The sequence below is a fragment of the Protopterus annectens genome, chromosome 3.part0 (assembly GCF_019279795.1).
Source record: "Protopterus annectens isolate FY-2018-M chromosome 3.part0, PAN1.0, whole genome shotgun sequence".
Taxonomy (NCBI): domain Eukaryota; kingdom Metazoa; phylum Chordata; order Ceratodontiformes; family Protopteridae; genus Protopterus; species Protopterus annectens.
In genome coordinates, this window is record NC_056731.1 from 433640362 (window position 1) to 433712450 (window position 72089).

Sequence of the window (72089 nt, forward strand, 5' to 3'; positions counted from 1 at the left end):
GACAATAAAGGTCTAACTGCTGGACTGCATGTTTATACTCTGGTATCATATGGTAATGTAGATTTGCAATCACGTAATAGTACTGTTGTATTAAGCACTGTTACCCACACTGTGCACCATAAATAGAATGTGTAGGAATGCCTGTATATATAGTAGAAAACACTTGAAGCAACACAGCAGATAATACAAAGACAGTATCCAATTTAATGAAAATAGTAAGTGCTTTCGAGGGTCCACCTCTTCATCAGACTAAAAAACTGTAAAAAAGATTTTTAGTCTGATGAAAAGGTGGACCCTCGAAAGCGCTTACTATTTTCATTAAATTGGATACTGTCTTTGGACTATCTGCTGTGTTGCTTCCAGTGTTTTTCTACTATTTGTTCTCCTTTTGTTGCACTGGTCATTTTATCATCTTGGGATTGTATGTTTTACTTGAATGCCTGTCTATGACTGCTGTAATCCCCAGAGGCCTTTGAGTACAACTGAGAGACACATAGACAGAAAACAGGGAAAAGGCAGACAACAAAACCCAAATAGCACATGCAAATGAGATGTGAACTGTTGCATTTTTAGCACACACAGTCATGGTTCAAATCCTGGCAGTGGTAGTAGTCTGCAAACAGAATCATACCCCACAACTTTACAGATATGTCCAGAATGTCCAGTAAAGTGGCCCATGTCTGTTGCCTGTCAACCTAACCCCCTGGAAAATCAGTAGGATGATCCCAGATGTATAGGCAGCAAACAGGAAATCCAACTGATTGACACACATCTATGAGAACAAAGCTGACACACTAGCAACTCCCCAAAACCTTATGAGAGTAAGAAGCCACGTATGTCCCATTTACACCTACATGTTGTCAAGCTATCCAGGTAGTGCTAACAAACATTTCTTCCACAGGTCTGTCAGATACCAACACTGTACCCAGAAATACAAGAATGATACCCTGTACTGGTACTGTTTACTTTGGTATTGTATGGCATTGTGACTGATGCAGTTGCTCTGAATAATAAGGTATTACTCATCACTGTCGCCCACACAGTCCTACAAAATATAACTGTCTAGGAAATCCTGCATAAGAGTGTTGTAATACAAGGTCAGAATGCAAAACCACAGAAGAATTATAAGACAGAAATCAGTTAGATATACAACAATATCTATATAGCACACACAACTCTGATGGACAGTGTTTAAGTTATAGCAGACACAGCCATGGTCTGAAACCTGGGAGTGGAAGTAGGCTGCATACAGAATCATATCCCACAACTGTACATATAAGACCAGAATGTCCAGTATATAGGCCCATATCTGCTGCCTGTCACCCTGTCACCCTGGGAAGTCTGTGGGATGATCCCAGATGTTTAGGCAGCAAACAGGGAATACAACTGATTGTCACACATCTATGAGAACTAACCTGTTACTCTAGCAACTCCCAAAACTGTTATTAGAGTAATAAGCTAAGTATCTCCTATTGTCACGCTGTGACCAGTGTGTGTACAGTAACAGAGTGAGATGTATGTGCATAATACTAATGTGTAATCTGGTACTTTGTGTGGCCACATTCAGGTAGTGCTAACAAACATTGCTCCCACAGGTACATCTGATATGAGCACTGTGCAGAGAAATAAAAACCTTGATACCCTGTACTGGTACTGTTTACTCTGGTATTGTATGAAATTGTGAGTGTTGCAATTGCTCTGAATAATAAAGTATCACTGATCACTGTCACACACACTGTGCTACATAATATAACTGTGTAGGAAAGCATGCATATGTGAGTAGTAAGTCACTAAAGGTTGAAGAGGGCAATAGTCTAGATATGTCCCGGTACACCTGCATGTGGTCAAGACATGGCCAGAGTCTGTACAGAAAGAGTTGGATAGCTATGTGCACATCATCCCAGAATCTGGGAGTATATGTAGAAACAGTTAGTGTTAACAAAAATTCCCTCCACAGGTATACCAGGTAAGAGGTGTATACTGCAGGTAAATCCAGTTCATGTGTAACAATGATGACAGCCATATCACTGTCCAAACTAATGCTATAGGGTAGTGTAGTAAGACTTGTAAGGTACAGATAACAGTAATGTGGACTGCAGGAATATACTAGTTGTTAATTGACATCTCCCACCCCCATCATATCTCCAACAATAAACTACATACCTACCTCAACCGGTATGTAATGACTCCACTCTTCTGATTATATCCAATTGGTTGATATATATTTAAATTTGTTTCCATGCATGTGCTATATTGAATTATTCCAACACTGGTGGCATGGTGCCATCAATGTACCTGCATGCTGTTGTTATTACCACTGTGGTCCCATATATGCATGTGTTTCGTTTGCTATGCAACTGTTCTGTATCTGGTGTCTGGGTTCATGGGAAAATCTATGCATGCTGTTATACCAAACTCTGGAATGTGTTGACTATTACTAACCCACATATGATGATAAAATCTAAACAGTATAGCACGTTTGGGAAAGCTGGTCCCAGTGGACACACCTGTCTCACCTCAACTGGCTGTGGCACCGTGCTCCAGCACATCTTGGACCCAACCCGAGACCTCCTCATCCGTTGGTCCTGCACCACCTTCAGGTGACACCACCTCAGGGGATGGGGCGCATCCCAAATAGAAGCGAGCGCAGACAGGATCCAGTCACCCATTTCCAGGCCCTGGTCGTGGTGCATAGTGAGCTCCACAGGGAAGTCGGAGATCTGCTACGCCAGCTCAAGGGTCGTGTGTCGCAACTAGAGGGTTGGCCTGTCTCTGCGAGTCAGCCCCCAGCGCAGCCACCTTTGGGGCTGTGAAGGTGGAGTGGTGACTGCCCATGGGTGAGGGTCTCAGTCCTACTATTTCCACTAGGGGGCTTAAGGGCTTCTGATTTCCCAACACCCCTCCCCATCAAGGTGTTTACCCCCACATGTGCCATATACTGCCCCTGTATGTATCTTGTTTGTCTTGTCTGTTAACCTACCCAACCTACCTCCCCAAATATACCTACTATCCTTCCCCAACATCCCACTCTCATCTGAAAAAAAGGGGGCAATCTGTTCCCCCCCAAAACTCTCGCCCTTACATAGCTGTCCATTTCACACACATGTCCACTGGACACATGTAACCTGGACTAATTGGCATCACAACATATTATTGTTGTCCTCACCCCTATCTCAAAGGTTTGAGTGTCCAAATCTACCTCCAAATTCAGTGTATATGCACAGCTGCTGCTGTAGAAGAAATAGGCAGCTATGAACCTTCCCTATATCCTTCCTGCACATCCCTAGTTTTTTTTCCCTACTGTCTTTCTCTCTTTGTACCCCTTTTTCACCACTTTCCTATCAACCCTTTTTTCTTTTCTTTTAAAGAAATTAGCACAGGGGTAAGCGGAAGTAAGCACTTTTAAGCAGCAGTAAGTGGTTTTAAGCCTGGTTGTGCAGGGGTAAGCAATGCTTACACAGGTTAAGCAATTTAGAAGCTAGCTAAGTATTAGAAACTGTAACCAGAATTTAGCGGCACTTACCTCCATGCAAACCTGCGCAAACCTGCTTACAACTGCTTAAAAGTGCCTTAATCACTCTGTATCCAATGGCCCTTATTCTCCCCAGCAATAAAATAAACATCCTCTGCAAAGCTCAAACCCAAGATCCTACACATAATAGCCAAAGTGATTTACCACTAAGCCATGTCAGATATACATAACCCTGATGTTTTCACAAACATATCATCCAGTCCAGTCATTCAACAGTTCAGGGAATGTATTTCAGCATGTAGATGTATGTGTGTGGGTATATATATTAATATCTAAAGAGATATAACATATCTATATATGTATATATATATATATATATATATATATATATATATATATATATATATATATATATATATATATATATATATATATATATATATATATATATATATATATATATATATATATATATATATATATATATATATATATATATATATATATATATATATATATATATATATATATATATATATATATAGATATATATATAAAAATATAAACATGCATACATATGCATACATCTATAGATATATATGTCTACATCTATATGTCTACATATATACAGCAATTTTGTATATATTTAAGCATATATATATATATATATATATATATATATATATATATATATATATATATATATTTATTTTATATATAGGTATATACAGACATACATCTGTAGATAAAAATGGAAACATAACAAAAACATATATGTCCACATGCACCGTTAATGGGGTTGAGAGGCCCCAAACAACATACGTCTTGTATGAATAGGTATTCCACACCCACATCCAAACATGTCTGTCCTGCAATACATTACAAACTGTTGCAGAACCCATAACCAGGACCTGACACGACATGGGATCAAGATGTCAACAGTACTCCACCTACGTGTATGATATCAGACTGGTATCAGTAACATATCATGCAATACAGCCTGGCTCCCATAGGGAATGTACAATGTAGAAGCAATTAACACACCTAGGATACATATACACAGACACATATATGCAGATACAGGTATACATATATACATATATATATATATATATATATATATATATATATATATATAGAGAGAGAGAGAGATAGATATGTAGCTACACATACACATGCAGAGATATGTATAGTAAGATACATATGTAGAAGGTGCACACAATATGGAACAGCCACTATGCCTACAGTTACCCCCTTACCAACTGGACACTGCATGAGCCACTCATACAAATGACAATCGTTGCCTGCAACATATCCCCACAAAGAGGTCAAAGGATATAACATCACACACAGGTTTGCATATATGGGATAGCTTTATTTGTGTACTATTACAGTTGTATATGCTATGTCATATAGCTGTTTATACACTGACAGCCATATGAACAGAGTAATGCAACTGTGAATCAGTTATACTAATACAGCAGTCTGGAAAGGTTTACAAATGTTGCTGTCCAGAACGAGGCCTTCAAGTAGTACAATAGTTAATAAAGACTGGGCCACAGGATACCAAACAATCAAAAGTAAGTAATGCAGATGTATAGTTCAGCAGTCTGCAGCTACACTGTGTTCACAATCCCTAGGGGTTAAAGACCTCAGTTAACACATTGGGATGTAACTGTTACATAACAAGGCATAACTGACACCATCACAAGCACACTGACAAACAGAACAGTCTGTATGGCAGAAGGCAGTAGGCCTGCATTTACCCAAGGAGGATTGTATGGTAATGTACATCCAGATACCTTAAGGCAGCATACCCCTGATACCCCCACATGTTGTAACAGCCTAGGTTAGTTATGGTGCACCCCCCCAGACTCAATATCCATCTATGTATGTCAATATGTATATCTGTATATATCTATATAGATATCTGAATAATTATATATACATATATTTTCACCATATGTCCTGAACATGAAGTTTAGCCCTCCTGCAGCCCTTATAGTGCCAACTTCATAGTGCAAGGGGATGTCAGGTATGTATAGCAGGTATATTTGTAGACTATTTGTACTGTAATAGGGATTGTCTTCACAGACATGGTGTGTGTGGGAGGTCACATCTGCTTTTCACATGTGTGCCATTAGCTACTGACAGACATCCTAATGAAATCATAGTACAGTACCACTGCTAGGACGTAATGCTCCTGTGGACTACAGCAGAGATATTGGCCAATATATGTGGAAGTCTGAAACATTCTGGACAGTCCAGAGGTATACACAGAACCCCTTAGTGCAAGACCCATAGGTTATGCATTCACACACCCCTGTCTGTCCTGACACATAATAACTGCTGGTACAGAGGTGCCATAGCCACATACTACCCACTATACATTGGCATACATCTGTACAGCATCCCACTTCTCTGTCTGACATACATGACTGCTATGGTGGCCTAGCAGCAATACATCTGGCAAGTATCTGGACATGACATTTCACTGGGTAAGTACACTAAGCTGCTAGGCATGTAACAAAGCACTGTGCAAGCTACAGGCAGACTAGCTCAACAATGGCCTACATTTCCTATGGGGGAATGCACATGTACCAGCATATATAGTAAGCTTTACAGGCATGTCACAGCACAGAGTATGATGCACCTATCTTAAAGTGCATAATCACAACTAATGTGAACACAGCCACGGCCACATATGGTAAGCTAGCGTAATATTACAGTATATGGACTGTCTATTCAACACCATCCTCATATGTGCCACTCACACACTAACCCTACATATACTGGGCTGCTACACAGTGTGGTCCAATGGCTGTCTGTGGTATGGAACATGTGTGTGTATGGCCCTAAAAACATGCAAGCCTATAGGGTAACATACAGTGTAGCAGCATGTAACATCAGATAGAACAGGACCAAGAACAATGACGTCTACCACAGTCTACACACAGGCCAAAGTACATATTAACAATGCATACACTGTTGACAATCACCATAAGTACACAGACCTCAGTACTGTACATACAACCACAGAATGTCCAGGTTATGTCATAAAATATAACCCCTACTAGACATAACATGTGTAGCAGTCTGATATCTCACTGGCTTGTTATCAGATATGATGTCACTAATTATGGTGTACAGCACATATGCATCTCTTACTGCATGACATATGTACAAAGGTTGACAGAGTTGTGGCTGGAGGCAGGGCCAATATTGACATGTTGCTGTGATAACCTCATACATTTACTGTTGTAACAGGGTTTGTTGCAACATATGTCCTATGAGGGATATGAAGTCAGTAACTCTCACAGCTGTGACCATCTACAGACTGCAATCCTCACATTACCTCCTGCAGTTCACAGATAGGTGCTTTGTGGGTAACATATGAAACTAAATGCACCACACACTGCCCAGTCTGCAGATGACCCTACAGATGGGAGTTTCCTCACAAACATAGCACTGACATGGCAGGTATTAAAACATGTAGGACAGCCATATCCACACACACCCTGTTAAACCAACATTGCTCCAAATGCAGTATAGCAGCACTTACAGTCTGTTGTCAGGTCAGGCACATTCCCCTGTGTGTTGCCCTGTTTCCACAATGTATGTTGTTAGAGGTAAATCCCCAATCCATCTGAGATGCTGTTTGCCAAACAACAGATTGAGTTCCTGCTCACAGTGAATGTAAAGGCCCACACCAACATGACATTCCTAGATATTGGAGTGTGTTTCCATGCAATTGGCTATGGGAATGTTACAGCAGCTGTTCCACATGGGATCAGCTAGAGGAGGGCTGCAATTCGTGCAGAGGCCATCAGCTGATCATGAGCATCACTTAAAATACACATGCTGCTGCCTAAGCAAAGCAGGTGTAAGTCTCCACATCCACCAGAGAGGGAGTGAGAGAGGCAGACAGAAGCAAAGAAAAGACAAGGAGGGTAGGAGAGTAAAACTTAAGCATGTTTATGTCATGCACCAACCAGTACAGGGTATCAAACCCCTGACGACTATGTAGTGCTATCACATGTCTATGCAGTTATTGGATGTGCCACATAGGTTACATGGAGAGGAGCCCTCAAAACGTATATGTGATGGTGAGTGACATCTGCAACAGGTATATGGTAGCTAAATGGTAAGTGTAGTACACGTGCCTGTCCACATGAACAGGTGCCAGTGTCAACACAGCCACACACTCACAGGGACACACACACACTGACACACTTGGCAGGGCCAGTAATACAACTCATCACTAGTGAGATTGCCACAACACATTACTTTGCAGGTATCACATGCACCACAGGGGTCATGCGGAGGTTATATGGGCAAATGGTATGTGGAGGTGTCTGACAGCAGACAGCATGCTTCAGTATGCCAATGGGGGTTGTAGTAAGTGTGAATGTGGTCATACACATCATACAACACACACACAGATACAGGGTGTCAGTACTGACATGCATGGGTGCACTGCTTTATGGGTGTGTAGTGGTTGTCTGTGCCAGATGGCTATACAATGCTAGGTGATGGGTATACCTTGGCATCAGACCACATGACAATGGTCTGTATTGTGGCTCAGGGGTGTAGTGTCTGGATTTGCCCACACAGGTGGGTATTGTATTCATCATCCAGTCACCTGGGTGACTACTGCGTGTGGCCAATGCTGTGCATTGCTTGCCATGTATGTGTTCCTTATTCCATGACATGGACAGTGTCTGGGATATGCACACCTCCCACATGCATGTACAGTGACATGTGGAACTGTACCTGGGTTGTCTGGCCCATGTTGTGTACACAGATTGTTATCATCAGATGTGCCAGTCATGCCCTCATGTGGCGGGAACTGTTAATGGATGGCAGGTTGACCTTGCACCTACATTGATAGCATGATACCAGTATTTCCTGGTGTCAATGACATCTGTCCATACAGGGCATGTTTTTGAGGCATAGTATGTCCTTTGTGGGTCACATTTGATGGCACCATAATTGTTGCAGGTGTTCAGTGGGGAACATGAGGAAGGTGCACTGTTGGCATGTACATGCCTATTGGACTTATGGATTGGGTGCCATGCCATCTGTAGCCCACTGCAATCACACCATGGTTGCTATCAGTGTGCAATATGCAGGGTACTACCAACATAGCGGCTGTTGCCTAGGCAAGTTTGTGTGTGTATGAGACATGGGTTGAGAGTGTTCTCTGGGTAATACTAGGGTTGCTCACTTTGTTTGGCTGGTCTTGATGTCACATGTAGGGGTATGGATTTGCACCACAGCCTCTCGGCTATTTCACATCTGTTATCCCTGTATGGTGGACATTGTGATATATACTAGGGCCACCATATAAGAAATTTGCAAAACCCACTCCGCATTTAGTCCAGTTGTTACACACTCACACCCACCTCCACACAGGATACGCATAACAAACACAGACATTTCTGGGATTAGAACTCCTACATAACTAGTTTATTACACTACAGCATGAAGCTGTTATAGGACCCGCCAGAGAGATTACTAGAGTACTCCTTCCCCAAAGGTGTATTTTATAGTGAATGACATCAGCAGGATTGCCAAAGTAGGGCATTTGAATTGTAGTGAGTGTGACTAGCCTAAAATGCATTGATCCCTACACAGACAAAGAAACACACACAACTGCCATGTGTGGGAATAGAACCCCTACCAGATTTTTATATCACACTACAGCATGAAGCTGTTATAGGATGCACCAAGGGGATAACTGGAGTACTCTTTCCCCAAAGGTGTATTTCACAGTGAATGGCATCAACAGGATTGCCAAAGTAGGGCATTTGATTTGTAGCATGTGTGACTAGCCTAAAAAGCATTGCTTTCTACACAGACAGAGGTACACACACACAGTTGCCATGGTTGAGATTAGAACTCTTACCTAACTAGTTTATCACACTACAGCAGTGCACAGTTATAGGACATGCCACAGAGATTACTAGGCTACAACTTTCACAAAGGTGTATTTCAAACTGGATGACTTCAGCAGGCTTGTCATAGCAGGGCTATGGGGAAGGCAGTGTGTGTGTGTGTGCATGGGCCATAACCCATTCATCTAGAGGTTGACACATCACATGCGGGCACACACAGGGTTATATTCCACAGGTACATGTATACAGCTGCTAGATGACTACTTCCTTGTACAGTCATGTTGCACAGCTAGCACTTGCACCACATATTCTGCAATGCTGACAGATAACGGTGGCTAATGTCTACAGTGAGTGACATCTGAGCCTCATGTGGTTGTAGCCATTTGGCTGTGTGCTGGGTGGGACAGGCCTCATAATGGATGTCTCCTTGTCACAGCCACTCTCCTCCACACATCTATGTACATCTACTTTTGGCTTATTATATTGTGTTGTCCTTGGATATATGTCTGTATTCCTATCCAGTGTGTGTGTGTGCAAAGCATGAGTGGTGCATACTGAGGAGTGTCTGCACTAACATCTGCAACTGCCAGATATGTCTGGTCCACTGTTGTTTGCAGACAATGGCTTCATTTGTTTAAGTGTGTGAGCATGCCCACTATGACCTTTCAGTATGTTGTTGTCTAACATTGCCTTCATTTCTCTAAATGTGTGAGAATGCCCAGTATGTCTTTCTGTACTGAATGTGTGGAATAATTCCAGGTAGTTTGTACTCCAGTGCAGACCTTTGTATTGTACACCTACAGGTAGCAAACTGTTACTGCAGGGTATCTGTCGATCATTTGGCAATATGCAGACAAAATGTGCAGGGGATAGTGTGTACTGTAGGTCATTGTGTCTGTGCTTCAGCTACATGGTACTGCTATTAGCAGAGATATTTAGACATGTGTACTGTTATACACTGTGATGTTTTCTGTCCTCATGTACCATCAGGTGGACATTCCTCCTCACAGTGATGTCCTGGGGGACAGGGGTGACTGCAGCTGTGTGCGGTATTGTGGACAGACACCTACATATTCATGGTGGGTTATGCCATCCTGGAGTGGGAGCTGCAGACACTTGCTGCTGGGTCTGTTTATCCAGTTCAGCAGCTTGGTATAGTGCTGGCAGAGGATCCCATACTTGTACATCCATCAACATGACATTAGGCCTTATATTGCTTTGGCAATACCTGACAGCTGTACAGATTCACACAGATAACCCAGAGGCAGGGGTCATGAGTCAGAACATTACCCCTATTGTGGTGTATGGGCAGGTATGTAGCCACCCATTTATGTGTTTACAGACAGGGATAGTGTGTGCACACAGCTTTGTGTCAGACCTTCCACATTCCATGCTGCCCATGCTCCCACCCCCTCTGTTATTGTATCCTCTTCCTTACATTATGCATACATTCTCTGATACTTTCCCTAGGGTTATCATCCCATCACAGCTGTGTGTTGGTGTTGGTCCACAGTTCATGCAGTGGGACATGGTGGACATGTTACTGTGGTTTGTCCACATGGCCTTGTGTATGGCTTATGTGGAGTGTTTTGTGTTGTTATTTGGGTGTCCATGACATAAAATGCATTGGCAGTACATGTGAGACACAGGCCCATGGCAGAGGCCTGAGGGCCATGAGGTGTTGATGCGGGCCAGATGTGGCAGGCTGTTGCAATCTGTCAGTCCTACAGTCTCAGACCACCATACAGTATATTGCCCTGGGGTGATAATTAGGTGTCCTAGGTGTTCATGCCAATACCTTCTATCAGTGTTGATTAGGTGGTGTGGATGGTGGCAGGGTGCTACATACAGTTAGCAACACACCTGCATGGGACACCTGCACTGCACACTGCATTCTTTCACTATTGCCATATACAGGTGGGGTCATATTGTACCCATTCCCCACAGCAGGGGCACAATCAGAGAAGTACCAGTGGGTGGTGTTTGTGTGATCTGGGTGCATGTGTGCTATGGACACTACTTGCATCTGACACACAGATATGCACTGGGCATTCCAGTTATGCTTGCATGTGCAGGTACATCAGCTGTTTCCCAATACATCAGTCCTACCTCCTTTGTGAACTGTGAGTGTCTGGGCAGACAACACCAGTATCCCCTACTACAGGAACAGATAATGTGATGCATACCTGTATGTACAATTCAAAGGGTTTGTCCATTTTACAATGACACAATATATACTGTATGTCTGGGGTATTTTCCCCTGTGTACTGCTTGCATATCTAGCCCAACAGCCATGCCATGTCAGTATGTCAGTCTTTCAGATGGTGACACATATTACCACCATACATTTACAATGGCTTACTGCTAGCATGTGTTATACTGCTGGGTATTGTCTTTGGCACTGTAGTTGTGAGAACTTGTCCCTGTCATCAGCAGTAGTGGGCAATGGCCACCAGGTCTTACCTCGACATGCATACATAGTGACCACTCTCACACAATATGAAACACACACCAACCTATCACACACATACCTGCATATTGTGCAGATGCTACAACCTATCCTGCTACCTTGGCCACTTTTGTGCATCTGTGCTCCACTGGTATTATACCTACACATACATGTTACTACATTTATACATAGGGTTGTGGGGGGGGCACAGCTGACTTTTACGACATGTGTACATCTGATTGGGGGGGGCACAGACGACCGTCTACATTTCTAAATAGGTTTGGGGGGCACACCTAACTGTTACTACATTTCTAAGTAGGGTTGGTGGGAGCACACCTGACTGTTTCTAAATTCCTACACAGGATTGGAGGAGGAAGGCACACTTGACTGTTACTACATTTGTACGCTGGGTTGGGGGAAAGGGCACACCTGACTGTTCCGACATTTCTACATAGGATTGTGGGCAGACAGACCGGACTGTTTCTACATTTCTACACAGGATTTGGGGGGGGCACACATGACTATTTCTACATTTCTTCACAGGATTAGGGGGCACACCTGACTGTTTTTACATTTCTACGTAGGATGGGGGGCACACCTGACACTTGTACACATTTGCGATGACTGTACTGTTATGTCAGGTACTCCATTTCATTCTGTATTCTTACCTATCATGCTGACTAGAGGTATATCAGTGTACTACAGGTCTTAGCTTTGATTGACCTACATATTAGTTTCTGACTTCCTACCCTTCAGAACTACCTGCTGTAGTCTGTCTGTGTAGGCCTGGGGGGGAGATTACCCATAGGTATCATTCAAAGGCCATAGCACAGTCTTTGTTTGTGTTTGTCTACACCTGTCCTGCTGGCTGAGACTGTTGTTGGGTATGTGAACCTCCCTGACTGGCATATGTGAGTCATATGGATACACATGTGGCCCAGCACATTTCCTGTATTGTGTTTTGTCACCCTGTGTAGTACTGGCTATTATGGTGACACCAGTATTTGTTACAGATCTCATAGTGCCACTATAGGTGTCTACTATCTGCTGGCATACCATTCAGCCACCTGATTCACTTGCATGCTCACATCCATACAATAGATACAGGTAACAATACATTCTACTCCATTTGGCAATTGGTAAGTTAAGTGACTTACCTTGTGGGTCTCCCAGTATTGAGGCTGGTGCTGCAGGGCTGCCTATGTTGGATGCACATAGTACACTCCCTACACATGGTTGAGCACAGGTAGTGTCATGTTTTGCATCCCTTTTACTGTATATGAGAGTCAGAGAGAGGTGTTATTCCCTGGGTCCCTCATGTTTCAGTGTATGTGCTATGCGGTGCCTCTTTGCCAAGGCCAGGACATAGTGGGCATGCCTCCTTCTGCCTACTGGGGCAGGCTCAGGTTGTTCCTCCTCTGAGTCACTCTGTGTCATCTGTGCAGGCCTTGGCAATGGTGGGGGACTGTGTGGGCCTGCCCTGTGCTGTTCCTGCTGCAGCTGTTTCTGCAGGATCATATTGTGTAGCATGGTACATACGATGACAATTTGGGTACATTTAGCTGGTGAATACTGCAAGGCTCCACTGGACGTGTCCAGGCACTGGAACCATGACTTGAGCATCCCAAACACATGCTCTATTATAATTCTGGTCTGTGCGTGTGCCTCATTATGAAGTTCTTGTTCGGGTGTGTGCATTTCCAGTGGGTGTCATCAGTCATGGCTCCAGTGTGTATCCAGCATCCCCCACTAGGTGACCGTAAGGGATGTCCTCATTGGTAAATCTGTGGAACAGCTGTGTCAGATGCCAGATGTGGGAATCGTGATAGCTTCCAGGACAGCCGGCACACACATTCATTATTATGCCCTGGGCAGTACACATGACCTGGCAGTTGATGGAGGGAAAGCCCTTTCAGATGATGTAGACCCTACCCCGCTCACCGGGTGGTGCTTTGATGCATATGTGCATGAAGTCTATAGCACCCACTACCTCAAGGTATTCTGCTATTTGGTGGAACACTTGCATATTGCTGGCCAACGCCTCACGGGTGTTGGGGAAATATACCTGCCCACCGGCATGTGCTGACGTGGCATCCAGGAACTGGTGGAGTATCCTGGATGCTGATGCCTGTGAGATCCCCATCATATCTCCAGTTGGACTACATGTAGCTAGTATTCCTAGGCCTACACATACCTTGGTATCCACTGGGATGGTTTCCCCTCTGTTAGTTCTGTGTGTCAGGTGTGACAGGCACAGCTCAACAATTTGCTGTAGGAGGTCCCTGTCCACCCTATAGTGCTCCACTATGTCCAGCTCATGTAGCCCCTGGTAGGTTTCCCTGGGTCTGTACACTCTTCTCTGTCTCCTCACTGTGGGTTGGTCGACAGCATTCACATTCTCACCACCCTCAGCCCCTTCCACAAGTTGTATGATAGCTATTGCAGCCCCTATCATTTTGTTGTTTTGTTTTTTAAAACTTCCCTGCTTGTATACAGAGTATAGTAGAGTGTGGGAAAAACCAGAGGGGAAGGTGTTTGCATAGTTTGTAGTAGTGTTTTGGGCTGGGCTGGTCTGCTGCCTGTGTAATTGGCTGAATCTGATACATTTCACCTACTAGTTTTCCTAGATTAACTTCCTATTGCTGTTTTCCCTTCCCATTGCCTTTCTATTTAAGCCTGGGGGCACGCAGCGCATAGTGCTCAAATGTGCACAGAACTGCTATTTCCTGGTTTACTTTTTTTTTCTCTTTAAAACACACCCGCTTAAGCAATGTAAAGAGTGCTAGGCAGCCTCAGACACACCCCTTTGCCTAGCTGTGCTAAGCTAGGAGCAAACATGAGCCACAGGGCTCCAATCAGCTTACAGTATGCCTGACTCACACCCCCTATGATGTCAGCTAACTCCTAGGCTTGCATCATGTTATTCCTGCTCTTACACTGTTGGGAGCTGACTAGCATGCAGGGGAAATCTGGGATGCACTATCATTCCCCTCATTTGGATAGGATTGACTGCTAATGCATAGTTACATGTCTCACACTGAGCCTCCACCCTTATCAACCACTATTCACTGGCTGTGTTGTCTTCTGCCTGCAATTGACTATAATGGCAGAATAGTTAGAATGCTTATTTTAGGTTTATTTTCTTATCCCCCCAATCCCGTTTACGCGCTGCTGCCCTATGCTTAAACAGCCGAGATCAGCTAAAAAAAATAAAAGTTGATTTTTTTTTCAACTGTTTTCCATGCCAATGTTCTTATATTTGGCCATTGGCATGTTTTCTAAATGATATCCACCCTTTATTTGGAACTGTCATGGCTCTGTTTTGGAATTTGCAGAAATGTACTCCGTTACTGGTGGAGTACATTTCTGCAGATTACACTAGTCCTGCATGGCCGGTTTCCAGCTTCCTGGATCACAAATTCACCTCATTTGCATGGATTTCTTCTGCAAATGGGGTAATTTGCATACAGGGGCTCAGTCCGTGCAGGACTAGTGCAGGAGTGCTCGTGCACACCCCTACAGGTTATTCCTGGATCACACGGCAGACCTATTGCCTACTGGCGCTCCTACACTAATCCTGCACACTGTGCATTGCTTGCAGAATCCAGAGGAGTGGGTTTCACTTTATCATGAAAAAAATACTTGCAAATTCAGCCTCTGCACATACAGCTTTAAGTCAGTGATGGTGTTTACCACCTTAATGTGGCTATGTGGAATAAATGTCATGACTTTTTCCAGGACATTCATTTCAACAACAGATGGTTAAAAAGTGTGGTTTCAGAACTAAGTTTGGAGCTTGGGAATCCTGTTTTTTGGTAAAAGATAATGCATGCATCCACTCGAGGGGAACTCTAATGCCATTCTTATTCTGGGACATATGAGTACATTCATCAGAGCATGTAACACTGGCATGGCATCTAAAGTTATTCTCCTGGCAAACCTGGTAAACTATGCAAGGTTACAAATAATCATAATATTTATGTTGTGGCCTACTCATTATTCAGAATGGCTCTGCAGCTATGCAACTGCCTCTGTACACATCTAATCCAAGTGTATAGGTGGGGAATATGCTTCATCACTCACTACTTTTTTGACCCTAAATGACCCAAAATATTAGCCGAATTATCCTTCTGCTGTAATGTTAATATACAAAAGAAGACCATATGATTTCTGTTTTTATATTCATATATCAATATATTTTTATACAATGACTGGTACATAAAATAACTCAGTAAAGTGAACACTGCTTTTCTTTCAGTGTTTCAGCTCCACTGCTTAACTCATTAATATCTATTAAAGTCCCTCACTGGCCCTATTTGAGTGTAATTTGGATGACTGGATGGGTAACTGGAAATTCACCCCAGGGGTTCTATCTGTGTCCCTCTTGGACAAGGGCAAAAGGTACTGATTTTAGTGTCTGAACCAGACACCCATGGGAACTCGGGTCGAACTTGGCTAGGCTTTTAAGGGTCCTGGGGCTGTTAGCCTAATAACCTTCTATGATCCTATGATCCCATGATTTAGTGTGGAATGTCACACCTCTAGTAACCTACACACCTCCTACCATAGCATGTTTTTTTTTTTTTTTTTGAAAACTAAACTTAAACAGCACAGGTTAAACAACTATAAATATTTTGTGAGCAGTAAAAACTATTAATACTGTACAATTAGCAAGGTTATAAGTAGGCTGTATCTTAACTGAGAAAATAGTGAGTGCATTCATAGTATTTCCATAAGTATTATAATGGATTATAATGCACACAAACCTGGAATTATATTTTTTGTTAAAATTTCACAAACAGCTTCTTATTTCTTGGAAACTGTACAACTTAGACATGTATTGCAAAATCACTTTAAGCAGCTATAATCTTTAACATGACAACAAGAAATTCCTGTCTGAGTCCATGTTTATTGAGATATTTACTGAAATATGAAAAAAATATGCTTAATGATATAACTAGCAATATAAATAACACATGGTTACAAAGCCATATCATCAAGATATAAAACACTGGAAATATCAAAGGCAGTTTTCTTCAACAATATCTAAGGTTTCCTATGATGCCATGCAATAGTTTATAAGTCACTAGAGCTCTGAAGTGTCACATACACATGGAAGTGCTGCTTATTTTAATAATTACTAACAAATAACCAGCAACACCTCCAGTGACGCAACTGGACATTGACAATGAATCTTCTCATTTCACACCACATCCCACAAGCATGTAGATCTCTCAGTTATAAAAATGTGAATTAAATCTAAAATATGAATAATAAGAGGCAAACAGAGATTCATTTCTCTATTTCAGGACATCATAGATTAACAATCTTGATGTCAGTTTGTTAAGCCTTTCACTTTTCAAATAATGCTTATTATTAGCTGGTAAATCACTTAGTTAAAAAATCCAGACCTAAAAAATGTCTGGACCCCATGAGGCGCTATGAGCATTAACTGGGAATATACAAAAAAGGCATTTTAGGCTTGATGAATTAAAAGTACTTTCTGAGAAAATATTTCACTTGCTACCTATGTCTAGTTTAAATGCTATACTTTATTTCTTAATCCTAAGGTGCTGTTGTCAGTCTGAGTAATTATTTTGATGCATTATTTTTTATTTTACAGTTTCTCAAAATGTATTAATTTGTATAATTTATTTAGTAAATGGGCTTATCCAAGAACACTTGCAGCTATCATCAGAGCCAGTGACAAAAAGTGCATGTAGCAGTACATCACATTGATACATATAGCAGTATATGACAGAGGCACATCTCAAGGTTTAGCTAAGATTTCTTAGACTGTCTGTGCAGTGAGGTATTGCACAGACAAATACAATGCACTTAATATTCCAAAATAAGCTATTTCCCCAATGAAGTCACACTTTCCACTACAAAGGTGCCAACAGACTTCTTGTTTTATTATTTTATTTTACATATCTCTGAAAAAGGTTATATTGACTATAGCTTCTACAGAAATCTTTAAACAATAATTACTCTTCCCTCTAATGTTTATTACCACAACTTATAAATGTGGCTTGAATTTCAACTGCAACATGCTAGACTTATATCTCTAAAGTCTTTTTTCATTGTCAGTACTGCTGTTTTGTATCTTAACTTTAGACTTAATTTTTTACTTTATTATCTGTTAAATATTTATGTTACTTATATTTTCTTTACATTGATTATGGGTTTACAGTTTCAGTCACTGTGCATAAATCCACAGTCTTTGACTCAAATATTTATTTGGATTACAGTTACCAAGTGAGCCTTGGTTTTTAGTAAAAAAGATTACAAATAACAGAAAGAGATTTTTTTTTCTGTGGCTTATAAGATTTCCTGAATATTTCTCTTTTTGCTGCTATTTGGTCTTTTATCACATTCTTAAAAGGAAAACTATTAAATGGAAAAAAGCTCCTTTGATTAATACCACTCAAAGCACTATAAAAATATCAAAGTAAAGTCAAAAACAAAGTATAGCCACTCCAGCTGTGTATAGGGATAAAGCCATGACTATGACCCAGCCAAATGGGGTTTGATCAGTTGCTCGGGCAACTGATGGAGTGGCAGGGAAGGATGAGTGTTACCATCCCAGGGTGTGTGGGTGAGCCAATGGGCATCTGGCATGTTGATCCCTAGTGCAGACTGGGCACGGCACACTGGTAGGTGTACTTAGAAGAGAGAAATGAGGGTGGAGACAAGGTTGTACGGCAGTGGTGATATGCTGTGTGTCTCCATTGCACTCCCTCCTCTCAGACTAAACCATTAAGTCGAGGAGGGGGAACATGGCTAAGTCATAACAAAACAAAAATAAAAAACTTGGATGGATGCAAAGACATGCCCAGCATCCAGCTGCCTAAGGTCCACAATATGCCCCGGTACCATTAGAGATACTATGGGGGACAAGATGACAACTGGTAGACCTGACATGGATGTGGTAACAGGGTCCTGGGCTGGAACTATTGAAAAAAGGGACGAGGGAAAAAAAATATGCATGGAACATGCAAAAGGTACACTTTACTTGAAATAAAGCTAAACAAACAAGTGTGTTCACTTTACAAATGAATTTCATCAGGTTTCAAAAATGTAACATAAACATCTATATCTGCAAACTGAATATCTGCAGATTAGTTGCCTATTCTGCCTTTTGAATACTGTTTTTGGATGACTTTTTATAATGATCATGCATTTTACATATATCGCTAAATAAGTATGTGTCTATTTTTTATTATTTATGATGCAATACCAACTCAGATCACATAAGTTTTATTTTATATATTTCTATCCATCAAGTCTAGTAAGGAGTCATATACTTAAACTTACTTAAAACTTGATACTTAGGAGCTTTTCACGCTATCCCACTGTATTAATAAGAAAGATGCAATGGGATATCTTCAGTATAAAACAATATAATATACATATAAACATCACTGCAGAAAATAACTGCCAATAGTGTTTTACCTAGGGCAAAATTTCTTGCCTATATTTAATGGCTGATGCCTATCTGTAACAATGAATTGAAATAGTATGTACAATAAAATATACAAATGTAAAAATGCCAAGTTATTTGATCAGGCTTTGTATTCAGTTTTCCGAAGTGCTGCTCTACAACTCATCCCAGAGCACTGTGCAGTGTTACATTTTGAGAAGTAGTATCAGTTTCTGATGCACCCCCATTTGTAAACCTTTTCCCTTTTTTTCCCCATTAGTGCACACATCAGATGCTCTGTTAGGGTAAACCTGATTTGTTTGTTTTCTTAAGGGTCAGTGGTAACTTTATTTGGCAGTGTCTCCCTGCACAAAAGACAAATATGCATAGCATGATACTTGTGCTGAATTTTCTTTACCAGTTTTACGGTGTATTTGTAGGGACCACATGTACCAACTATTAGTAAATCAGAAAAGAGCTGGGAACAGCAATACCCAGTAGACAGAAAACATATTTTGCACCACTTCATACCATTTCATATCTTTTAGGCATTTTCACAATTTTAAAGCAGTTTCCCTAGAAAATGCTGATTGAAAGGTGGATAGCTTTAACCTCATCAGTTTCTGTTCCCTTATTTAGAACTTCCAATTTTTTGTTCTATAGGAAATCATTGTCTTGTGATTTCTTTTTGTTTATAAAAGGTGACTTTCAGTTTTTTGGCATTTTTTTTTCTCTCTCCACAATTGTGAGACCATGGGACAGTATTTATAAACAAGAGGGTGTAAGGTGCAGGGTGGCTTGCTAGCTTCCAAAAAAATTGTTTTTATTGTTAGTTTCATCAGCTTGAGGCTTCCATCTATTTGTTTCATCCAGCTAACATTTCAACCGGCTTTGTTTTAATGAAATGTAAGGGATATTTTTCAGTAATTGATCTTTCACGTCCCTATAATCCATCCACTTTAATTTTGTATTGGATGACAGGGTGCAGTCTGAGTTACATGCTACAATAATGGCTTGTGCCATCTGTGATTGCTATGCCTCTATGTATGACAAAGAGCTTATACATTGCTTTCCTTTTTTTTTTCTTTTCTTTTTATTGGGAGGGGGTAGTCATATGGCACATTACAGTACTCAGTTTTTTTTTGCTGTCCTCAACAACTATAGGAGTTGCTATCATCCATATGTATAATATCCTCCTATGAATGTGGGCACATACCTGTCCATAAACGAAAAATAGGCACAGACTCCTTGCTCCAGCACTCAAAATGCAGCGTTGTTGCAATTGTAGTTCAAAGGAAATAGCGAAAGCCAAATATCTTAACGCAAATTTATTATTCAAGCGTTTTCGCCATGTACACTGACACAGCTTCTTCAGAGAGAAAACAGTAAATTTGAACTAAGTCAGACATTTAAATCTTGGAAAAGGAAATGATGTCATAGCAATTAAAATTTAAAGTATTTCAATTTACCAACAGAACAAGAATAATTTAATATATAAGATCTGTGCATATAAATTAGTTAAAATCACTTAGATGCCGAAGTATTACTCCATAATTAGAGAGACAGCTACTACGGACATCCTTAGAGTCTAAAAACTCGTAAGAATCTTACTAAACAGTTTGGAGAACCAGTTAAACAGTAATAAACATTCTAGTAAGAATGAAAATTAAAAATTAGAAATTAGGAAGGAGTTCCGCTCCTTCCATCCAGACTCAACGTCTTATTCCGACGAACAATTCTGGCAATAATGCTGCTTCTGGTAGCAAAGTAAGTAATACAGTTAACTTCTCTGAATGGATGAAAAGCACTGATGCATTCCTATTTACCGAACAGAGTTTTTTGTCAGGCAGCATAGGAACTAATGATGCAGCTAATCTTTCTTTGACTGACAAGCTTAAACATTTTGATAATAATGTTTTAAAACTAAAGAAATTGCAACTGGAAACCATTTATTTTAAACAATGCATTAATGAAGGCTTAATACCGAAGGGGTTACGGAACACGTTTTCCCCATCTGGCCTTCTGAATAATGCATTGTTTTACACAGAATTAAAAGAACTCTTTCAAACACAAGGAGTGCAATTATTAGAACTCATTATTAAACATTATGACATCCAGATTAATCAACTTTTGACTGAAACTGAAGCTCTTGATAGAGAATTAAAAGCAGACTTGGACTTTCCTAAGTTTAAAATTGACTATGATAGGACATTGACTAGTATTGATGCACTTCTTAATAAAATGAAATTGAATAAAAGCAAAAAATTAGTAAGAGATAGACAAGCATACAAGAATGGTAGTGCTTATCCTAGGCTTCACTATTCGGACACAAAGAAACCATCCGTTGGGGATGGAGTGGGCCAACTTGATAACATTACCCAGGTGCCATATGACAATACTGTCTCATTAGAAGAAGATACTCACTACGATGAAGGAATAGGTCCTAGACGTAGTAACAGAATAAATGGCCTTAATGCTAATAACAATCCTGGTCTCAAGAGTAACTATAAGCAGAACCAGTATGTCAATAATAATTTTTTAGACCAACGCAACCCTCGTCAACGAAACAACAGGAGACAGAATTGGAAATGATCAATACAAGCCTTATGGATACAACCTTAGAAGGAACTTCACAAACTATCACAAACTCTTTTCCTCAAAATGGTCCTAAAATTGTTTGTAAACAAAATGGTGACTTCAAAATTTATAACTTCACGGACATTTCACTCTCTAATGAACTTGTTGAACTTTTGGCTCATGGGTACACTTTTGTCCCGAGTAAATTTGGGGACATTTCTAAGGAAATTATTAATCTTAAATGCTTTGTGAGAAAGCTCAATTTGAAATTGTTTTCTAACAATGAATGTACCCCATTAGCCCTTCCAACTTTGAAACTACCTAGTGTTTTCAACCCACCCCTTCATCCTTCTTTATCCCTTTTCGAACAGGTGTGTGAAGTAGACTTAAGACACATGTTCAATGAAAGATTCGAGAAGAGGTCCACTCGAGAGTTTAACACCTCTAAGGAACAGTTTGAATTACTTGTTAACCTTAGTCAAGCCCCAGTACGATTAATAAAACCTGATAAGGGGGGGCTGGTTATATTAGATAATGAAGTGTACAATGAGAAGATGTTTTCAGTCTTGGACTCACCAGCTTACTCTGAAGCTTCTATTAGTGAAATACATGGTGCACATAACAGGATGAGAGGTTATTTTCGTGATTTATTTCTCGAAAATAAGATTGATTTAGAAACTTACAACTATATAGACATCACATTACCAAAGATTCCTGTTATGTTTGGCATCCCCAAGGTCCATAAGGACTTGGTTAATCCACCCATGAGGGCTTTAATTGATGGAAGGTCCTCCATGACATATCCAAGTGCGAAACTCGTGGACAAACTTTTGTCTAAATATGTGCAGTCCCTCCCTGGTGTTTGTAAAGACTCGTGGTCTTTTTTAGAATGAATGAATAGTCTACCCTTTAACAGTGAAGTTAATTTTCTCACTGTGGATGTTGTAGACTTGTATACTTCAATCCCTCACCAGGAGGCGCTTGAGTGGACTGCACTTTTACTTGAAGAACTGGGTGCCCCAAGGATTGAAATAGATTTAGTCACAGAATTATTGGATATAGTTCTGTCGTCTAATTATTTCATCTTCGATAAGAAGCATTTTCTCCAAAAACAGGGTGTTGCCATGGGATCCCCCTGTGGGGCTTCTGTGGCAAACTTCTTTATGGGATATTGGGAGAAACATCTCCTTTTTGCATCATCTACCCTGATGGCACCTGTGCAATACTACATGAGATACTCGGACGATATATTTCTGCTCTTTAGGGGTGACCTCTTTAAAGCCGATGCCTTTGTTAACTCCATTAATAAAACTACAGAATTTTTAAAATTCACTTATAAGTTTTCTACATCAGAGATTGATTACTTGGATATTAAACTGATGAAGGATCACCAGAGTAACACATATATCTCAAACATTTATAGAAAACCAACGTACTGCAACTCATTTTTGCACTTCTCCAGCCACCATCCCTTTAAACAAAAAAGAGCTATAGTTAAGGGCCAGTTGGTGAGAGCGGCAAAAATGTGCAGTACTTTGGATGATTTTCACAAAGAATGTGATTTTCTATTTGAAATGTTTTCAAATAGAGGTTATCCAACTGAATTGATTAACGAACTTACTATTGAAGTAAACACAAAGAGAAATAATGGGTATTTTACGGCCATTTTATGTAGGAGTAATCCTGCCATTTCATTTCCACTTGATTTGGATACTTCTAATGACTCCATTAACATTAATTCAGTAACGGATGAGATGTCAGTTGTGACAACCTCTTTTGATCCATCTGTGAGTTATATTACAACATTTAGTCTTGATTCGAAAGCCATCATGACTATCATACGTAAGAATTGGGACTTTATTATAAGCAATCCCACACTTACAGATAAATTTGGTTTATTTCCTAGATTTGTGTTTAAAAGAAACAACAACTTAAAGGAATTATTACAAAGGGGTTCTCTTAACGTACCTTTCAATAGGAAGGTGGGTATGTACCCTTGTGGCTTCTGTAATAGATGTCATAAAGTTAGATCAGGACAGACGTTTATTATACGTAACAAAAAATATATAATCAGAGCCCCATTAAATTGTGAAAGCAAATCTATTGTTTATGTGGCCTTGTGCGATTGCTGTCTGTCTTTCTACATCGGAAAGACCGATCGTAGATTACGTGACCGTATGTATGAACATCTATATGCGATCAAAAATAAAAACGACAGCAACGCACTTGCTAAGCACATTATTAACCAGCCTGGCCATAGTTTTTCATTTATGGCAATAGACCAAATTCAAGGTAATATTAGGGGTGGTCCTATTCCACTGCTCTTAGAAATATGTGAGCTTGAATGGCAACTTAGAACAGATGCATTTAACCACCCAGGACTAAATGAAAACTGTAACATCATTTCAGTGTTGAAAATGAGGAGTTACTTAAGATAACCACGTAATGCGTCTTTAACTTCTGGTGTATGTAAAATATGTGCATTTTGCTTATGAAGTAGTTTTTAATTATGAGTTCTTTTTCTAACTTGTAATTGAGTACAAAGTTGACCTTCTCCAACTATTAATTTCCAGTTGCATTGTTTTTAATTTCTAATTTTAATTTTCATTCTTACTAGAATGTTTATTACTGTTTAATTGGTTTTCCAAACTGTTTAGTAAGATTCTTATGAGTTTTTAGACTCTAAGGATGTCCGTAGTAGCTGTCTCTCTAATTTGGAGTAATACTTCGGCATCTAAGTGATTTTAACTAATTTATATGCATAGATCTTATATATTAAATTATTCATGTTTTGTTGGTAAATTGAAATACTTTAAATTTTAATTGCTATGACATCATTTCCTTTTCCAAGATTTAAATGTCTGACTTAGTTCAAATTTACTGTTTTCTCTCTGAAGAAGCTGTGTCAGTGTACATGGCGAAAACGCTTGAATAATAAATTTGCGTTAAGATATTTGGTTTTCGCTATTTCCTTTGAACTACAATTGCAATAACGCTGCATTTTGAGTGCTGGAGCAAGGAGTCTGTGCCTATTTTTCGTTTATCAACTGTTTACCGTCTTTTGTGAACTCGACATACCTGTCCATGCCACATTGACAGTTCCACATAATTCTGTTTGCAGGTCTTGCATTCAGAGGGCAGTATTTTACTATGAATAGTATTTATCAGTATGCATGACATATTCCTCCTCAGCAGGAGAACACACGTAATATATCACACTGTCCTCTGTGGTTAAGCCTACTATAGGTCAATTAAGTTGTGCTTTACTTCACAGAGCAGTGAATCTATGTAGAGAGAGAGAGTGAAGGAGATGTATCTTGTCCTGCTATATCCATGAATATAGGCAATACAGTTCCATAGATATCCTTCAGTACAGGTGTTGCTTGCAGTTCTTTTCAGTTCGTAAGTCTTTACACCAAATCAAGACCTTTTGAATGGAATCCAATTTTGCCTTTGTACAAGACAAATAACTTACCTGTACTGATGTCTCTCTCTGAAGTGCACACTGTAGACATATTTTAATTGTTGTAGTTATGTATTTACCTCTTGGCTCCCTAAGCTGGAATGACAATTATCTGGTAGATGGTGGCTCTCCTTCTTATCAATAATCCCCCCAAGACTGGAGCCTTCAACCTGTATTCACAGTTGGTAGAACAACTGTCCATCTTTGGGAGGAAGGAGAGGAGGACAAGGTATCCTAATCAACTCTCACCTGTTCCAAGCTACAGGTATTTTATATGCCTTAAAATTTTACATGAGGACAAAGGGGGCCATTCAATTATGGGAACATAAACTTGAGCATTCCTAACCATGATCCATAAACATAAACCATCTTGCCAATGATCACTCATACTTGTGTGAGACTGCTGCTGCTTTCCAGCTTTCTCTAGATAGCAGCAAGATGTTGGTGCTGAACCCCCCCCCCCCACACACACACACACACACACACACACACACACACACACACACACACACACACACACACACACTCTGTCTGTCAGTCAATCAAGCTTACCTCCCCAGCTTCCTGTCCAGCTTTCTGGTCTGACTGTAAAGCCTTGTTCACCAGTGTCATACCAGAGGCCCTGTCTCTGTTAGAATGAGCCATCTAGATACATTTTTAATCTGAAGGATGATTATCTGGAGATGAAATGATCTGGATTTGAAACACCTTGTTTTAATTACTAGATCCCCTGCATTATTCTTCATAAAAATGTATTAAATTCTAGCAATAATCAGAAAGTATTTTAAAAGATGCGGGTTTATGACTAAGCAACTATACTCAATAGAATCATTTTGAAAGCAATTTAAAGACCTTCCATGATAAAGGTAGGCACATCACTTACACTAAAAAGATTAAATGGCCATTATTTTTTACTCCATCAAAATTAGTTACTTTTATTATTAATTATTATTAAAATGCATTTGACAATGTAATGCTTCAGCCATATACATTTCTATAGGATTATGTACTAATGGTCTGACGTACTAGACTGACAAACCTTTTGGGAAGGCAAAATTCAAAGAAAATATCACCTAAATGCTAGCCACTGGCTGAGTATTCATCAATTAGTTCTTTATAATGAAGAATTCAAAGTCAAAGTCAAAGTAAACTTTATTGTCCTACAGATCAACACAAAGGAAAAAATGCGGGTCTATATTACTGAAGCGAAAAACTCTATTCCCGAATACCTAAATGTTGACACCTATACCACAAAGCACGAAAATCCCGAATGCACTAAACCAAAAAAAAAAAACATATCGAACTGTCATAGTTGGCCAACCCCACCACCCACTACATACTACCTACCCAAAGAAAATAAATAAACCACACACATACACTAAGCAAACCCTACTTCTAAGCTAAGATAAAGCACCAAAACCCTACCTCTAACCCTACACTAAACCCCACATACACAACTAACTATGCACTATCCTTAACCCCTCCCTAACCCTAAGGTCTGTAACTACTGCACACGTCCCCTCCGCACATACACCCCAAACAAAATAAATAATCCACATACATACATTTAACAATATCCTACCTCCAACACTACACTAAACCCCACATACACAACTATCTATGCACTATCCTTAACCCCTCCCTAACCCTAAAGTCCGTAACTACTGCACACTTTCCTTACAGACATACACCCAAACAAAATAATCAATACACATACATACACTTAAAATAACCCTACCTCTAACACTACACTAAACCTTACATACATTACCTATCTATGGACTTACCTTAACCCAAATCCTAACACTAAAGTCCTATCTATCACACACTTACCTTACAGAGCTATACCACAGACGGGCCAACCAAAATAAATCGACATTTCGGAATTTGCGGTTTTGTACATTCGGGATTTCCGTACTTTGTGCAATATGGGTCAACATCTTCGTATTCGATCACATGGTTTTTCGCGTTCGTAATATAGACCCAAAAATGTGTATCACGGCACTAAGTTTTGATACTCAGGCTCATACCATATGAATGACAGTTTACAGAAGGAAGACAGATTAATTTAATAAAAAAATGTAAATTAAATTAAATTAAAATACAAATTAAAAAAGGATACAAAAAACTAAATAAAGTAAAACAAATCTGAAAGCTCTGTTTACATCAGAAACACAAAAAATACAACAGCAGGAATAGACTCAGTAGAAATGTAAGGCTATGCAAAAATAGTACCATAATAAATAAGAGAGGCACACATGTAAACTTACCCACCACCAATATATACCATAAACTTACAGTTCAGTTTTTCTGATGCAGATAGAGTAGTATGAAGTGAGCTATTCAGAGAGTTTAGGTAAACAACAATGATATATTGCACTCAAATAATGTTTTAACCATGTAGCTCATTAGGCTATAGGTTTGTTCTTCAGCAGACTCATAGCGTGTGGGAAGAAGCTGTTATGGAATCTGGATGTCCTGCATTTAATGCTTCTGTACTGCTTCCTTGTTGGCAGGAGTTTAAATAGTCCATGAGTTGGATGGTGCATATCCCTCACTATTTTTTGTACTCTGACATAGCATCTGTTTGAATATATGCCTGTAGGGACTGGAGGTTGGAGCCAATGATTTTTGTGGTTTGTTTAACAATCTTATCCAGTGCCTTCTGATCAGCTTGAGAGCAATTTCTGTACCAGACAACTACATTGTTTGTCAATACACTCTCATTCATGGCTCTGTATAAGGTGAGTAGGACCTGTGGGGGGAGGTTAGCTCTACAAAGTCTCCTAAAGAAGTGTAGACATTGTTGGGCTCTCTTTATAAGGTAGTAAGTGTGTGTGCCCAACTTAGGTCTTGTGAGATATGTACCCCTAGGAATTTGGTACTCACTCTTTCCACTGTGGCACCAATGATGGTGATAGGAGTGTGTGGCTTTCTCTTCTTCCTAAAACTGATAATGGTTTCCTTGATTTTTCCAACATGTAGCGCTAAGTTGTTGTCAGTGCACCAATGAATGAGTTGCGTCGCTTCCTTCCTGTAGACCCTCTCATCTTCTTTCTTGATCAGGTCGATTACTGTGGTATTGTCTGCAAATTTGATGATTCTATTTGACTGATGCATAGCTATGCAGTCATGTGATAGAACTGTGAAAAGAAGCGGAATGAGTACCCAACCTTGTGGGACCCAGGTGTTTAGGGTTATTCTGTTTGAGTGATGCTTTCCAGCTCAAACTATTTGTGGCCTTTCAGTTAGAAAGTTGAAGATCCAGTTGGACATTGAGTTTTCTATGCCCATTTTACTCAGCTTAGACAGCAGTTGTTGTGGAATAACTGTGTTGATGGCTGAGCTGAAGTCTATGAACAGCATGTGTACATAATAGTCCTTATTTTCCTGGTGGTCCAAGGTGTGATGAAGTGTTACGCTTATGGCATCTGCAGTACAATGATTTGGCCTGTATGCAGATTGTAAAGGATCAACTGTAGCAGGCAGGCAGGATGTTATATGATCCTTGACCATTTTTTTCAAAACATTTTGCTATATTTACACTATTGCTATAAGCCATACCATGTTTTCAGCAGGTTAAAATACCTGAAATAATTTGTGCTTTTAATGACAATTCAAAAATCCACTTACATTGCAGATGGATATCTCTCCATTATTTATAGTCACTGAAATCGTAGAAAGGAAATTTCTAGTAAGCTATTAAAATTTATATTTGAAAATACAGTATAGAAATCAGAAACAAAGAGAAAAATCATTAACTTTGTCTCCCCACAATAAATCATCTCCTATGTGGTTAATATTTTAAGCGCGTTCTTATGTAGAGCATGTTATACAATGATAAGACTTTCAAAGATGTTTCCCAAGTCATAAGTTGCATAATAGAGAGACATATCTAGTAAGAGTGTGGTTCAATTATCTACAAATTCAGGAGATTCTGACATCGGGCAGGATTCACAAAGCCTCCATGTAAGAGTTATAACTCATATACGGAGGCTGCAGTTAAATGGAGTGATGTCAGCATGCTCTGCATATTCATGAGAGCATGCTGAATCACACTTAAGGCCAACACGGTCCGTGTAAGACAGTAGGGGGCGTGTCCGTAGGCCGAGCCCTGTAAGCGGACACGCCCCCAGAAGAGGAAAAGTACCCAAAGTAAACACCCACCACAGAGTCCACGGAAATGTGAATAAACAGAACACAACACATGCCCCCACAGACTATGAACAGAAAACATATAAATAAACATGTTTTATATATTTTTTTAAATTGTAAAAATGTTTAACCGTGAATGCGCTCATTTGCGCGTGCATGCCCGTAGCGCAGCTACAGTTAGCAGTCAGTGGGAAAGCATATAAGAATTAAATATGCAAAATAAGCCAGGAAGCAATAGAGTAGCGGTAGAGATGTTGGCTGAAGAGCAGGCATTCATGGTTCGAGCCCCCACAACACCATTTTTTTTTTAGCAAAATAAGCAGGAAACAAGTCCCTGACAAATATGTACACATAAAACCACAATTTATGTAAAATGTAATGAAATAGCCCATTTATATTGAAGAAATGTGAGGTAACAAAAGAATAAAAAAATGCCAGATGTGCTCATAGCTGAGCTACAGTTTAACAGAGTGAGTGCATCTGCCCGTAGATGAGCAGTGGTTTAACTGGTGCAAAATGAGTGCCCGTAGCTGAGCAGTGGTCTAACACACTAAATCTATGTGCCCCTAACTGAGCTGAGGGTAATATGTGTGCCAATAGCCAAATGAGGCTTAAAGCAGTGTACCCCTTTTGCGCAGAGCTGCGCACCGCGCAAACAAGCTAACCGACGGGCAACGTTGAGCAAGCCGTATCAAAACTGCCTTTACACAGACACACCCCTCAGCATGTCTAGACAGTCATGAAAAATAAAAAGCAGTGGCCAGGTTTGAACCCAGGATACTATACACCATAGTCAAGGTACTGAACCACTAAGCCATGACAGCAGTACCTATAAATGCAATAATAGCTAATATATAGGAATGAATACAGACTAGAGCATGACAATGCAGGTTTACTGAAGTTGATACAATTCCAAAATGGCCAATCACAGATATGTGCGGGAAAAATGGACTATATAAGCCCCATAGGCGGGAATACACAACATAAACGATTGTAGAACTGACCTGCATGCAGAATCTCAGGAGTAGGAGAGGGTAGTTGCTTTCGAGCACAGAGGTGGGGTGTTGAGGAGTCCAGGTACATGGTCTGGCTCCTAGTCCATAATCATGAGGCCCAACTCATGCAGGGCCAGGTCCCCTGGGGAGCATACAGGGCCGAGGCGTGGGACCGGTTGGCTCATGATCTCATCAGTGCCACAGGGATTCCAAGGACTGGTAAGCAGGTCCGTCACCACCATGCAGACCTGAAGAGACGCAAGCAGGACCAACTGAACCTTTGGATCCAGGAGGCCCGGCAAACACCCAACGCCCCACTACTGAGTAAGTAACATTTAATTATGTATGTAAGAAATTAAATTAGCTGATATTATGGAGATGTGTATTCCAATATTACTTCATTTATATTACAGCTGCAGGTGTCCGTTCTGCGAACCGCAGAGCCTATGGCGATAGGCTGGTGCGTTCGCCACCAGGCAGGTCAGTAATCCACTACCAGTAACTGTAAAGAAATATAAAAGTATGACAGTAAGCAAAAGAGTGCAGTGTAGTCAGTAAGGAATAAAATCTGCAAGTAACAGTGTGAAAGTGTCTGCAAGTATTGCTTGATTACAAAAGTGTGTTTCAGCCTGTAAGTTAAACCAAAAAATGAAACTGTCTGACATATATTCTGAAATAAAAATGCCCTACCTATAAGAAAATAGTACACAACCTGCAGCAGGCTAAAAAGTATAGCTGCAGAAGATGATGAAATCACATGTGTGAAATATATCCCTGTGGAAATACTGAAACATGACAGAAGTGAGACTGCTGGAAAGGATTGTAATAACTACAGGTAAAACATGTCAATAAAGCCTAGAAGTAAGTACCATCCTGAATAGTAAAATGAAAGCAAGTGAGAGTGTGAGAAAGTGTCATGAATCCAGCAATACAGTAGTAATAACCCCTGAATAAAGTATATTGCAGTCAAGACAGAATGAAATGCATGTGAGATTCAAAACCAAACAGCGAAATCTGTTCAAAGTGTTGCTGCATCTGGAATGTGTATCCCAAAATCTGGATATGTTGCTCTCAGTCTGCAATATGCAGATAGGATGATTGTCTGATATACCAAACATCCACACTTGTCCACAGCTATATAAAGCAAATGTAGCAGGATGATGTAGCTGAACAAAGCTAGATATGAATGTGTATGAAGAACAATAAAATGTATATTGTTGTTGCATTAACAGTCCTATCACCAAGTTGAAATAGTTATCATATAGGAAACTGTAGTTAGAACAGTAGTGTGTATATAACTGTAGCTATTAGAAATGTACAGCATATGTATTGTTATTCAAAGGTGTTAATATTACTTTCTTTACCCCACCCTATAACCACATATAACCCATTCCACGTGAAAATGGTATGTGCAATCACAATTAACACCCCTGGACATTTGTCCTGTTGGGTCATATATATTTGCATGTCCGTTGATGCATCTGCCCTGTTCATAAATCCACACCTGATGGCCTGTTGCCATCAATTAACCCTGCATGTTGTTGGACTGTGTATTTCTGTTCAAATTATGCATGTGTTATGCACGCTGTTCAATGGTGTGAATATCTGGGTGTTTGGTTAATGGGAATACTAATGCATGCTGTTACAACTAATCGTGAATGGTATTACATGTCACTAACCCAAACTGTCATGACATAATGCAAAACATAGGATGACAGGGAAGGCGGGTTCCAGCGGACCCACCTCTCCCACCTCAGCTGGCAAGTGCACCTGGCACTAGTGCCGAGTCCATACCCTCCTCCAGTGGCCCTGTGCCACCTGCGGGTGGAAGCGCTGCAGAGGATGGGGCTCGCCCTCCCCTCTGCAAGTGCGGCCGGAGGAGAACCACCACTCACCCTCCGTAGCGTCCGGACTGTAGTGCGTAGGGAGATTCGGGACTCTGTTCTCGAACCCCTACGCCAGCTGGAGGCATGGGTGGTGCAACTAATGGGCATGCCTGTTGCCCAGCCTACACAGCCCCCAGCACAGCCCCATCCTGGGCAGTGAAGGAACAGTGGCAACTGCCTATGGGTGGGGATATCAGTTCCACTGTTGCCATCTGTGGGCTCATGGGCTCTGGATATCCAAACCTCCATCCCCGTCAATTGTGTAACCCCCCCCACATGTGTCATACACCACCCCTGTATGTGTCTTGTTTGTCTTGTCTGTTTACCTACCCAACCTACCTCCCCAGCTGTACCGACTTCCTTCACCTGACATACCACTCTCATCTGAAAAAAAAAAAAGGGCACTCTGTACCCACAAAAAAATTACGCCCCATACATAGCTGCCCATTCTGCACACATGTCTGCTGGACATGGAACCTATCAATTACAATTGGCTGTACAACAAGTATTATTGTTGTCCTGACACCTCTCTCAGGGGTGGAAGGTTTCAAATGTCACACCAAATTACATACATATGCACAGCTGTTGCTGATGAAGAAATGGGCAGCTATGGGCCTTACCTACATCCCTCCTGCACATCCCAAGCTTGTTTCCCTACTGTCTTACCCTCTTTGTGACCCCTTTTTCACCACTTTCCTGTCTCCCCATTTTCATTTCTTTCAAAGAAAATAGCGCGGGTGTGCTCCAGAGTAAGCACTGTTAAGCGGTTGTAAGCGGGTGTGCACATGTGTGCGCGGAGCTAACCGCCAGTGCGCATGCGTGAGCTCCACGCAAACCAGCGCTAACCCGGTTACAACTGCTTAAAAGTGCCTTAGTCAATTTGATTGACAGGTCCTGTACTCAGTTCAAAAGCAAAATAAAATCCCACTGTCAGTCCCAAACCCAGGACCTTGGAAACACTAGTCTGTACGACCTACCACTAAGCCATGACTCTTATAAAAAACATTGTGCTAAAATAAATATAACATGTAATAGTAGGGATGAATGTAAAGGGAATATAGGAAGTGTAGTACACAAAGCATGTCATTTAAAATTACTGTCAAAACTACTGGATTTCCATAATAGTAGTGTGTGAACAGAAACAGTCATGCTAGTTGGCAACTTGTAGATAATAAGGTCAGTTAAAGTACATATATAAATGTATGTATATGTACATATATATATATATATATATATATATATATATATATATATATATATATATATATATATCTATATATAGTTGTAGGAGTCAATGTGCATACACACTTGCTACAGGGAACATGAGAGAGGAATGGAGAAATGTGAATATACAACACAGCCTGAATCATGAGAGAGATACTAACCTTTACACTCACAGAACACTGTCCACAGCATACCAGCATGGTCCCCGCCCTCACAATCTGAAAGGGCAATGCCTATCCCACATACCCTTTTATAGCACTGACCTGAAATCACAGTGAGAACTGCATTCAGTACACAACTGGCTGTATGCAATTAGCAAATGCTGGCTTACAATTGGTGCAGAGGCCATCACATGGACCTATGCAGATACCTACAAAAGCATCCAGTGCTAACACTCCCCACATGCAATACATTCATTGCATTGTCTGTAAGCAGACAAAGGGAGAGCGAGAAGTGAGAGAGAGAGAGAGAGCAAAAAAAAAAAAAAAAAAAAAAAAATAGACACTGTGACTCTGACACCCGAAGCTGTCAGCAATGACAGAAGCAGCAGCAAGCAGAAGCTGTGGTAACACAACCAGCTGCGACAAACAGAGGTAATGCAAAGTAGCAGGTTAATAGTGTGCATACTGTGAACCCTCCAAATGTGTCATAGGTCTGTATCCATAGGTATGTCCATGTGATATGTTGTGTGTACATAGTTCCACCAAAAGGGGATGACCATACATTACATGTCAGTTAGTCTTAGGCCATGATCCTGGCAGCAGTTGTCTGTGTGTTGGCCCAGCAATGGCTGTAGTGACTGCTTTGAAAGGTCAGCCAGGTTCAAAAGTCAGGATCAGCCCATCCCAAAGGCACACTGGCTGGGAACAAGTGTCTGCATGTACCCGATGTCACTGCATATGCATCCCATACTGCATAATTCCATAGCTTAGCAGACCAGGCCCATTATGCATATGATGTGGTAATTCCCAGGGTCATTCAAGGTGCCCCCTTAGTGGTGTGGGACCACTGTTGCTGTATGCCACAGTCCAGGTACATATCCTGTAGTATGGCCAAGATAATCTATCAGTGTTATATGCGGTTGTATGTCCTCTCTGAGTGCCGGTAGCACACATCCAGGGATACCACGAGGTCACAGTGATGCTGTGTGTTCTTCTCTGCTGAGGGCGGCCCTCACCTGGACATGTGAGATGATAGGGAGGTTACATCCAGCTGTGATAAATATTTCAACTGGTGGGGGAGAAGGAATGGGGATACATGCACCGAACATGTCTGCAAGATTGTTGCCAATATCCATGTGTTTGGTGAATGTTAAGTAGGTGCGTATTAACACAGAGCATATCTGAGGCATGTGGTCCATAAGTGTAACATAACTGAAGAAGGCCTTGTGGTCATCCATAGTGTTTGTGTCCATTTCCCTCCCAGAGTAGGCCGTGGCCGTTGTTATGACGGACCGTATCATAGTACCAGTGCTGATCACAGATGCCTTCCCTTAATGTGAATGTGCTCTGTCCTGCAGTAGCCTCCTGCTATTGTTATACAATCTGCCTCTGTCTGGGGTCCACTGGACAGGATGCCTAACCTTTGTGCATAGGGTCTAGGTAAGAAATGTGTGTGCAAGTTCCATGCAATCTGTGGCATGTCCATGGTAAGCATTTGCAAATGGGTCAGCAGTGTGGCTTGTGGCTTCCACTGGCCCAGTGTGCTGCATGGATACCATCTCAGTCCCAGCAAGTGAATAACTGTTTAATCACATACATATCAAAGTAGTCTACTGTGCTGGTGGTGGTGGTGGGATATGTATATCCAGGCCAAGTAACTTCTGTCCACATCACAGTAGTGGACGGTGTCCCACATACAGTACCTTGGGATGAACCCCCAGAGTGAGGTTGTGCATTGCACCTGTCAGTGTGTGCTGACTGATGGGGCATGCTACTATGTTGTGTGGAATGTGGCAGGTATTGTTGTACAGGTGTTGGCTGAGCACTGATATCTGGCCATGTACCTGTGTATCCACCACGACACACACACATGCAACATATGGGAGTAGTAGTATATCACTACACATGAGTATCATGTATAGTATGTGTGCCATATATTGCTGACATGGTCTGCTGATATCCTGTTTGTGTTCTCTTCCAGGGAGATGGCGCAACAGCGTAACCCCGCCTACTCTGTGGCGGAAGATGAGGAGATCCACCAGAGCCTGGTGCGGGAGTATGACATCCTGTTTTCCCACACCAGTCAGAATCAGCAGGAGAGGGCTGCACTGTGGCAAGACCTTGTCCGTAGGGTAAATGATATTGGCACGCATAACAGGACATATGAGCAGGTACGACATCACTGCAGTGATTTAAACCGAAGTGTCCGGCAGCGTGCATCAGATATCCACAGGCAACAGGTTGCCACAGGAGGTGGGGTGGCCACACATCCCCCCTCACCAGACTGGAGGGGCTACTCCTAAGTGTTGTGGCTCCAGCCCCGGAACACCAACAGCAGTACACCTGCATTATGATGGAGGCTGGTTCCACACAGCAGCATGACATGGAGCGTGCAGGTAATATGCCATATGTACACTTGACTGTTCTGTACACTGTATCATATGCAATATCAATGGCACAGTTGTGCCCACTGACATTAATCTCATCATTTCTGCAAGTCCCTCCAGGGTTACAGCAAGACAGGCCATCCATGCTGGTGAGTGTGTTTAACATAACCTATAATAGCCCTGATAATGCTAGTAACAGTAGTGTAACTCAGTAGTGCTCTGTGTGTATACTGCGGGGTGTGCATGTGTGCATGTGTGCAGGTGTGCATGTGTACACGTGACCACGTGTGCATGTGTGCATGTGTGCATGTGTGCATGTGTGCATGTGCCCATGTGTGCATGTGACCACGTGTGCATGTGTGCATGTGTCCATGTGTGCATGTGTCCACATGTGCATGTGTGCATGTGTCCACATGTGCATGTGTCCACGTGTGCATGTCTGCATGTGTGCATGTGTGCCTGTGTGCATGTGTCCACGTGTGCATGTCTGCATGTGTGCCTGTGTCCATGTGTGCATGTGTGCCTGTGTCCATGTCTGCATGTGTGCATGTGTCCATGTGTGCATGTGTTCATGTGTGTATAAGTGCATCACTGGTAACAATGTCTGGAGACTGTAAACTGTGTTTCCTGTCTTCCTCCCACAGGTTCTGGGGCTGCTCTGGTGACCTGCAGCAGGAAACCTGAATCCTGTGCCACGGCTACTGGTAATGATGATATTTGTGTAATGGTACAGGAAGGTGTGTCAGGGTCTGCCATTGGTCAGCCAATTGACAGTACACAGCTGTCAACCCCATCATTGCGCACAGTCATCCTGCCTGTACATCCTTTGTCACCATTGTCCCTAGGTGATGGACAGGATACAGTGGGCATAGACCAGGGTAATGTGGTACCTGTGGCAGATACGTCCCCACACAGAAGCCATGGGCAGGGTCCTCTGATGGTACCACACAGACAGTTGCCCATGGGTTCTCGTGGGAGCATCCATGGGCGTACTGCCTCTGGCAGACGTGCCCAAAGAGGTCTGTCAACCTCAGCTATGTTTCGGACTGTCATGCAGGCACAGTCACGTATGGAAAGGTACACCAGACAGGGTCTGAGGGAGCTGAGAGCATGTCGCACAGCCATGACAGACAGTATGCATGACATTGCGGATGCTATCCGTAACTTCACTGATGTCATAGACAGACGTTGTGGGGACATATTACAGCAGTTCCACAACCAGATGTCCATGAGCCAGGGCAATGGTGGGCGTTTGCGGCATCGACGTGGCCGTATGCTGGCAGCAGCAGCAGTTGGCAGTCGGTGCGGACGACAACAGGCTCACGCATGCCCCCATAGTGCCAGCAGCAGCCCCAGCAATGCTGGGTCTGTGCTGTCATCGGAATGCCCCAGTAGACCACGTGCACGTGGCTCTGGACAGTCCCAACCGGGACTTGTGTCCAGTCAACACACTCCCACTTCTGATGACAGTACCCAGTCTGGCTTTGTACTGGATAAGGTCCATAGCACCCCTGTCAGGCACAGGTACCATGTCTGTGCACACAGACACTGATCTGTATGGCCTGCCAGGTGCAGTCTGTGGCTGTCCACAAACCCCTGTATATGGCAGCCATGACCTGGAACTGTGTGCGTGCATACACACATGCGAAATGTTAACACTTAGGGCAACCACATACACGCACACACTGCACCAACACTGCCCCACCCTGTACTGCTGCCCCTCACCAACACACATACACACACATGTCAATTGGTGGTATCAGTGGCTGACTCAGGCATACCTAATCCACACCCTGTGCATATGATGATACTGTGCCACCTCCTGCAATCTCCAACATCATTGCGGGAACAGGTAAACACATTGCTGATGCACAGGGTGACTACATAGAAGTGTATTAGTAGTATCATGTTGGTAACAGTACAGTGTGCTGCTATGACTGTGTGTTTATCCCAGCATGCCTGCTGCAGTAACTGTATGAATGTCCTGAATTGTTATCTGCACCCATAGTACATACCAAAGTATAACAGCTGCACATAATTGCATGCCAGTGGTAAGGTTGTCAACAGATAGCCGCATACATGGGTAACACAGTGGGAAAGCTAACGCAAGTAGTGATATGCAATGGTGGACATGTACAGTAATGGTGTCAAGTTGCCCACAACAACTATGCCATGTGGATGTTGGCGCATGTAGTATGTGTGCAGTACCAATGTAATCCAAATCACAAATAAGTATGACATAATATCAGTTCTACCATGGGCATCTGCGCTGCGTATTCCTGGGTACATGTTGATAGTGCCTACATATTTGCATTGTTACTTACTGTTATTGTTACCCCGTCTTTGTTGTACAATGCACTACTTCCAGCCCTGTTTACTGTAGCTTTGTTTGCATGCATGTTCGCTTGGGGTTCCCTGGAACACTGCTTACACCTGCAATGCAGAGTTACAGCGCTTCTGTAGACTTCTAGTGACATCTGCATAGCGTACGATACGTATGTCAACTTTACACATGACAGAACATCACTGTCTGTCCTGTACGCATGTATGTTGGCTGTGACACATTGCACACGTCTTACCTGGCATTTACCCACGTGTGCAGTCATATATGTCAGTGCTATGAAACAGTAGCGGTACACCCACACATACACACCTTCAGTATGTTATTCCCCATTGGCCCTATGTGTTGGTACTCACCATGGCAATCACACTACTAGGGTAGCATATGCAAAGGTAACCTGTGAATCGCCTCTATGGTCCAGTTGTGGTTTATGTGAGTCATGTGTCATTGTATGCCACATGTATGCAGTCAGCCATCACCCTTGGCCAGGAATGCACAACACATGTGTGGGATGCCACCACACAGCCAATCTGGGGACTGGTCTCTCTGAACCCAGTAATGCCATACCCTGTCAGGTGGCATGTCATATATAAATTGAATACAGCGCACCCAAGCAGGGTCCAACAAACCAACAAAAAAACACACAATTTTGGACCACTGCACTCGGACAAGATTCGTAGGTATAAAATAATCCTTTAATACAGACATCCTTTTTAAAGACACCAATGATGTATTGGAATTTTCACACTCATTCCCAGCCTTTCCTTGAAAAAACACCTGCAAATTAAGCTTCCTCAAAAACAATTTGAAATTAATCGAAACCTGCGCTATATCAAGCCTAAAATTGGGCACAAAGCTAATGCCCTTGGAATATATACCGAAATGTCCATCAGTGATTTCCATCTCGGTATAATTGTAAATAAAAAAAACATGTTTTTTCAACACAGACCTACACATAACACCATTGAAATCAACATCACAATTACGATCAATGAAACTTTCATCAAACCCATTAGGCCTTGCCAAGAAGTTTGGCTGCTCATCACCGTCCACAAAATTCAATTTGTCATTTTCAAAAACATTGCTCTGCCCACTGGTGGTCAACATTCCATCACCCTCACCATAGGCAACATCCCTCATAGTGTACTGAAATGGACTGTGTAAAAAATTGTTAATATCAATACTTGAAACACTGGACTCATTGGCATCATTAACAGCAACATCACACACAACATTGTCAAAAGGCAATATTAAAATGCTGGACAGTCCTCCCAAAACACCCCCCTCCCCCTCCCTCCCCGAGAGAACCTCCGCTCCTGTCGCTCCATCGACCGACCCTTGTTTAACAACCTCTCCGACCTTCTCAGTTCGTGAGGCTGTTCCAAAAAAACATCATCTGAATTAAAGTCAAAATTAGGTTCATTATTGTCCACACAGTTTTCCGCTACTGTAACAGCACTAAAAACTCTTGTTACATGTGCCCTGGAATTGCGACCAGGAGGATAAGCACATTTGCTAGCATAGTCAGCTGTAGCCCTGGCCAACTTTTTTTGTTTAATAACCTTGCTCCTATTTACAAAGGATTCAATGTTGGCCAAGACTCTATTAAACCAGTCCTTATATTGAAAAAATAACAAGTCCGTTGTAATATTGGAATGTAATTGTATAATTTCCCCCCGTAGTTCCAGCAACTTTTGGCAATTATTGTCAATAATAATATCCAGCATTTCCAAACCAACTTGGTCAAACAGTGAGACTAATTTGTCAAAAAACACAGTACCTGGTTCGATGCCCATCGGCAGTTTCCAAACACGGAGCCCCTTCGGAACTTGCTTCAAGCTCCGGGACTTACAAAGAAACAAATTGTCCAACTGAAGTGCTCTATACTTCATACAGAGCTTGTCAAAATGATGTATCTGCTCCTTCAATGTAGCATATGATTTTTTGTTAGGCAATGCTTCCAACACACACAACTCGACTACCGGCAACTCAAACCAGGATTCCAAACTGATCTCACTTCCTGTATTCACCGTTGATACAGGTGGTTCTTCATTCAAAAAACTAGCACCCCCTGGTGCTCCACGGCCAGCATTAAACTTGTTCTTATTTTTATTTTTAGATACTGCACCACTTGCAGAATCCACGGTTACTGATTTTTGCCCAGGCATCAACGTCGTAGAGATAGGGGAATGCAGAGTAAATAGTTCAACCTGCGAGTCAGTAGGACATACTGCTACTGCCAAACCATTACCGGCTGTCTGCTTGTCATGTAAATCAATCAGTTTCTGCATCACATGTGCTAGCTCTTTTAAAGCCACCTCCATCCTTGTAATGCAAGCAACAAACAATAACACCCACGTTTCAAGTCCACAGGCAGAGCCGAAATAAACTAATAAATTGAATACAGCGCACCCAACCAGGGTCCAATAAACCAACAAAAAAACACACAATTTCGGACCACTGCACTCGGACAAGATTCGTAGGTATAAAATAATCCTTTAATACAGACTTCCTTTTTAAAGACACCAATGATGTATTGGAATTTACACACTCATTCCCAGCCTTTCCTTGAAAAAACACCTGCAAATTAAGCTTCCTCAAAAACAATTTGAAATTAATCAAAACCTGCGCTATATCAAGCCTAAAATTGGGCACAAAGCTAATGCCCTTGGAAAATATACCGAAATGTCCATCAGTGATTTCCATCTCGGTATAATTGTAAATAAAAAAAACATGTTTTTTCAACACAGACCTACACATAACACCATTAAAATCAACATCACAATTACAATCAATGAAACTATCATCAAACCCATTAGGCCTTGCCAAGAAGTGTGGCTGCTCACCACCCTCCACAAAATTCAATTTGTCGTTTTCAAAAACATTGCTCTGCTCACTGGTGGTCAACATTCCATCACCCTCACCATAGGCAACATCCCTCATAGTGTACTGAACTGGACTGTGTAAAAAATTGTTAATATCAATACTTGAAACACTGGACTCATTGGCATCATTAACAACAACATCACACACAACATTGTCAAAAGGCAATATTAAAATGCTGGACAGTCCTCCCGAAACACCCCCTCCCCCTCCCTCCCCGAGAGAACCTCCGCTCCTGTCACTCCATCGACCGACCCTTGTTTAACAACCTCTCCGACCTTCTCAGTTCGTGAGGCTGTTCCAAAAAAACATCATCTGAATTAAAGTCAAAATTAGGTTCATTATTGTCCACACAGTTTTCCGCTACTGTAACAGCACTAAAAACTCTTGTTACATGTGCCTTGGAATTGCGACCAGGAGGATAAGCACATTTGCTAGCATTGTCAGCTGTATCCCTGGCCAAGTTTTTTTGTTTAATAACCTTGCTCCTAGACAAAAAGGCAAACACACAAACTAAGAATCAAAAGCACCAAAGGCTTAGCAGATTACTTGGAACAAACAATTTATTGAGTTAGCGCTTTCGGAAACAAACTGTGTTTTTCCTTGTTCAGACAAGGTACTACCATTTTGCAAAGCTTATAAATGACACATACAATGCCAATTAACTGATTGTTGAAACTAATTGAATAGTTTTAAAGTGACAGATACAATTCAGTAGATTTTAAAAAGCCAAAGGAGTACACCTTAGGCAAATACACTTGAGTCACAGAGTCCTAACTATCAATTGAACCAACATATAAGAATAGTGATGCTGTGTGTGAATATTAAAAAACAATTAATACAATTTTTGTTAAACAAATCCAATAAAAAATACTTATTAGACCATTAAAAACAAATCTTCCATGACACTAATACTTTGACTAAACTGAAGGCTCACATGTAAAACCAGTAAAACTATTATCTGTTTAAAGCCAACTTCTTTAGAAAACATTTTATAGAGACCATTTCGTTTAACCCTGGGGGTAAATAAGCAGCAGTAGAAATTTGCCATTTGAGTTCATCAATTTCTAGATTAATCTGCCAAGGCCCTCCTCTAATATCTGTATTAATTTGTTTTAACACAGAGAACTTAAAAGCATGGTCTGGAAAATCTGTGATGTGACTAGCCAAAGCATTGTTTGTGTCCCTTTTGTTAACAGCATAAATGTGATCATAAATGCGTGTCCTGAGCTTTCTTTTGGTCTTCCTGATATAGAAAGCTTTACAGGCCTGGCACTTGGCACAGTAAACCACTCCCTTAGATTCACACGAAAATCTACCATTAGGTTTATATACCCTCTCCCTTATTTCAAAATGGTGATTTGTGTTGAGGTACTTACACTGTTGAAACCTCCCGCATTTAACCATGCCTTTACTAGTACTGGGGTGTGAGTTAATGGAATATTGCAGCAACTGTTTCAAGTTCTGCCCCCTTCTAAAGGTAATCTTGGGTTTATTACCAAAAAGTTTAAATAGGGAGGGGTCCTCCATAATGAGGGCCCAGTTCTTATAAAGAGTTTGTCTAATAAAAGAGTGGTTAAGGTTGTAGGTAACAACAAAACTTGTGTGGTGGCAGTCTTTGGTGTTACATAAAGAAACAACCCTCTGGTGAATGGGAGAGAAGTCCTCAGCCAAAGCTTGAGTTGTACCTAAAAGGGGTGTAAAATAGCCAATCTGCCTTTTAGTAATGACCTCGGAGGAGATACCAGAAACTAGGCTCAGAGGATATCCTCTCTTAAGAAACATATGTTCAAGCTTAGAACATTCATCAGTGAAATCTCTCTCATCAGAGATCATTCGGGCTACCCTGACTAACTGCCCCTTAACCACTGCTCTCTTTTGGTGGTAGGGGTGGCAGCTAGAAAAATGAAGGAAACAGTTGGAATAAGTGGGCTTCCTATAGATGGTACTTTTAAATCTTTTTCTACCCACATCCTTATGCAGACTAATGTCAAGAAAATTAATACATTAATTTTGTAGGTTGAATGTAAACTCCAAAAAATTAGTTGAAGCTGAAATCAATTCAATAAATTCTTGAACACCTTCAGTCGGCCCTTTCCACAAAATGAACACATCATCTTGGTACCTTGTGTACCATGCTATGTTTTCTTTAAACACAGCCGTTTTAAAGAGGAAGGTGGTCTCCCAATGAGCCATTATGCAGTTGGCAAAACTGCCACCACAGGGGGATCCCATCACCACCCTAGAATTTTGCAAGAAGATCTCTCCCTCAAGCCACATAAAGTTGTTACTCAACACTAAATCTAACAAGGAGGTGACGACATAAATGATATTATTGTCGCATTTCCTTGCAGACATAAAATCCCTAATCCACTCAATCCCCAAATCCTGGGAATCACTGTGTAGAGTTCCTTTACGTCTACTGTCAACATTTTGTAATCTTCCTTGAAAGGGATGGTCGCAAGATGGGTTAAAAAACTCCAAGAGTCCTTGCAAATTTGGAGCTCGCTCTCAACTAGGGGCCTTAGGATGCTGTCCACATACTTGGCACAACCATAAGAAATGGACCCACATCCGTCAACAATGGGTCTAAAAGGGGGGTCAATAATCCGCTTATGGATTTTAGGAATGCCAAATAGGGATGCCATTCTGAGGGCTGGCATAGTCAGAAAATGGAACCACTCAAAGTCAATAGCTTTTTCAATAAAAAGTTCGTCTAAAGCAGCCCTAAACTTAGCGTAAGCCACATTAACCTCATTAAGACAAACTTGTTGGTAAGGCGAATTTTTAAGATATTCGGTCATACATGCCATATATGTACTGTGATTCATACAAACTAGGCCCCCTCCCTTGTCCGGTTTCATAATCCTGATTTTACAATCAATCAGCAATTTAATAAAATCACGCTCATTTTGAGTGATGTTATAACAGTGTTTCGTGGTTCTTAAACCTGAATCAGCACAAGCCCTAAAATCCAACTCACACATTTTCTCAAAAGCCAAAATATTAGGGTGCAGAGGTGGGTTAAAGGTACTTGAAATACGTAAAAAGTTGGCAAGGGAGGGGGACGGACCCAAAACAGCATTGAGGTTAATTTTGCGTACAAAAAGTTTCAAATCCACAATGGAATCTACTATGTTCATCCCTGAATCTGGAACGAAAGATAAACCCAAGGCAAAAAAGTTAATAATGTCTTGTGGGAAAGTCAAGTCAGAATAATTATAAATAAAAAAGTCACCAGTAGAGTTAGGCAGCACTTGGGGTTCTAAAAACCCCTCTGCTACTACCTCCTGCGCTGGTTCCTTCGTTTGCGTGTGCGTCCTTGTTGGTTGGACACTCTCGGATTGTTCTGCCCATTGCCCTGATGTAAGTGAAAACCCTGTTGCATGGACGTCGAGGGCTGGTTAGACTGAGCAGAATTGTCTGTGTTTCTATTTTGGTTCCTATTAACAGCAGCTCGAGTGTTAGCAGCAGGGAAGGTGTTAGAATTATTTGCATTGTTCCTAATTCTTTCACTTCGTCTGGGCACATTTTCCTCATTGAAACTGTCCAGCTCTTGATCCCCATTCTCACCTGGTGTGTCCTGATCCACATTGTGTGTACTCAGAAAATTGTTAACCAAAACAGGTGGGGGTGGGGGATAGGCAGTCCCAGAAGAATACTGCTGAGTGTCTCTTAAAATTTTCTTTTTCTTAGCTGAAGCCAGCTTGATAATAGTAGCCTCAATACTGTTGAAAATCCTCAAATATTCATACTTGTAGCGAGGAAAATCAACATTGGATGTGATGTCAAACTCCATCTGTTCTAATTCAGCTTTAAAAATAGCCACCTGAACTTGGTACTGCTTAACCATTAATTTAATAAAATCAAAACCTTGTTTGTTAAACAGCTCAATAAGTTCCAAGTGGAATTCAGACTGGTTTACCAGCCCAACAGGATAACGCCATTGTCTAAGCCCCTTCGGAATAATTTCTTTCTTAAGGCATTCTTCTAAATAGGAAATTTCTACTTGCAGCTTTCTGCAGTGAAAAAGTTTGTAATCAAATGCATTAATAGTATTATAAAGATTAGAGGGCATGTTATCTGAAAAAAACAGTGGCGTTAGTTGAAACAAGCAAGCTTCCACTGCTCACATTAGAAAGTGGGAGAGACCTCCCAGAACAGCTCAAACCAGGAAGTTGTTGTGCACTAGGTTGCTGCACACAAGGATTCTGTAAAACAGGACTCCGTTGCCTGGCTGCCTCAGCCAAGCCATCTACTTTCTGTGTCAGACTGTCAATGCGCCCCATTACCAAATCTAATAGGGCTGTTAGGTTGCCGGTGGCATTCGCCTCTCCAGATCTTACATTTCCAATAGATCCTCCACTTGGAATGGGCTCTTCCTGAGTAAAGAGCAAGCCCTGTGAATCTGCTGCACTTTGGTTTGCCATGTAAACGAACTAGACAAAAAGGCAAACACACAAACTAAGAATCAAAAGCACCAAAGGCTTAGCAGATTACTTGAAACAAACAATTTATTGAGTTAGCTTTCGGAAACAAACTGTGTTTTCCTTCTTCAGACAAGGTACTACCATTTTGCAAAGCTTATAAATGACACATACAATGCCAATTAACTGATTGTTGAAACTAATTGAATAGTTTTAAAGTGACAGATACAATTCAGTAGATTTTAAAAAGCCAAAGGAGTACACCTTAGGCAATACACTTGAGTCACAGAGTCCTAACTATCAATTGAACCAACATATAAGAATAGTGATGCTGTGTGTGAATATTAAAAAAATTAATCAAATTTTTGTTAAACAAATCCAATAAAAAATACTTATTAGACCATTAAAAACAAATCTTCCATGGCACTAATACTTTGACTAAACTGAAGGCTCACATGTAAAACTAGTAAAACTATTATCTGTTTCAAGCCAACTTATTTAGAAAACATATGTTATATCTTATATGTTGGTTCAATTGATAGTTAGGACTCTGTGACTCAAGTGTATTTGCCTAAGGTGTACTCCTTTGGCTTTTTAAAATCTACTGAATTGTATCTGTCACTTTAAAACTATTCAATTAGTTTCAACAATCAGTTAATTGGCATTGTATGTGTCATTTATAAGCTTTGCAAAATGGTAGTACCTTGTCTGAAGAAGGAAAAACACAGTTTGTTTCTGAAAGCGCTAACTCAATAAATTGTTTGTTTCAAGTAATCTGCTAAGCCTTTGGTGCTTTTGATTCTTAGTTTGTGTGTTTGCCTTTTTGTCTACTTCATTTACATGGCAAACCAAAGTGCAGCAGATTCACAGGGCTTGCTCTTTACTCAGGAAGAGCCCATTCCAAGTGGAGGATCTATTGGAAATGTAAGATCTGGAGATGCGAATGCCACCGGCAACCTAACAGCCCTATTAGATTTGGTAATGGGGTGCATTGACAGTCTGACGCAGAAAGTAGATGGCTTGGCTGAGGCAGCCAGGCAACGGAGTCCTGTTTTACAGAATCCTTGTGTGCAGCAACCTAGTGCACAACAACTTCCTGGTTTGAGCTGTTCTGGGAGGTCTCTCCCACTTTCTAATGTGAGCAGTGGAAGCTTGCTTGTTTCTTCCAACAGAAACAATGCTGAAGGCAGTCTAAGGTCTGTGGGCATTTCAAGTGGTAACATTGAGGCACCGCTGACAACACCTTTGAATGAAGGCTCTCATTTTGTTGCAAATACTGACAACCATGTGATTCCAAATGATTTGCCACCAACGCTAGGAAGCTTTTTAGGTAAAGAAAACTTTTTTGGCAATACTGTTTCAACTAACGCCACTGTTTTTTCAGATAACATGCCCTCTAATCTTTCTAATACTATTAATGCATTTGATTACAAACTTTTTCGCTGCAGAAAGCTGCAGCTAGAAATTTCCTATTTAGAAGAATGCCTTAAGAAAGAAATTATTCCAAAGGGGCTTAGACAATGGCGTTATCCTGTTGGGCTGGTAAACCAGTCTGAATTCCACTTGGAACTTATTGAGCTGTTTAACAAACAAGGTTTTGATTTTATTAAATTAATGGTTAAGCAGTACCAAGTTCAGGTGGCTATTTTTAAAGCTGAATTAGAACAGATGGAGTTTGACATCACATCCAATGTTGATTTTCCTCGCTACAAGTATGAATATTTGAGGATTTTCAACAGTATTGAGGCTACTATTATCAAGCTGGCTTCAGCTAAGAAAAAGAAAATTTTAAGAGACACTCAGCAGTATTCTTCTGGGACTGCCTATCCCCACCCCCACCTGTTTTGGTTAACAATTTTCTGAGTACACACAATGTGGATCAGGACACACCAGGTGAGAATGGGGATCAAGAGCTGGACAGTTTCAATGAGGAAAATGTGCCCAGACGAAGTGAAAGAATTAGGAACAATGCAAATAATTCTAACACCTTCCCTGCTGCTAACACTCGAGCTGCTGTTAATAGGAACCAAAATAGAAACACAGACAATTCTGCTCAGTCTAACCAGCCCTTGACGTCCATGCAACAGGGTTTTCACTTACATCAGGGCAATGAGCAGAACAATCCGAGAGTGTCCAACCAACAAGGACGCACACGCAAATGAAGGAACCAGCGCAGGAGGTAGTAGCAGAGGGGTTTTTAGAACCCCAAGTGCCGCCTAACTCTACTGGTGACTTTTTTATTTATAATTATTCTGACTTGACTTTCCCACAAGACATTATTGACTTTTTTGCCTTAGGTTTATCTTTCGTTCCAGGTTCAGGGATGAACATAGTAGATTCCATTGTGGATTTGAAACTTTTTGTACGCAAAATTAACCTCAATGCTATTTTGGGTCCGTCCCCCTCCCTTGCCAACTTTTTGCGTGTTTCAAGTACCTTTAACCCACCTCTGCACCCTAATATTTTGGCTTTTGAGAAAATGTGTGAGTTGGATTTTAGGGCTTGTGCTGATTCAGGTTTAAGAACCACGAAACACTGTTATAACATCACTCAAAATGAGCGTGATTTTATTAAATAGCTGATTGATTGTAAAATCAGGATTATGAAACCGGACAAGGGAGGGGGCCTAGTTTGTATGAATCACAGTACATATATGGCATGTATGACCGAATATCTTAAAAATTCACCTTACCAACAAGTTTGTCTTAATGAGGTTAATGTGGCTTACGCTAAGTTTAGGGCTGCTTTAGATGAACTTTTTATTGAAAAGGCTATTGACTTAGAGTTGTTCCATTTTCTGACTATGCCAGCCCCCAGAATGGCATCCCTATTTGGCATTCCTAAAATCCATAAGCAGATTATTGACCCCCCTTTTAGACCCATTGTTGACGGACGTGGGTCCATTTCTTATGGTTGTGCCAAGTATGTGGACAGCATCCTAAGGCCCCTAGTTGAGAGCGAGCTCCAAATTTGCAAGGACTCTTGGAGTTTTTTAACCCATCTTGCGACCATCCCTTTCAAGGAAGATTACAAAATGTTGACAGTAGACATAAAGGAACTCTACACAGTGATTCCCCAGGATTTGGGGATTGAGTGGATTAGGGATTTTATGTCTGCAAGGAAATGCGACAATAATATCATTTATATCGTCACCTCCTTGTTAGATTTAGTGTTGAGTAACAACTTTATGTGGCTTGAGGGAGAGATCTTCTTGCAAAAATCAGGGGTGGCGATGGGATCCCCCTGTGGTGGCAGTTTTGCCAACTTTATAATGTCTCATTGGGAGACCACCTTCCTCTTTAAAACGGCTGTGTTTAAAGAAAACATAGCATGGTACACAAGGTACCAAGATGATATGTTCATTTTGTGGAAAGGGCCGACTGAAGGTGTTCAAGAGTTTTTTGAAGTGATTTCAGCTTCAACTAATTTTTTGGAGTTTACATTCAACCTACAAAATTAATGTATTAATTTTCTTGACATTAGTCTGCATAAGGATGTGGGTAGAAAAAGATTTAAAAGTACCATCTATAGGAAGCCCACTTATTCCAACTGTTTCCTTCATTTTTCTAGCTGCCACCCATACCACCAAAAGAGAGCAGTGGTTAAGGGGCAGTTAGTCAGGGCAGCCCGAATGATCTCCGATGAGAGAGATTTCATGGACGAATGCTCTAAGCTTGAACGCATGTTTCTTAAGAGAGGATATCCTCTGAGCCTAGTTTCTGGTATCTCCTCCGAGGTCATTACTAAAAGGCAGATTGGCTATTTTACACCCCTTTTAGGTACAACTCAAGCTTTGGCTGAGGACTTCTCTCCCATTCACCAGAGGGTTGTTTCTTTATGTAACACCAAAGACTGCCACCACACAAGTTTTGTTGTTACCTACAACCTTAACCACTCTTTTATTAGACAAACTCTTTATAAGAACTGGGCCCTCATTATGGAGGACCCCTCCCTATTTAAACTTTTTGGTAATAAACCCAAGATTACCTTTAGAAGGGGGCAGAACTTGAAACAGTTGCTGCAATATTCCATTAACTCACACCCCAGTACTAGTAAAGGCATGGTTAAATGTGGGAGGTGTCAACAGTGTAAGTACCTCAACACGAATCACCATTTTGAAATAAGGGAGAGGGTATATAAACCTAATGGTAGATTTTCATGTGAATCTAAGGGAGTGGTTTACTGTGCCAAGTGCCAGGCCTGTAAAGCTTTCTAAATCGGGAAGACTGAAAGAAAGCTCAGGACACGCATTTATGAGCACATTTATGCTGTTAACAAAAGGGACACAAACAATGCTTTGGCTAGGCACATCACAGATTTTCCAGACCATGCTTTTAAGTTCTCTGTGTTAAAACAAATTAATACAGATATTAGAGGAGGGCCTTGGCAGATTAATCTAGAAATTGATGAACTCAAATGGCAAATTTCTACTGCTGCTTATTTACCCCAGGTTTAAACGAAATGGTCTCTATAAAATGTTTTCTAAAGAAGTTGGCTTTAAACAGATAATAGTTTTACTGGTTTTACATGTGAGCCTTCAGTTTAGTCAAAGTATTAGTGTCATGGAAGATTTGTTTTTAATGGTCTAATAAGTATTTTTTATTGGATTTGTTTAACAAAAATTTTATTAATTGTTTTTTAATATTCACACACAGCATCACTATTCTTATATGTTGGTTCAATTGATAGTTAGGACTCTGTGACTCAAGTGTATTTGCCTAAGGTGTATTCCTTTGGCTTTTTAAAATCTACTGAATTGTATCTGTCACTTTAAAACTATTCAATTAGTTTCAACAATCAGTTAATTGACATTGTATGTGTCATTTATAAGCTTTGCAAAATGGTAGTACCTTGTCTGAAGAAGGAAAAACACTGTTTGTTTCCGAAAGTGCTAACTCAATAACCTTGCTCCTATTTACAAAGGATTCAATGTTGGCCAAGACTCTATTAAACCAGTCCTTGTATTGAAACTGCCGATGGGCATCGAACCAGGTACTGTGTTTTTTGACAAATTAGTCTCACTGTTTGACCGAGTTGGTTTGGAAATTCTGGATATTATTATTGACAATAATTGCCAAAAGTTGCTGGAACTACGGGGGGAAATTATACAATTACATTCCAATATTACAACGGACTTGTTATTTTTTCGATATAACGACTGGTTTAATAGATTCTTGGCCAACATTGAATCCTTTGTAAATAGGAGCAAGGTTATTAAACAAAAAACGTTGGCCAGGGATACAGCTGACTATGCTAGCAAATGTGCTTATCCTCCTGGTCGCAATTCCACGGCACATGTAACAAGAGATTTTAGTGCTGTTACAGTAGCGAAAAACTGTGTGGACAATAATGAACCTAATTTTGACTTTAATTCAGATGATGTTTTTTTTGGAACAGCCTCACGAACTGAGTAGGTCGGAGTGGTTGTTAAACAAGGGTCGGTCGATGGAGCGACAGGAGCGGAGGTTCTCTCAGGGAGGGAGGGGAGGGGAGTGTTTTGGGAGGACTGTCCAGCATTTTAATATTGCCTTTTGACAATGCTGTGTGTGATGTTGTTGTTAAAGATGCCAATGAGTCCAGTGTTTCAAGTATTGATATTAACAATTTTTTACACAGTCCAGTTCAGTACACTATGAGGGATGTTGCCTATGGTGAGGGTGATGGAATGTTGACCACCAGTGGGCAGAGCAATGTTTTTGAAAATGACAAATTGAATTTTGTGGAGGGTGATGAGCAGCCACACTTCTTGGCAAGGCCTAATGGGTTTGATGAAAGTTTCATTGATCGTAATTGTGATGTTGATTTCAATGGTGTTATGTGTAGGTCTGTGTTGAAAAAACATGTTTTTTTTATTTACAATTATACCGAGATGGAAATCACTGATGGACATTTCGGTATATTTTCCAAGGGCATTAGCTTTGTGCCCAATTTTAGGCTTGATATAGCGCAGGTTTTGATTAATTTCAAATTGTTTTTGAGGAAGCTTAATTTGCAGGTGTTTTTTCAAGGAAAGGCTGGGAATGAGTGTGAAAATTCCAATACATCATTGGTGTCTTTAAAAAGGAAGTCTGTATTAAAGGATTATTTTATACCTACGAATCTTGTCCGAGTGCAGTGGTCCGAAATTGTGTGGTGTTTTGTTGATTTGTTGGACCCTGGATGGGTGCGCTGTATTCAATTTATTAGTTTTTTTTGGCTCTGCCTGTGGACTTGAAACGTGGGTGTTATTGTTTGTTGCTCGCATTACAAGGATGGAGGTGGCTTTAAAAGAGCTAGCACATGCGGTGCAGAAACTGATTGATTTACATGACAAGCAGACAGCCGGTAATGGTTTGGCAGTAGCAGTAAGTCCTACTGACTCGCAGGTTGAACTATATACTCTGCATTCCCCTATCTCTACGACGTTGATGCCTGGGCAAAAATCAGTAACTGTGGATTCTGCGAGTGGTGCAGTATCTAAAAATAAAAATAAGAACAAGTTTAATGCTGGCCGTGGAGCACGAGGGGGTGCTATTTGTTTGAATGAAGAACCACCTGTATCAACGGTGAATACAGGAAGTGAGATCAGTTTGGAATCCTGGTTTGAGTTGCCGGTAGTCGAGTTGTGTGTGTTGGAAGCATTGCCTAACAAAAAATCATATGCTACGTTGAAGGAGCAGATACATCGTTTTGACAAGCTCTGTATGAAGTATAGAGCACTTCAGTTGGACAATTTGTTTCTTTGTACGTCCAGGAGCTTGAAGCAAGTTCCGAAGGGGCTCCGTGTTTGGAAACTGCCGATGGGCATCGAACCAGGTACTGTGTTTTTTGACAAATTAGTCTCACTGTTTGACCGAGTTGGTTTGGAAATGCTGGATATTATTATTGACAATAATTGACAAAAGTTGCTGGAACTACGGGGGGAAATTATACAATTACATTCCAATATTACAACGGACTTGTTATTTTTTCAATATAAGGACTGGTTTAATAGAGTCTTGGCCAACATTGAATCCTTTGTAAATAGGAGCAAGGTTATTAAACAAAAAAAGCTGGCCAGGGATACAGCTGACTATGCTAGCAAATGTGCTTATCTTCCTGGTCGCAATTCCAAGGCACATGTAACAAGAGTTTTTAGTGCTGTTACAGTAGCGGAAAACTGTGTGGACAATAATGAACCTAATTTTGACTTTAATTCAGATGATGTTTTTTTGGAACAGCTTCACGAACTGAGAAGGTCGGAGAGGTTGTTAAACAAGGGCCGGTCGATGGAGCGACAGGAGCGGAGGTTCTCTCGGGGAGGGAGGGGGGTGTTTCGGGAGGACTGTCCAGCATTTTAATATTGCCTTTTGACAATGTTGTGTGTGATGTTGTTGTTAATGATGCCAATGAGTCCAGTGTTTCAAGTATTGATATTAACAATTTTTTACACAGTCCATTTCAGTACACTATGAGGGATGCTACCTATGGTGAGGGTGATGGAATGTTGACCACCAGTGGGCAGAGCAATGTTTTTGAAAACGACAAATTGAATTTTGTGGAGGGTGATGAGCAGCCACACTTCTTGGCAAGGCCTAATGGGTTTGATGAAAGTTTCATTGATCGTAATTGTGATGTTGATTTCAATGGTGTTATGTGTAGGTCTGTGTTGAAAAAACATGTTTTTTTTATTTACAATTATACCGAGATGGAAATCACTGATGGACATTTCAGTATATTTTCCAAGGGCATTAGCTTTGTGCCCAATTTTAGGCTTGATATAGTGCAAGTTTTGATTAATTTCAAATTGTTTTTGAGGAAGCTTAATTTGCAGGTGTTTTTTCAAGGAAAGGCTGGGAATGAGTGTGAAAATTCCAATACATCATTGGTGTCTTTAAAAAGGAAGTCTGTATTAAAGGATTATTTTATACCTACGAATCTTGTCCGAGTGCAGTGGTCCGAAATTGTGTGTTTTTTTGTTGGCATGTCATATATACTACATCCTGGACAAACGTCAACCCCAATCCCTGCTGCTACTATTGATAATACCGCTGAAGATGTTCCTGATAGTTTTGACCGGTTCTTTACTGAGACATTTCAGGCCCTAGCTAGCCATCTACCTCCTAGCTCCCCTGGTCCTGAAAGTAGCACCTCTAGAAAACTACTTGCGTCCAGCTGCCAACCAGCCACTTCACTTCTCCGTACCTTGATTGAAACAGGGAAACCCACTACACTTTCTGCTGATCAACTCCCTGCCGAGTACCTATCAAAACCAGATGATGCTATTGCTTACCCCTTCTCAAAGGTAATCAAAGGAACCATGTTAGAAGCTAACTTTCCCACCATCTGGAAAATGTCATATGTAATCCCACTTCACAAAGTAGGCAGCTCTACTGAAGTCTCCAATTATAGGCCAATAGCTATACTCTCTCCACTTGCAAAGATTATGGAAACTTTCGTCATAGACAATTCATGCACCACCTAATCCAAACTCGCATTATGGCAGACACTCAGCATGGCTTACGTCCTCATCACAGCACTACTTCAGGCCTCCTAGCCTTTATTAACACCATAAGCCATACTTGCAACAATAATTATATATCCGCAGCCCTCTTTTTTGATATTTCCAAGGCATACGATATGGTTGATCACCAACTTGTACTCCACACCCTACAATGACTGTGTAGATGGTTTCGATCCTACCTGCATGGTCGACAGCAGGCTGGTCTCTGGCAGAACAAACTCTCTAACCTTCCACCTAACACCCTCAGAGTACCACAAGGCTCTATACTAGGGCCCTTGCTGTTCTCCATCTTCATTAACGACCTTTATACTGTCATCCCAAAAGTCAGCTGTATCCATTATGCTGAAGACTCTACTCTGATCTGCTCAGCCACATCTCCAGTAGAGTTATGGTCAGCTACCCAGACCACCTTTAATACAATAGAAAACTGGCTTTCTGAACATCATCTGATCCTAAATCCCAATCAAACTAAACTGCTGTTATTTCACCAACACGTAGGTCTACCACTTTCACCATTACCATAACATCAACTGATGGCACAATAATCTCCCCTGACCCATCTCCGAAACTATTAGGTGTCATCATAGACAATAATCTCAAATGTGACCTACATGTTAACCAGATTATCAAAGCCATCAATAGAAAACTAGGGTCACTTTACAGAATTAAAGCTTTCCTAGCCCCTCCAGCTAAAGGTGCCATAGCTCACTCACACCTTGTTTCAACCCTTCTGTATGCATGCCCTCTACTCGAATATGAACAAGACTGTCCTTAACAAACACTCAATTTGCTACAACCACATTGCCAGGTTTGCCACTGGGCTGCCTTTTAGGACACATCATTGCATCAATCTAAATCAGCTTGGTTGGCTTGCAATACCCAGCCTAATACAGTATAACCAACTGATTATGGCCTATAAAATCCTCTATAATCCAGACAATACTCCTGCACTTCAAATATTATCACCCCCTATAACAATCCTAGACCACTTCAATCCTCTAACAAATTACTACTTCAGACTAGCAAGTTTAATAACACAGCCGGTGATTCTCTCTTTGCAAACCCTGTAAGTAGATCCTGGAACTCACTTCCAGCTGATATTACCCTACTGTCCACCTAAGGTCAATTTAACAGTAGACTCAAACAACATTTGTCACTTAACTGGCTATGTCAATGTATCAAGCCTGGCTAACTCGAATGTGTAAAATCTGTGAACCACTTTACTGTGTAATTTTAATTTAATCCTGACTTGTGCTCAGGTCTAACATTAACCTGTGAAACATGTTTGACTTGTTTACTTATGTAATCTCTGTAAATAATCTGTTTGTAATATGTAATGCTAGTATTATGTAATGCTGTATCTGCTACCCTCATAGCTTGTCTCCACGGGCCTCCCCTGGAAATGGACATGCATCCAGTCGGACTATCCCAGTCAACAAATGTAGGATAAATAAATAAATAAATAAATACAATATATTACAGTGACTACAATACATGTCAGACATTGACACGCACTGACAGCATGCTGAACACACTGGGGCATACGTGGGGACTCAGAATAGCAGCCTGCCTGGGCATCACACACCTCCGCAGCTGGCACACAGGCATATGTTCCGTCAGAACACAGCACATGCCACACATGGCATGCACTTCCCCTGTGCCACACACTCACAGCCTGTAGGGCTACACAACACACCTGCTACAGACGTGTCAGGTACCTGTCTTGTGTGCTGCACTGGGGTCCCGCTCAACAGGCTGTATCCGGTGAAGGTCACAGTGATATGCCTCAGGGGCACTATGGTCCACCACAGCACACATGCATACAGGTCAGTCAGAGGCATGGACAGATATGACTCACTCACTGACCATGCCAGTATGGCTGCCTGAGACATACCTCCCTGGACTACGTGATAGGGAACATAGAATGGATCTCTCAGCATGTGGCACAGGCCAGTATGAGCCTGATGTTGGTTGCCAACATACCCTCACCAGGTATTCTACCACTATATGTGGGAAGGGTGTTGTATGTCTACATTATGCTCAGTCTCCACTGTCATTCATAGGGTATCCACTGGCTGTCAATGTGTGCTTACATGCTAGGGAAGCCACAATGATGTGCAAGGGTCATCTTGCACGTGACACCCATGGCCCGATGTATAATGGCAAAGCTCCTTGGTACATACATACTGCCTTATGCTGCAAGACATGGTTTACATAGTGCCCTCCATGGGTATCACACAGGTTAGGACACTAACAGTGCTGCTACACAACAACAGCAGTGTACACCGGAAGATGCATGCACCAGACACTGCCCTCAGCACGGTGAACTGCAATGTCTGTGCAGTACCAGATTCATGATTCATGGCTCACAGGTGTTACCCATCACTGACAGGTTATGCCCCATACCATGCCTGTTGTCCCCTACACATGTAACACACATGGATAGGGGGGTGGTATCCCAAGGTAACACAGATACACACACCTCCAGGTTGTTGGCACAGCACAAACCATCAGGGCCTACTCATGTGCAGCTAACAGTGTGTCGGACTGCCATCTGGTTCATAGCCTGGCACACACAACCCTCCCATACACAGGAAGACCACCTATCCTCCATAACAACACTGGCAATATGACAGTCTCAAGAACTGTGTTTATATGGCTGGACTGCATCCAGCCAAACATTGTGTGTGAGCATTACTGTAGCTACAACACACTAGTTGAAGAGTTCACAGCATGTGGTCACCGAATTGCAGTGGAATGACATGTTACCACTACCACAACAGGTGGGAACATGCAGCACCTGTACATCGACTACATGTACACTATATGGCCAAGACCAGATGTGTATCCCCTGCTGTAGGTCTTTCACCATAGACACCCACACTGTATAGAGACATACCACGTGCGGACCCTGCATAGTAAGACACAGTCATATTGGTATACATTGCAAATACCATTTATCCACTCGAGGCATGTGTCAGACATATTTGCACACACACACTAACCCCCCTCATCTAAACACATGCACTTGCGGGATTCAAACCACTACCTAACTATGTTATGACACTCGAGACGGATGCATTAGCAGAGCGTGCTATTTGCATTACTGGGAGGCTTCCCTTCTCCTGCTGTACTTATAGGGTGCTGACATCATCTGTGTTTAGAAATGGGAGTGTGCATCCTGTAGTGTGTTCTCCCAGTTGCCAAAAGGAACATTTCCCTTTCACAAATTTGCACACACACAGTAACCCCCCTCATCCAAACACACACACTTGCCATTTGCAGGATTCAAACCACTACCTAACTATGTTATGATACTTGAGACGGACGCATCAGCAGAGCGCGCTATTCACAATACTGGGAGGCTTTTCTTCTCCTGCTGTACCTATAGGGTGCTGACATCATCTGTGTTTAGAAAGGGGAGTGTGCATCCTGTAGTGTGTTCTCCCAGTTGCCAAAAGGGACATTTCCCTCACACACAGTAACCCCCTCATCCAAACACACACACTTGCTATTTGCAGGATTCAAACCACTACCTAACTATGTTATGACACTCGAGATGGATGCATTAGTAGAGCACACTATTTGCATTACTGGGAGGTTTCCCCTCTCCTGCTGTACTTATAGGGTGCTGACATCATCTGTGTTTAGAAAGGGGAGTGTGCATCCTGTAGTGTGTTCTCCCAGTTGCCAAAAGGGACATTTCCCTCACACAAATTTGCACACACACAGTAACCCCCCCCTCATCCAAACACACACACTTTCAGGATTCAAACCACTACCTAACTATGTTATGACACTCGAGACGGACGCATTAGTAGAGTGCGCTATTTGCATTACTGGGAAGCTTTCCTTCTCCTGCTGTACTTATAGGGTGCTGACATCATCAGTGTTTAGTAAGGGGAATGTGCATCCTGTACTGTGTTTCCCAGTTGCCAAAAGGGACATTTCCCTCACACACACAAACCCCCCTCACCCACACACACACACTGAGCATTTGCAGGATTCGAACCCCTACCTAACTATATTATGACACTTGAAGGAGACGCATTAGCAGATCGCACTATCAGAATTACTGGGCATCTGTTATGCACCTGTAGTATTTCTAGGGTGCTGACATCTTTATTTCTACAGAGGTATGTACATGTAGTACTACCTGTCAGGTGGGGGATAGCATATATATGCATTTGCAGCCACCTACGTCTGGGTCAGATATGCACATCGCACTGGCAGGTTATATTCTATACCATGCTTTGGGACCACAGGACCTGTAACACACAACACAACCAGTCCAGAACACCACACCCACATCCAGGACACACACTTAGCTTCCCTGGGAACAGTGCCAGGATATACAGGTATTCACATACACCATTCCAGTTGTTAACATCAGGTACAGGCATATTGTGTGTGAGAACTACTCAGGCCTCTACCACTTTACCCTACAGCCACTACAATTTGTGGGTCCATGTGCTATGGCAGAACCACACACCACAGCCACATGGGTGAATACATATTGCACCTGTCCATCTGCAACGTGGGTACTCACTGTTCCACACCAGAGGTAGACCACCATTGTTGATATCTGACCATACCCACCTTTCCCTGGACATCCATATCTCATCTCCACCCCCAGGCAAGGTTGTCACTGCACACAAACTGTGTTTAGCACAAGCAGACTCTGCACTTGTGTAGACTGGGGTGGATGACTTCAGAGGACCCATGCTGGAGGACTATACTGGCCACTCAGCATAATCCTTGACAATTGCATCCTATGAGCATGTGTACAGTTTGAATTGGTCATGCTATCCCACATATACCCATGACTGCTCCACAACAAGACACCTGTCAGCTGTACACCGGCCATATATGCGCTGTTCAACAGACAGAGTGACCTAATACATTGCAGAGCTGTAGCCCACAGAGGGAGGACATCTGTGGACAGTTCCAGCATGGCACTTCATTCACACATACTCATTACAACACAGTGTTGACAGTGGAATCGTTCAGAGAATGCAGATAGGGCTCCCCTCAGTCTGTTATTGATGGACACCTACTGTCAGAGATCCTCGGCAACCCTCTCACAGCACACACCGACAACATGGCTGTGGCTTAGCACATTCAATCCCTGAGACCTCCACAGTGCCGCTGCTTGATAGAGGCACAGCTCACTAGCCTCACATGTTGCCTTCTGTGACCTACTTTACAGTGGCATGTTAGCCTACTATCCTGGGGATGCAGATGCCAAGCACACTCTGGCTGAGCTGTTATTCCCTGGGGAAAGAAGTCTAGTATTGACCTCTACACCCATATGTTCAATTGTCGGATGCACAATATTTGTTGTGCTGTTCTACTGTTTGCAGGTCTTTATTGCCATAGCATTCCCTGTTCCTATGACCAACTTGTGTATATGTGGCAGATGTTTGCATATGACGGCGATCCACTATATCACTTATGTCTCTGTGGTCATTTACTGTGTGCACTGGGCTGATTGCTGTGTTGTGGTTGGTTCCTGCACTGACACGTACAAATACCAGATATGTGTGGCCAACTGCTACGCGGAGAAATGGCCTAAGTGTGTGAGCATGCCCAGTTCAGCCTTTCCATGGCATGTTGTCTGACATATGCCTCATTTATCAAAGTGTGCAAGCATGCCCAGTGTGAGCTTTCCATATGTTGCACTCTGAAGTACACCACATATTTGGGTGTGTGTGACCTTCAACATTATCGCTCGTTTATGATTGTGTGTTGGGTGTCATGTTGTGTACTAACTGGCCAACTGCTTCGTGTCTGCCACAACAGGGATTATACTGTGCCTGCAGGAATTGCATGGGATACTTTGCAGACAGTTCTCAACATACTTTCATAATGACCTAACACTGTAGTACCGTATAGTGTACTGGTTTGGTACTTTCACTGTGGTGGACAGTATCCTGGGCTTTAGTCCTATCACTGCTTGACATCTTCATAGTGAGCACAACAGACTGTGTAGGGGCCAGTTGTGCACATATGACCATGTTGCAATATGTTCAGATATGGACTACCTACACCAGGCTCGTCCAACATTGCTAGTGTATTCCGCAACATGGGTGGACATTGGCAAACACCAGCGATGTTCTGTAGGCCATTTCTGATGGTAGTCACAGGGTGTGTTTGTCCTTCGACACATATTGTAACTGGAGTTTGCCATTACATATGTCATGGTTGGTATACTGTGCCTCTGTCTACCTCTGACATAACAGTGATACCCAGGGTAGCCTACCATCTCCCATACACTCATCAGGATGCCACTTGAGGGGTGTCGATATGTGGCACTCTGGCTGACCTGTACCAGGAGTTTACTGAAGTGTGGGGGTGCCTTCTGTGTTATGGATCATTCTGTACAGCTTGTCCTATGTATGTCAGTGCTGGGGTTCAGGTCTCTCATGTGCATAGCTGACTGCCATTCAGATTGTACAAGGTGCAACATGTTCATTCATTCCAGGTTGGACATGGCTTCATACATCAGGCACAGCTTTCCTGTAGCTGGGAAGGATGGCGGTGTGTGGAGCTGCAGTTTGTTTACTCAGGCAACACATGGCATCTGTTCATGCTCTTTGCTACCCATGGTGGGGTACTGTTGTGGACTTTACAGTTGATGGAGGTGTCTGCTGCTGTATATCCCACAGGGGCTATTGTAGTCAGTTGTGATGCTGATGGAGGATGGCTGCAGAGCCAGAGTGAGTTCCCCTTATCTACATCTGCCAGCCTTCATGTTTGGGTGGGTATATGGTACATGTTTCTGCAAACACTACAGACACATGTTTGTCCAGTGCAGGATATTTATCACCTTTTGTACCCAGGTCTCACATTACATGTTAGGCACCTCATCGGTTAACACCTGTGTGGTAATTTGTGGGCACTTACTGTATATCCACGGTGGTTGTATATACACAGTTCTGCGATTAGCTTGCTGACATGGCTATGGCTACAGTTGTCTGTTTGTAGGTGGCCCTTTTGTGGGTTGCTTGTGTCAGCTGGGGTTCGGATATGGTGGGCTGTTTGTACTCCTCTGCATACATGCTCAGTCACAGTCCTTCCATGTTGGCCTATACCTATGGGACATGTATACAGAACGGGGGTGGGGGGGCAAGACCAGGCCTTGTGGGATGCCACTTATATCCGCTTTGTAGTCTGACATGGATGTCTGTTCTTTCCTTGGTCTGCTTTGCAACCCCTCTACTGACATAGGGGTGTATATTTAAGCTGGTGAACATATCCATACTGAACATGTACTGTATTGTCTAGAAGCATGTGCATGGTCCAGCTACGCTGTGTGGACCACATAGCCCTCATCAATGACCTTAATGACTGCTTCAAATGGGTCAGACATGTTTAGGGACCGGTTCTGCAGTTACAACAGCCACAGTGTGTAGGGTCCAGTATCAGTAGGTCCACATTAGCCTTCTGTCTGCGGTACATACTGATCCTTTCCATAGCTGTGCAGAACAAGCTTGTCAGGATCCTGGGGTGGTAGTTTGGAGTACCCATTCAGGCAACACCTTTGTTGTGATGGACCACTGTTGTTGTACACTGCTCTTTGGGTACATATCCTGTGGTAAGGCTGACATTGGCCAGTAGTGTGATTTTGCATTCCATTACTCTTGGGGTCCATGTTGGCCTCAGCACAGGGCACCATCACATACCTTTGCTGCTGTGTGTTCTGCTTTGCAGAAGATGGCTGTTACCTCAGCATCTGCAATGTCAGGGGACCATCTGCTGGGATAGGTATTTTGCACTCGGGGGGGGGGGGTGTTTGCACTGCACCTGACAGGTTGTATGTTAGCAACATGTGTGTGTGTTTGGTATGTTGTTTGTAATATCTGTGTGATTCGGAGCATATCTGTGAATGCCCAACATGGTTCCTACCATCAGTTGGGTATGCCTTGTGATTATCCTTAGTGTCCTGTACGTTTTGGATCTTCATAGGTTCATGGGTTCATAGTAGGCTAGACACCCTAGGCCATTAGTAAGCCTAGCTAGAGTGTGTGTGTCTTTCACCACCCCTTGCTATGTTCAATTATGGCCATTTATGAGGTTCTTCACTGTGCCTCTGTCTGGTCGTGACACAGTGGGGACCCCCAGTATACATGTACGGTCATCCATCCACTTGGCAATATTCCTGTTGAGGGGTGTCAGTGAGGGGCTCTGCCTACCATGGATTGGGATCCTGTTTCTGGGTGTGGGGAGCCTATGGGTTATGTTTCTGTCCCTCCAGCACATCTTATTTCATTATGTGTTGAGGTTGACATCTGTGACTCTCACAGCTCCAATGGCTTTGATTTCCTGTGGTGTAGCATGTCCATTACTCCTGTGTTGGACATGACCTGGTACAACAGACATACAATGCCTCTGTGTAGGCAGTGTGTGACTGCAGTCAGCTGGGGTGTCTACAGCCAGGCAGCATATGACATATATTTCACACCCTTTATCCTGTTGGTGGGGTAACTATGAGGTCTTCCGAACCGCTGCAGGTGTCACGTATGGTACATCCCATATGAGTCATTGTACTAGATTATGGGTCTGATAAAGGAACAGTACAGCGGCACAGTGACCTCTGTTGATGTTGATGTGAATCCTTTCATGATACAGTGTCCAGTATCAACAGTCTTCATAGCCACATTGGCATTGTGGCTGTCACATGACAGATTAATGTCGACCTGTGTCCCTAGGTCCGTGATGACTCCTTGGATACATAATGGTTTGACACCTATGTGGTACTTTGTGTACCTTGTCTGGTATTTGGTGGGACATTCATACTGTCCAGTGTCTTCGGATGTCTGGGTGGGGTTCTTGTGTGTGAGAGTGTGGTCTGTCGCATGCTACAGACTGTACAGTAGTTTTGACTACAGTTATGTGCACATGGGTGGTGTCCGCTGCTTTGTGCATTGTCAGTTACCTGGCTATATGGGTGTCTGTGCTGCATATGGATACTCCCCCTCCTTTGATGTCTTGGTGCAGGTGTTGGGGCCATAACACATGGGATGTGGTATAACCTAGTAGTGCTGGTGTGCTATCACTAGGCCTGCAGCAGGCTTCTGTCACTGGACAGGCATCAATGTTCTCCATAATGGGAAGTGCCTCAGGGGCATGCATATTGCAGTTTACACATCTGGCATTGGTCAGCATTACCCTTGTGTTTCCTACCACTTATGTTTTCAAGGGTGGTGGGTAGTCTTTTTGGCCTTGCCTACATACGGCTCTATGGAGGCCAAAAGGGCCTTATCCAGTATCCAGATGCACACGGGTAACAGCTGACAGCCATCTCTGTAACAGCAGCATGGCTTGTCATGCTTGACATCTCAAGCAGACACACATTACACCCTCTTGGACTGACAGCTGTAACTGTGCCAGCTGTTAAACATGAGCATTCTGTGTTTGTACTGTGGCATCATTCTTGGTGAGGGTTGGATGCTGCACACAGCCAGTGTCATCCCGCCCTGGGGTACATACTCGGAGGGACCATCCATGTCTCATTTGATGTTGACCAGTGAGGTACATCTCAGGTAATTCACACCAGTAAGGACATTGAGTGCATCATATTTCTGCTTGCTTTGGGGTGACCTGCGTACTTGTGTTAAGTGGCATTTTGTGGCAACCTACAAGCAGCTTACTCTACCCTTTCCGTTGTTCAGTCTGGTGAGTGGGATAGCTGTGTGTCTGCCTATACAGACACCTATTATGACTGTATCAGGCATGTTGTTTCTCCTTCAGGCCTGTGACTGTTTGGCACACCAGCTTTGCGTACTATTCGTTGCATGTGCTATGTTTGAAGGTTGTGGTTGCTTGTGATCTACTTTGGAGGCTTCTGTTGGTGTGGTGTGTTTGTAATTAAGGCCTCGGGGAATATTTGTCTGTGTTTATGTGTTTGGTTTACAGTTGTGGTAGGTCTATGTGGGACTGGGTTTGTGGTGTATGTGGTTACCTTCTCCTCCTGACTAGTGTTGACAGTACTGAGTTGTTGGAGCTCAACCTTTGGTTTGGATGCATGGATGCATCTATCACATATGTTTGTATTTATTGGGGGGTGTTGTGGTTGTCTGTGTACTTGGTACTGGCATCACATTGCCTCTGGATTCATAGATTATACTTGTTGTGGCTGGACTTAGTGGATTGTATGTGTGGACATATGTTGTTGCCATACTACTGGTCAGTGATTACTTCCCTTTTTATGTTTGCTCTATCATGTGGTAACTTCCTCATTCTCCTACATGGTTTGGTAATGGCTCGAGGCCAGCATGCCAGATGCCTGTGTGTATGGCATTGTGTGTTGTTGTTATTTGTGATTGCATACTCCAAGCATTCCTGGCTGTGTTCATGGAATGCCTGTATAACATGTTCTGTGGTGTGTCCCATATTCTGCACTTGCACAGGGCCTTTTGTGGATTCAACATCGGTTTTGAGGGCTGCAACCTATACTTTACACATGTTTTTCACTGTGGTATTCTGGCCAGGGACTGGGGTCAGGGTGTGTATACCCAGTGTGATTACTCTATGGTCTGGTCTTACCATTCAGGGGTACACTTCTCATGTTGCCATCCAGTACACATGTTGCTTATTATCACATCCAGTATGCTTACCCCTCTTGTGGGAGTAGTACATTGTTCCTGGGCATTTTGGTTTATGGAATCTGGGTGATTTTCTCCTACTGTGTTGGTGCTAGTACAATGCTACCGGTGTATGTCTGGGTATTTTCAGTCGAGCAATATAATGTGGTTTGGGGGGCTTGATATATTCATGTATTCCGACATAGGCCAGGTGCTGTTCCTGGTATTAGGACAGTGGTCTGCAGCAGGCTATATACTGCGAGGCAGTTTTAGCCATTGGTATTTGACCATGGATATTCCATGCTGCTTCTTGTTATGGTACCAACATGGGGGTGTGGTTATCCTTGCCATTTCTTGCTAGTCACCCTCCTTTTGTAGCTTGTTCCATGTTTTGCGGCTGTACAGCACAGTATGAGGTGTGACCTGGTAGTGTTATGGTGCTGATGTGAGCCTTGTCAGTTCTCTATTACAGGACTGGTATCTACATTCTCCTTACTGTGTGTGTTTACACTGCACACATCTTGCTGTTTATACATCTGTCATGGGGTAGTATTACATCTAGGTTCTTATCCCTTGTAGAACCTATGAGGTTGGGTTTGTGTTTTGAGACTTACCTATTCAGGGCATGCTGTGGGTACTGACAGCCTTTGCCAGTATCCATGGGGCATGGCATGATAGGTGCACACCACCCCTAGCAGGTGGTGCATCATGTCAAACTCCGCATATCTTCCCAGCCTGTAACACATTTGCTCCCCTTTGACTGACTGCATTACTTCAGCCAATTATTGTACTTGATCTTCTTGTCTTCATAGTGTGGCATCATGCTTGGTGAGGGTGAGATGTTAGGCAGGGTCTTCATGTTTGCATATACTAGATGGTGTTACATTGCTTAACACATGGCAATCATGCCTCAGGTGGTGCTGCAGGGCTGCCTCTGTCGGATGCACATACTACACACCCTGTACATGTTTGAGAGCAGGTTGTGTCATGTTAGGCATCCCTGTTACTATATGAGTGAGTCAGAGAGGGGTATCATTCCCAGGGTTCCTACTGAGCCAGTGTATGTGCTATGCGTTGCCTCTTTGCCAAGGCCAGGGCATACTGGACACGCCTCCTTCTGCCTACTGGGGCAGGCTCAGGTTGTTCCTCCTCTGAGTCACGCTCTGCCTGTGATGGCCTTGGCAATGGTGGGGGGCTGTTTGTCCCGCCCTATGCTGGTCCTGCTGCAGCTGTTTTCGCAAGATCATATTATGTAGCATAGCACATACCATGACAATTTGGGTACATGTAGTTGGTGTGTACTGCAAGGCTCCACCAGATGTGTCCAGACACTGGAACCGTGACTTGAGCAGCCCAAACACACGCTCTATTACATTACGTGTTTGTGCGTGTGCCTCATTATGGCGTCCCTGTTCAGGTGTGTGTGCATTTCTGATGGGTGTCATCAGCCATGGCTCCAGTGCATAATCTGCATCCCCCAATAGGTGTCCATGTGGGATGTCCCCATTGGCAAATGTCTGGTACAGCTGCATCAAATGCCAGATGTGGGAATCGTGGTAACTCCCAGGGCAGCCAGCACACACATTCATTATTATGCCCTGGGCATCACACATGACCTGGCAGTTGATGTAGGGGAAGCCCTTGCAGTTAATGTAGGCCCTACCCTGCTCACCAGCTGGTGCTTTGATGCGTATGTGCGTGCAGTCTATTGCACCCAGTACCTCAGGGTATTCCGCTATTTGCTGGAAGAGATGCATATTGCTGGCCAATACCTCACGGGCATTGGGGAAATATACATGATCACCGACATGTGCTGACATAGCATCCAGGAACTGGTGTAGTACCCTGGAGGCTGATGCCTGTGATATCCCCATCATATCGCCAGTTGGTCTCTGGAAGGTACCTGTTGCTAGTATTCTTAGGCCAACACATACCTTGGTTTCCACTGGGATGGGTTCCCCTCTGTTGGTTCTGTGTGTGAGGCGTGGCCTGCACAGCTCAACAATTTGCTGCAGGAGCTCTCTGTCCACTCTATAGCGCTCTACTATCTCCAGCTCATGTAACCCATGGTAGGTGACCCTGGGCCTGTACACTCTTCCCCATCTCCTCACTGTGGGTTGAATGGCACCATCTGCATTGTCACCACCCTCAGCAAGTTGCCTATGTCTCATTATGACAACTATGGCAGCCCTTAACATTTCTTCTCTGAGTGAAGCTTTTTTAGTTTTCACTTCTAGCTTACTTCTGTCTTGCAGTGTCTCTTAATGGAAACATCCTGCACTACTGTTTGCATAGTTTTAAGTGCTGGGCTGGGCTACTATTCTGCCTGTGTAATTGCCTGCTTCTAATTATTTTCACCTGCTAGCTTCAGCAGTTATCCCTGCTAGCTTCCTATTAATTCTGTTGCTTCCTTTTTCCTCTCTGTTTCCTCAGGGGGGAGCAACGTGCATACTATCTGAAACACGCTCACAGTGGCTTACACGCGCGCACACATGCTTACACGGTTCAGAATCTACTTATTCGGGTTTACATGCGCGTACACCCCCGAAAACACTGTTACACGCCTGCCAACAGCCTCCAACATACTCAGACTGCCTTACATGTGCGCACACCCACGCAAACAGTGTTAAACATCTCCCAACACGCTCCCACATGCTAACACTGCCTTACACGTGCACACACTGTCCTACTCACGTTTCATGGTGCGCACATGTGCGCATGCACGGCCAGCAAGAAACTTTGGTGTAGGTAACAGTGTACACCTTCCATTTCTTGACTTTCCATGACTTATCTAGTGGCACACCTCTTTCCATGATCTGTGCCTGTCATCTGTCATGTTACACTGGCCTCCAATGAACTGCATTTCTTTCTACCATTCCCCCCTGTGATGTCACCTATCTCCTCCTCTATTCCTCCCCCTTTTTTATCTCTTACACTACTCAGACTGTGCTCATTTGGTATGTGACTGTGAGATTCAGTATCCAAACCCTCATTTACATGGAATTGCCTACTAATGCTTAGTTACATGTCTTAGACTCAGCTTCCCCCCTTAGCAACCACTACACGGTGGCCATGTTGGTTTTGGTCTGCTGGTCCCTGCATTGTCATTCCATGTATTGCATGAAACCCACATTTGTGGGTTTATAACCTTTTTTTTATGGTTTTATACAGCGCAGCCCGTTTGCGCGGGGCTGCGCTGGGTTTAAACATCAGCGATCGACGAAAAAAAAAATTATATTTTTAATATTTTTGCATCAGGTTATCTTGCCAATGGCCACATATTTGGCCATTGGCATGCTGCCTGAATCATATGCAACCTTTATTTGGAGCTGACATCGCTCCGTTGTGGAATTTGCAGAAATGTACTCAGTTGTCAGCTGAGTACATTTCTGCAACTAAAACGTCTCCTACACGGACTGGTTTCTGCTTCGTGGATCGCTAATATACCTCATTTGCATACCTTTCGGATGCAAGTGAGGTATTTAGCATGTCCACGCCCAGTCCGTGTAAGAGACATTTTAGCTGGTCTCTTACACGGAGCTTAGGGCTGTTCCTGGATCGCGAGGCTTGCATGGAGTGTTGCACATCTCTTACACTCCGTGCAAGCCTTCGTGAATCCTGCCCATTGTTTTTTCAGATATTGTGGGCAAATAATAAGGATAATCTGAATAAATGGGCTTTTCAATGTCCTCATTCTAGCATGCATTATAAATAGACAGCATACCTTGATTTGTGGCTTATTGGCAGCTGTAAGAAAATGAATTGTCAAGAAATAAAAAAATGCACCTGATCCAGCAAAGGAGAAATGCCTAAATTTGGACAATCAATTATATAATGCAGAAATATATAACTCTGAATTTAATTTATAGCACAACTATGAATTTAAGAAATGAATAACAAATCCCACTATGTGTTTTTAAAGCTGTGTATATGCCATTGTATGTAAAAAAAGAAAATATTGTTTGCAAACTTTATGATAACATTGCATGAGATAATAATTCATGTTAATTGTAATCTGATTAAGATGTTTTATGGAGCATTTCTCCATGGATCTCTGCTAAAATGGGGTAACTTCATTTTTACCCAGTCAGACCAATGTGGTTGCCAAATGCCAATAAATACATACATACATATTATTAGGCTGAGTTAGACCAAGTTTCAGAAAAAAAAACAGGAATTCATGAAATATAAAATGTTAAAAAGGAGAATGTATCCCTTAAAACAAGTATACTGAAAATGCATTGATTCAAATTACAGCATGCCAATAAATGTCTATGTTAATAATTACAAACCTATCTTGCAGATAACATTTCTTAATAGTTGTTCATTTTATGAATTACAATATAAGTTACTTAAATATCTTGGCTGGAATGACATTTTGTTACATCTGCTTGAACTGCAAGATTAAGAGTTTTCTTTCACTCCTATTCTTTTGTTTTCTTTCCTCTCCAGTGCTACTTCTTTATTGGTAATGATTTCAAGTAATTTTTTACATGGTCAGCAGTGGAAGCAAACTGTTCCACTATACCAATAAATGTGGAGGATATCAGCAGCAGAATGTCTGTTGAAGATGATGATAATGTATTTATGAGGGAACTTGAGGAAACTGGCACACTGTCTGCAAGTTTCCTTGCAGGATCTCACACCCCACAACATGAAAATTAACTCTGCAGAAAGTGACAATACATTAAAAAGTCAACCACATGCTGACATTACACTCACATTTATTCAGGAAGGAAACCCATGCACTTCTACCATAATATCTCCAGTCCCAGAAAACACTTTCAGGATAATGGAAGAAATTCAGAGGTAACAGTGCCCACAGTGACACCTTTACAAAGAGGCACTGGGTGCAAGAATTTGTCACAGCTACCCCATGAAACACATAAAGCATTGGCTGCCAAGCAGCAAACATGCCATGCCATTGTTAGGGCCCAGAACACTGCCACAGAGGGTCAGCTGGAAATGGTTAGTGTCTGCCAGGGTATACATGAGGATTTCTAGCACTACATAAAAATGACACAGAGTACAGATACTGCCATGATCAAATGACGTGTAGTATGGTGGCACATCAAGAATGTGTGTCCACCTCCATTTGCACTTTAGTTAGAACTTACCAGACTCAAGTAGGGATCAGCCTAGGAAGGGGAAGTGGGTAGGATACTGTGCACAGACATGGGGCCATATCATATAAGACTACAACTGCTTCTCAAGAAGGTACTGAATTTAGTGGGGGAGTGGACAAGCGCAGCAGTTCGTGCAATTTCATGCAGACCACGTCAGCATTCATCTGCATCTAACAAATTCTCTCATTCAACGTCCTGATCATGGTCCTATATCACTATCAGTTCAGTGTTGGGAGGATTAACTGCATTAAGTAGGTCATGACAATGGACCAACTCACCATCAAGCTCTTATGACAGCCCCTCTTCAAAATCACTTCCACCATCACCTAGTCTATCTTCATGAGATGTGTATGAAACATTTGACCATGACCTACTGTGATTCAAGAGTGGCATTTCTGTTAGTTACAATTTTACCTTTAAATACACATGTAAATGTTTTAACTGGAAGGGGAATAAATTAATAAAGAAAAGAAAAAGAAAATAAAGAACATAGGAGTGGGACACTTTTCAACTGCATGCATTTTATTTCTGTAATGGTACTGCTTACAGCATCATGGAATTGTGGAAGGAAAGTTGCATGTCATAACATAACATTGTAGTGATTAACACCAGTAGTACACTATGGATTATCACTGTTACAACTGACAATTACCTGCATCTTAAAAGTAGTACACAAGTATTCAGGGAAACACTAATAAGAAAATAAAAAGAGCATCCTGCCATGTAAACAAACACTGTTGCCACTTCACCCTCCCCACTGTGTAAATAATGATATTTTTTGTCTCTGAAGCCTCATATCATTGTGTATGACAAAATGAAATAATCTGATGTACAGTAACAATATACAATATATAATTCAAACTGAGAAAACATTGTGTAATATAAAAAATATATATGCTATGTTTACATTCAATTGCAAGGTATGAACTCATGTTAAATAACAAAGTAACACTTTTTACAAATGTAACACACAAAAACTTTTTTACAAATGTGTCACTTCAGAACATACAGTACATGCATAATTAGGTGCATAACTTCACTAGAAGGTATTGTATTAAACAGTTAAAAATGTGATTGCTACAGATATGATGACTTATCACATCACTAAACAAGAGTCAGTGAACTTTTACAAACAATAAAGAGTAACTCAAAAATCCAAAATACTGCTCTCACTAGTAAATGCTCTTGTGAAAACAACCAGTAAATATATAATAAAAACATAGTACAAGAGCAAAAGCAAGGGTCAAATCTAATATTCAAAGCCAGATGCTTTTATTGGTAAAACAATGGATAAGCGCTTTCGCTATAAAATAGCTTCATCAGATCACAGTGTTTGCTTAACATAGACAGTTTAAATACTAAAACACATAGTAAGTACAATTCAAATGAACCAATCATCATCACGCATCAATTAGTTCATTTAACATTTAAAGCAGCAAATACAAAAGTATATCAGTGCATTCATGACTGCTACTAATCATGTAAAAATAAATATATATATAAAATAATAATAATAATAATAATTCCATTTAAAAAGTGCATCCTTTAAATACAACAAGAATTATAAATATAATATAAAACTTGATAAGAAATTTTAATGAAAATTTTTGTTAAAATAAATTATAAAAATATATTTATATATATCTCTATTATAATTTAAAATAACTAAATATTCTCATATCTTTATATTTCTGCGTTTTCTAAGTGTAGGTTTGATAGAGATTTTGTCATTTAGTCCTGAGCCTCTATCTGCTCTTAACAAAATAATCCAGTTATTTTCCTTCTCCTCTGTATATGTCATTATATTACCTCCTCTTGCATTAGGTTCTATTACTTCTAGTACCCTAAATTGAAATTCATGTTGAGTGTTGTGTAAGACAGTGTGCTTGGCTAAAGCATTCTGTGTATTACTTTTTCTGATGTTATAAATATGCTCTCTTATCCTGTCACGTAGTGACCGGTTCGTCTTACCCACATAAAATGATGAACATATTTTGCAAACTGCCAGGTAAACAACGTTAGGTGTCATACAATTCACATGTGTTCTAAAATAAAATGTTTTGCCATTATCTGGATGGATAAATGTGGTATTGCTATCAATATAGCAACAAAAATTGCAATGACCACATTTTTCTGTATGTCCTGAACTAACATG